At 39.0% G+C, this 72,089-nt stretch overlaps 1 protein-coding gene across 1 annotated transcript; it reads left to right on the top strand.

Annotated features, from left to right (window-relative positions):
• Window positions 1–26,283: 26,283 nt before the first annotated feature.
• On the top strand, window positions 26,284–69,622 carry kcnh7 (potassium voltage-gated channel subfamily H member 7; the record flags this gene model as incomplete). Its single annotated transcript, XM_080498023.1, has 15 exons — window positions 26,284–26,359; window positions 26,692–26,922; window positions 40,806–40,961; window positions 47,240–47,680; window positions 48,690–48,901; window positions 51,571–51,996; window positions 55,365–55,764; window positions 55,980–56,179; window positions 58,530–58,782; window positions 61,469–61,674; window positions 61,785–61,872; window positions 62,033–62,194; window positions 64,247–64,403; window positions 67,709–67,889; window positions 69,332–69,622. The coding sequence occupies 15 exons, from the start codon at window positions 26,284–26,286 to the stop codon at window positions 69,620–69,622; spliced, it is 3,480 nt and encodes a 1,159-aa protein (XP_080354149.1).
• Window positions 69,623–72,089: the final 2,467 nt, after the last annotated feature.

Below are 72,089 nucleotides of genomic sequence, written 5' to 3'. Positions count from 1 at the left end.
CTGTTGACCAACACTATTATTACCTCCACACTTAATTACTTTTTGCTTTTTTGATTTAATTGCTTCAATAAAAATAATCTATAACGCTTTTTAAATTACACTTTCCGAGTGACCTATGTAAAGAGAATTTTATTATGTACGCACAGTAATTACCCTGTCACAGTCCAGTTAGGGGCTATTGTCTGGCTATCCTTTGCATAGCTGTTACTGGCATGACTAGCATGCATAACTACCTATTTACTGTGCTCATAACTTTTTCAGCAGTTGCACAATATGCACAACACAAACACATTTGGACTTGCTTTTTGTGTGTGTGTGTGTGTGTGTGTGTGTGTTTCTAACTCCCAGATAGTTGTTGAAGGTAGTCCACAACAGAAACTCAAAGTCGCCAGCCACAACAACATCAACACGCATATGGTTAATCTTTTTTTTCTGGCAGTTTGCAATAAAATTTTCAAATGAGACATTTGTGATGATACAACTGAATTATATTCAGAGTAGTCATCTGTAACAGGATTAATAGATCCCTCAATAACAAAGGTGCACATATTTCCGATACAGAATTTGTCATCTCCGGGGTGTTGTCTATTAATAAATTAAAAGGGAGAGGTATAATTGAGGAAATCACTTTAATTAAGTGGCGAAGGATATGGCGCCATGTATATATTGGTAATGAGTGCTAACGTGCACAAAATAATTGCACAGTTTTGTCAGCCTTCAGGATTGTATTGCTTGCCTAGATGCTATAGTGGCTCATAAGTGCATTTAGTTCTGTTTGGTTGACCATGCAGTAAGAAAGCCGCACATAAGCTGTAAATAATTTTCAACATCTTCTGACAACAACCTTGTCAGTGCACGGCTTCATAATCTTGTCCTCTGTGGTGGCATTTTTCTGAAACCTCTCTTTACACATATAAATCTTGAGTTGTCATCATGATGAGTTAACAGAGGCATTATTGTCTGATGTGTTTAGTGAAGAAAATAATGAGGTCACCTCTGTTAAGATTGATGAAGGACTGCAGCACATACTATGAATGGCAAAGAAGCACTCAAAAGGTATCAAAGTAATTGCGTGTTTATTATTGTGGCTGTACTCATTCATTTGCCTTCCCTCCCCCCACCGCATGATAAGAGGCTGCCCCTCCTTTTGTATGGGTGGCCTTGTCACTCCTTATCCAGTCCCCAGCAGCCATGGCCTCCACAGTCCCTACAGTTCCTAACAGCAGCTCATCCTGAAAAAATGTCCTCCAGACACAGTGCAACGAAATGTTTTGCATAAATAAAAATGTGTTGTTTAATAAAGGAATTCCACTCACATACATATGTATGTATGTATGTATGTATGTATGTATGTATGTATGTATGTATGTATGTATGTATGTATGTATGTATGTATGTATGTATGTCTATATATACTTTTTGAAAAATAGATGTTTTCTGTGCAACAAAATATTTTGGGGTTGTATTTAACTACTTGCTTTGTCTTTGCACAAATGATGTTTTCTCTGCAGGCGGAGTCGTGGTTAGCACTACTTCAGAATAGTCTGAGCCATTCTGTTTGGTGTTTGCATGTTCTCCATGTGGGTGTATTATATTGGCGTCTCTAAAATTGCCTGAAGTTGTGAATTTGTGCGTGTCCGTGTCCGTGTGCGTGCAACTACGGATGATCTGTTTACTTATTCCTACCTATCCTTTAACAATACTATCGCTATTCATTCATCTTAATTGCGTAAAACTTGTTGAAAATCCCCGTTTTTTGGGGTGGTTTTTTTTCCAGAATGTCCAGTTATTGAGGTTAGCAAAGATGTCTGGAAACTTTCACATGTAAAAGCAACGAATTATTATCACTTATCATAAAAGCCACAGCAGACACCCAGATGTAACAGTGGCCATGTCCATGTTGAAAGCAGATTTTCAAAGACATTCAACATTTCCAGATGTACTATAGGACAGCTTGACAAAAACGTAAAGCCTCAAAGCAGATGCTATATCGTCCTCAGAATCTGTGAGTGAGGGCTGAGCAGGAGCAGTGGGACAGCCTTGGGACTGGGGGCCTTCTTCATGCTGGCTTGCCAGAGAGCTGCCCAAAGCATGGACAATTAGAGGGGTCCCTGGTGCCTCTTTGCTCTCTGTGCGCCTGGTGGGCTGCTCTGTAAGGCACTGGGGGGCTCGAGGAACTGACTGGGTTGGCTCGCCTGGCTGGGCCAGAGGCATAGAGCTGGGGGAGGCCTGATCTCAATAATCCCTTTGCCCCAAGAGGCTGTCACACCACTCACACTGCTGGAAGCTAGAATGGAAATGGACCGAGGGCTTTCTGAAGCTTTTACCTGCTTGAAGAGCTCATCATTGAGAGACAGAGACATACAGAGAACTCAATGGGGTTCAAACTCGAAGACAAGTTGCTTTTATAAAACTGAACTAAGGCCATTGACTTGACATACAGCACTTTGAAACACAATTAAATATTTTTGCACCTCAAATGTATGGATTTAAATGCAATTTTTGAAGTGCAGGAAACATATTTTCATTTGTTCTACAATTAAAAAAAAAAAAAGTTTTAAAGTAGGGTTATGTGCCCCAGACATCTTTACCTCTCGTGAGATCTTAGACTCCTTTACTTAAAGGAGCAGGAGGAAAAGAGCAATAACCCCATCACAATTCTTCTCCACAGCCATTCTCTGCTTTCATTAATGTACAATTTCTTCTTGAAATTCCCTAGACCACGGCATAATCTATTGGCCTGGTGGAGTATATATGATGTAGAATCACCTTGTTGTACAACTTAAAGTGAGCTGTCCCATATGAATATGGCCACAGTCAAAACCATTGGCCTAATTAGATCGACATGCCTCCGAATGTGAGGGGAAACTTAGTGCAAATGGACAAAGGTCTTTCAGCACTGTGCCACTGGCTGTCTCAGTCCCTTAATGTATTACCACCTGCACCCACAATCATCGCAGGAACATTTAAATGACTGCGATTCAGAGGAGACCAAGCTTCAAACTGCTGGGTAACACATGAGAGGTGATTTAAGATATTGGCTGTAATGAAGCTGACCGTTGGCGGGTCTGCTCTGAATGTGATGGAGAAAATTAGGGGCGGGAACAGGTCAAAGAAATACATATACTGAGGGCACAGTAGCAAATGAAATGCAGAGTAGAAGTCTAGAGTCCAATCTGCTGTTTACTTCGTGTCAGGTAAACATCAACCACAGTGAGCTTTGGGTGTCTGTAAAAATGATAAAATCAATGTTTTCTGTTTGTTTTCCAACAGCTAGAGTATATTGTGGTGTTCCCTTCTTATCACCTCTGACTGCTCTCTTCCCCAACATCAGCCCTCCCCTTTATAGACTCCAACACAAACACAGAAACAAACAGCCTCCCTTGAGGTTGAAAAATAAATTTTTTTTTTTTAAAGTAGTAAGAATACATTTCCAGTTATATGTCTAAACAATGAATAACACAAAACAAACTCGAAATAAGGCGTCAAATGTGCCAGATTGCATTAATTTATGATGTCTGACAGCAGAGAATTCAAACAACAAATAACGGGGGAAAAGCATCATCAGTGGATGAGACAGAAGACAGGAAACATCTGGGTAGAGTGATGGCTGCTAACTGATCCTTGTGATAGTGATTGACAGACACTGACCACCACTCTACTGGCCCTGGCTTCTCCACACTGCTGAGCACAGCAGGTAGTGTGAAGGCTCGCTGAGATTCCCAATAAAATGGACATTACAGGGATAAACAACAGCCGGCCTCACAGAGGTGAATGTTGGGCACGTAGCAGTCCTCCATCACACAATGTACCAGGGTTCACTGACTCTGCACTGTTTCGGGATTGCAGAATATAGAGCCTCACTCAGACAAACATCTTATTGAGAAAGCTAAAATGACCAGCGGTGCTCTCAAGATATGCTCTTTGATCAAACAAGAGCTCACCCAAACAGAAAAATGAGAATCAGACACTGGCTGTAGTGTTGTCCAGAGATGTAAGTGCCAGAATTTAATTTTAAATAGAGTAAGGTTAAAATGTAAAACAGAAAATCAAACACTAAAATGTAAAACAGAAAATCAAACTACAAAAGGTTGCTTTAAATATTTTTGACAGTGTAGCTGTTTAAAACGTGCTTTAAATAAGTGTTTAGTGTTTGTCCTTGAAAATGGCGGAGTACTATTTATGTGATTTCCAAAAATGAAAGTATATGTCTAATGTAGGTTACATAAGTGTCGTCTTTACCCGGTAAATATTCCCATGAGCAATGAAAATAAAAGCTCAAAGCCATTTACATCCCTAATTTTCACATCCATTAAATAGATGAATGCTTTGATACTATTGCAGTGTTTATCTGCAGTCTCTGGGGATTCATTAAAATGAACGCTCCCTTCAAAATATAATCTATTGCTTAATTAAACTTCCCAAATATGAAATTTGAACCCACATATCTGGAGAGAAGTTACTGCTTTGTTGTTTCCTCATTTGCACAATATTTTAATGAACAAGTTGCTAAGATATATGGCCATTTGCATGTAAATAAAGCTTTTCCTCACCCATTTAACAGCTTTGATTTGGATTATACTTGCAATTTTATTGTGTTTATTTTTTTTTTCTTTTCTTGTAGGGGGGGGGGGTTCAGGGGGGTTGTTGAACAAGCCTCTAAAGAATGGGAATTCAAGCCCACTGACTGCTTAGTAAATTTCACAGCTTCTAGCTCTGAAGCACATCATTACAACGTGTGAAATTTTAATCAGAGATGTTGCGAAGAAACAGAGATCAGCCAACGAACATAATTAATGTCCTCTGTCATAGAGATTATGACGGCAAATTTGAATGTGCAAGTGTTTTAAAGAGCAAGGGGAAATGCATTAACTAAATTACATAGCAAGACATGAATGAGCCATCATGCTTTTCTGTCAGTTTATGTATGCGCAGATATCCTCTATTATATAGGATGCCATTACTTCCTCTTTAATTGAACAGCATTTTGTTTGGCACAGCCTACTGAACTTTGCATCAGTCATGCATAAATTTTATGCATGGCTTCCTCATACGTGTCCCAATCAAAGCACATTTACAAAGAGCAAGATGCAACACATGAGCTGGTATACATTCAACATACTATGTAACAACACAAGCTGGTCCAAACAAAAAATGATTCTAAATACTCATATTAATCCTAAATAAACTCCAAGTGCTCAATTTAGAGGAATTACAATTATGACTTAACCAGGAATGTGTTAATAAAATATTTCATGGCCATATTAAACTTTAGCTTTATTGTAAGAATCACTGTTGCCAGGACAATTTGTTTTATAATGCTCACTTGCTCATTAAAATGCAAATTGTGCATATGCTTTCATTTTCCAGTACAATAATCCAGACTCAGACTGCTTATCCAATCATCAACTTCACTATAAAGACAAGCTGAGGTTTACTGGGCGCCCCTGCTAAGACCAGGCATACATCTGCATGGACACACGCACCCACTTGCCCTCACGTGCACATATTGACACACTTAGTGTAATTTCACCATGCCACATACCCAAATCCATAAATTTATATAGTTTCAGGATCAGAGAAAAAGTACTCAAAGTACTTCAAAACTGTACTTGACTGAAGCACAATTCGGTGCTCATTGTCAAGGACTACACTTAATGTAATTCTGGAAATATTTTATAAATGTGAAAAAATATATATCTTTAAAATATATGTCACATATTTTACGAGGCCCAGACTCACAAATGGAATTATCTGTGGAATTCAAGGTAACTAGCAAAATCCGCCTGAACACATAATGACATGCAAAGAGATAATGCGGATAAGTTATCCCAGTGGTCATATTGTGGGTGTCGTTAATGTGTCACTAATGTGTGTGTGAGAGAGGGAGCGAGTGAGAGAGAAAGATGCTGCAAGGGAAGACTGTACACCTGGCACTTTGCCCAACAGTTGCCAGGGCCGTAGTCTTGTTTCTGTCACCAGCGTTTGTTTCACAAGCCTCCTAATCAATTGGAATGCAGCCCCTGAAATAGAACTTGGCACCAGACTCAACTCTTCTATTGTGCCTGCTGGTCAATGCTCAGAGAATACCTCCCGTCACTCATGTCACTTTCCAATTCCCCCCCCCCCCTTTAACGTGGTAAGCGGGGAAGACATTAAACACATTTTACATTATTGCACTGCCAGCTTACAAGAGGAGGATTCCTAATGTACAATAATTTACTCGAGAGTTTGTTTGCTGTGAGTGTTCTGCCAGGTGTGCGTCCTTTTGTGTTTGGTTGACAAGCAATGTTAATGAAATCAGAGCCAATGGCATGGACAATAAAGAGGACCACTTTGGCGGACCAGTGAACACTCCCAGAGAGGAGAACTGAAGAAATACGGAATTTATTCTAATTCACTTAAGCCAGTACTGACCGTGATCAGCTCCCAAATACACCGTCATTAGTCCACCTGCTACACTGTCAGGCCCTAAGAAGTAAACTGATGATTTCTCTAACAATGAATTAACCGCGGATAAACAATTCCCAGCAGGAAACTCTGAGACTGATAGGTCATTGCCTCCGTGACATGCCACTGCATCAGCCTCTGCATGTTGCCGTGTGTTCCCCCAACTAATCAAGGGCAGCCTGCTTCTCACTGTCTCCGTCTTGGCCTGCCAACAGATTCATCACTAGCTGGGTTAAACAGGAATAAAAACACATTAGTGTCATGTTAGACTGATAGCGCAAAGTGCCTGGATTGGTGCTGCACAATGGTAAAAGTCTGAATGTGTATTGATTTGTGCTACATAAATCTTGTTTTCTGTCTGAGCGAGTGAATCAGTCGTGACCCCCAGGGTTAACAAACATTGTTGAGCCTTTCAGCTGGCGTGTGAGCCAACAACGCCCATGCATTGCAATAGCCATGCCCCATCTTGTCATTTCTCAGCCTGCCTGGCTTTACTAATTGCCGGCAATCAACAGACAATATGATGGGGCTGAAAGAGGTGGTAGGTTTCTTGTGGTTTTTGGCTCTAACAAGGAGTTTTGAGGCTCCTGCAGCCAAAAACTATCAACAATGGATGTGAATTGGTCAGCAGGAGTCTATGAGTTACAACCTGGATTAATTGGCATAAGGGGATCCAGCATGGCTAGTGCCAGATCACATTAAGCTGGTGAGATTTGACTCAGTAAACTTTCACAAAAGCAAATCCCTCGCTACAGTGACTGAATGAAACTATAGCATGTAAACTTAACTACTGCTTTGTAACATATTGACAGCTGAACCATATAGATTTACAGGGGAGAGTGGGATATAGAAAGTCTGTCCACCAACACAAACAACGATGTGGTGTTGCTGAGGTGAAAGCAACAAACTACACAGTACATAGGTTGAACAATAAAGAGACTAACATTTTTCAGGTCCCCTATGGCTTTTTTTTTTTTTTTTTTTTAATAAATCACAGAGACATCAGGTGTTAAATTGTTTAATCTTTCAGTAGTATATGAAATCCATTTGTTTGTGGGCTTGGAGGATTACCATTGAAAAAGTAATTACATTATTACAGGTGCTATCATAATCGTTTATCTTTCTGACATTTAAAGACTTACTAAATGCCAGACTGTGCCTCAGAGACAAGGACTTGATCCTACGTGATGTTCAAAGACTTTTAATTACGGGATCTTTACATTCTAATAGCAACACAGCAACTTATGAAAAAACATGTGAATAGCCTCCAGTACTGTATTGACAGAAAAAAAAGAGGCATGCCCTGAGCGTGAGGTGTTTTTTCCCCTTTTATTTAACCAATCGGCCTGAACAAGTGTTTATGTTAATTTCCATAGATCCTGTTGCAAGTGCCTTGGAAGCTTTAAATGTGCATGAGTATTACTGGCTAACATTAATCAGTACGCCTGCTGAGAAGGAGGTGTGTGTGTGTGTGTGTGCGTGTGTGTGTGCGTGCGTGCGTGCGTGCGTGCGTGCGTGCGTGCGTGCGTGCGTGCGTGCGTGCGTGCATGTGTGTGTGTGTGTGTGTGTGTGTGCGTGTGTGCATAGGGAGGGAGGATGGAGTAAGTTAAAGAGAGAGAGAGAGCGAGAAAGGATGAGAGAATTAAACAGCCAGATATAGAAAAGGGGGATGGCGTGTCTCTGGAGGCCTCCACACCAGTGCTCACCCTGCTGCCAGGCACACTACACACACCAGAGACCTTATTTACCCATCAGCCCCGAAGAGGCCTGGGCCCCCAGATCTTATTTACTCAGAGCCTGGGCAACCATCAGGTACTGAGGGGATCTGGCCAGCAGCAAAAGCAAATACCCCAGATCAAAACCAACCATAGAGGAAGAAAGGGGAGCTCAGCCAAAGCCTTGGTCAAGTGCTAATGTTTACTCTTTGGTTTGAAGGGCTATGGATGGACTCCCTTCGAAAAACTCCAAATTGACACCCCCGCTGCCCCCATCGAACACTCTCTATTTAAAAAAAAAAAAAAAAAGAAAAAAAAGTCAGATGGCTACGACTGTCTCATATCCATATGTCGAAAGCACCTGCGGTAATGTGGACTCCTCTTGTCTTTTAAACCAGCACTGCCACCGGTCTTCAGGATCAGACATGGTGTCGGGGGAAAGAGAGATGAAGACGGAAAAAAAGCCCAGCTAATGACTAGCTCTTATGCATCAGTGCACTTACTAATGAGCTTCCAGGGAGAGGCTGGCAAAGCCAGAGCGAAGGCTGAGCCGGGATGTGAGAGGCCTGGGCCATCACTTCCCCGCTGTGATCCCTGCCTTCCCACTCACAAGGAGCCCCGGCTTCCAGCCACTAATGAGTGTTAGAGGGAGAGTCCAAGCTCGCGTCCACCTGCCAGCCTTCAGAGCCCAGCCTGCTGCAAGACAGTAGGGGTCAGACGCATTCCTGAGCTCTTAATAATTTACATCATATTGATTTCCTCACTGTTAGACACTCTCACCTGCATGGGCTCTAACTCCCACTTTTTCTCTCTGCCTGTCTCTCCCTGAAATAAGCACATTCCACCAGAGAGAGGAGTTTGAATGATACAAAAGCATGTAACTTTGCCCTGGCTCCAAACGAGTTAAATACAACATTCAGTTTAATAGATTGTGGACAATGTCTGTGTCAGTGGGGACAGCCGGCAGTCTATGTATGTCAACTACTGGAGCAAGGGGCCTTGGAAATGGAAGAGACATTATCAAGTAGTGTCTCTGCACACAAAACGTTTTCCACAAAGAAAGTTGAAATACAGCCTTCAATTTAATTTAAAATGCAAAAAAAACCCTAATGGCACCAATTATCCTCATTTGCATTCTTCACCTTTCCATATTTTCAGTTTTTTGCAGGCTGGACTTTTGCACAAAGAAGTTATCAAACTTCAGAAGAGCCAAATCAAAAGGTACAAAAAAAAAAGCAAGAATAAAAATAAATTATGCAGTTTGCATTCTGCTTAACCTCTAATCAGACTCTGAGAAGAGGACATTAGTATTCTTCCTTTGTCAATATGATGATCTGTATACTCAATCCTTTAAATATTCATTGTCTTAGAACATAGAGTTCTCCTTACTCTGATTCATAATTCAAATGATATGAATGTTACATAGGTATGGCACCATTTCTCCTCACAAGAACAACTTTTCTATCATCAGTGCCACACTTAAGAATGACTTTTAACACCTTCCATCACTTTTTTTTTTTTTTTTTTTCATTTGAGAGGCTTCGAAATAGAATCACTCTGCTGCCGAACACAGATCTCTCACTGAGTCAACCCAGCTCGGCAGGATTAGCATGACACAGAAAATTATTCACCTATCTATCTATCTATCTATCTATCTATCTATCTATCTATCTCATCCATCCAGTTGTGTGTCTCGTTCTGTGTCTGTAGTTCTCACCCTGCCTCTGGCAAGCCCAGATAGGCTTATAGCTTCCCTTTGTTAATTCCCAGTGTAGTAATCCAGCACACACAGTGCCACGGGTTTGGTCCGTCCTGTTAGATCATTGGGAAAGCATCAGTCTAAATCTATCCCACACAATATCTATAAGCTTGCACTGAGTCACGAGCTGCTTTACAATACGTGTTTGCATGCACGTGCCATCATCCACGCTCATTGTAAAGATCACCCTTTTTCACATTGTGAATGTGGAGGTCAGCGTGCTCCAAACTGCTTTTCACTGCCTGCACACAACACGCATTCAGTGGCTCATGATGACTATTGTTTACTGAGCGGTAATTGTTTTTACACTCGACTGCCGACAAGTTTATCATACTCCTCTTTTTTGCTCCACTTTTTCATAAACTACTCTAAAAACAGAAACACATCCGAGGACTATCTATTTGGTTAATGTTTGCTCAAGCATAAGGTAAAATGGACTAACCCCTATAATAGACATGTGCCAGGTGAGGAAAGAAGTGGTATTTTTTGAATGCATCCGAAGATGAAAAGTCTCACTACAAAGTGGTTGTCTGCGTATTTCATAAAAGAAGCAACTTTATACATGAATTGTAAATTTTTTATTTTATTTTTTTAACTCAGAGAAATCATTTTCTTTCTGTTGGAGGAACCACTGGCCTTGAGGTCATGTGTCACTCTCCTGGATGTATTGATGTGCAATGTCTGGTGTTCAATGCATCCAACAGCAAGGGAGTGGTTGGACTTTTGAAAAGATGAATGTTTTAATGTTTTAATTTTATGGTATTTGACGAACCATTTGAGTTGGTTGGTTGCTTTGATGCAACATTTGTAAAAACAAAGAAATGATGGTTTGTGTAACAATTTAGATAATTTATTACAAATTTAAAGGTAAAACTAAACACCCATAAAAAGAGAGCATTTCTATCTATCTATGTGGCTTTCTCACAAATAAATATGCGATTATTTATTAAAACAGCTAAATTCTTCTGAAGCCCAATTTTAAAGCGGGGTAGCGCTTTCAAATGGGATATGATTTTGGCTTTACGTCAAATGCAATGTCAAGTGTAATGGTTGCATTATTTGCATGAATGCTAACATCAAATATTTCTTCCAGTCATCTGAACTACAATGAAAACCACAAATTATCTCACAGACAAATGTATGTGACTCATATTGTTACGCATGGTCAGGTATGATTCTCTTTATAGATTCTAACAATTAATAACAGCTCTGACAATAGGCACATCAATCCATAAATTAAACACAAATGTTTAAATAAAATAAATAAAACGCACAGCAGTTCCAGTCGTTGATGCATTAGTTATGTCTTGAGCCACACTGCCCTCTTCTGTTGCACAGGTGTACTACTAATAGTTTATAGTTTTCTCAACACTTACCTCACTATAAAAGGTGGCAAAAAGAAAGGCAGGTGAAAACTTTGGGTATTTTTCTGCGTTAATTGGTTATGAAATGTGATCGGACCTCCACCCGAGTCCATTTGCAGTCAAATGTAGTATTAAAGAATTCACAGCTCTGGAAAAGTTTTAAAGATGTGTTCAGCAAAGACATGAAATATTTGCTTATAACACTTTATGTTTGTTTATAGAAAACAAAATAACGAGAAATAGTTTTATACTGTAGTCACAACAAGTTCTATCAGTTCTATGCTTTACCGCGGTGTTACATGTTTTTCAACATCCTGCTAAGTCAGTGAGCTTCACGGCAACAACAACAACTCCACTTATTTCCTGTTTAGTGAAAGACTATTACAATGTTTGGGTGTAAATCGCATTAACATGGGACGGTCGTCACAGTACCTGTTATGTATTAGCAGGATTAAATAATCATTAGATTACCTTCATAAAGCCTGTTGCCACTGTCTGCATGCCTGGAGTTGTGTCGTTCCTGTTCCTCAATGTCATAGTTCTGTCTGTTTCTTACTACAACATATAGATTAAAGAGGTTCTTACACAAACGCACCTATGTACATTTAGCTGGATTTAATGAGTGAATCAGCCATTAGACTGACCCACACAGAGCTGGCAGCTCAGCTCATGTGTCACAGCGACACTTCAATAATACTTAACAATGCGCATATTATTACCAGATGCTATTTGAGAGAGATAATTAAAAGTAGCACATGACCCACTTTTTTCAAGTAACCAGTAGCTACTTTTTATTTTAAGGAAAATATAGGGACTCCGTTTTTCCTAAGTCTTCAAGGTTAATCATTTAAAATAATTAATTATCAGTGTGACTGCACATTTATCACATCTGTATTTTGCAGTGATCTAAATGTAATTGCTGTGTGTTTTAATGTTGGCTTTTTGAGTGTGTTTTCAGCTGGCCCTCCCAGGTTTCTTCGCAGAGGAATAAATCAACTTTTAGGAAAGTATCCAGCAACTGTAATCAAATATTGTTTTTTTTAGTAAACTAAATGTAAGGTCATAATCAGGGTGCGACTTGTAGGATGAGAGGGATAAACACAGTATAACATCCACCTTTGTGTCTTAATTTCCCCTGAAATCCTTTGATGTGTGAAGACAAAGGGCGCCAGTCCACCACAGGGTAAATTCAATTGAGACACCGAATGTATGTATGCACTGGAAAAAATATGCAAACTCTGCATTACAAGCCTGTAAGTGACAGCTGAGGCTTGTTTCTGAGGAACATGAAAAGACATTTGAACATACTAACAATCCGCATTCTTGACACACAGTCACTGCCTCTACCCAAAACTGCGTTTGCCTGAAATCAGTTTTCCATCTCAAACGTGCACAACAAAGCATAACTTGTAAATGAGAGATCAGACCAGACATTGTGGCGTTGTGTACGCATATGAATCTATGGAGTGAGTAAAATATTTCATAACAGCATGATACTCCGTAGTAATGAGTATGATGTGCATGATTGTGCCAGTGGATGAATTTGACAGATTATGTAAAACACCTTGATATCATAGGATATTGGGTCAATAAAGTCCATCTCGTGAGGCAATTAGAGAAAGACAAACGGTATTCAGTTTAAATATTACAGATGGATGCTTATTCGAGTTTTGTTAGCCCTCGTGCCAAACCTGCCACTATCAATTCTTAGATGGAAATTATAACTGCGAGAAACAGTAAATATGACCGAATGTACTACTACTGTTTGTTTTTTCTATTTAAAGTGACATCAACGCTGCAATCAGTGAGCATTGCTGTCTGACATGGTTAAAGATTAGAATAGATAACACATGATAGCAGTGGTTACTCACAACTTACATGTTTGTGTCTTGTTGGTTTATTCAGTTGGGGGGGGGGGGCACTGGAAAACATTATATACACTTGCATGTGACTTGCTGCGCTAACCACATGGTGTCAGCACAGAGACATAAATGCATTCAGACCCACAGCTCGACATTCACTTTACTATTTGTCCATTTTTGAAACCAGTATCTTCTCATGAGTAGTCTGAAATTCTTCTCATTTCTTCAAATCTTACTTTAAAGCTTCTTTCAAAAATTGGAAATGAGTACAACTGAATACCCCAAACAAACATTTGGCAAATTAACTGTAACTAATGTTTTTCGTAATGAATGAATCCTCCCTGACTTTACATGTCTGAAACATTTTAGGTTTTGCCATAGCAAGTGTTTATAGAATCGTGTGGTGTCTTTTTATGGTGCCTTAATGGCCGTTGAAAAAAAAACCCAACATAATAATTAGAGTATGCAGCTTTTTGATTTGCAGACAGCCTCTCTGTAGAGCTGCTCGGTTTAGAGATAGTCATAATTAAACTTGCTTATTCCCTGATACATCCAGCAATTTCTCAGTGGATAGAAACGTCTCCTCCAACACTGTGCAGCCAATTAGTTTTGATTGGAGCACCACAGGAGTACCGGTCTGCAACTATAACATTCCAAGTGAATTGAACAAAGTTTCATCACATGTGAACTGAAGCTGCCTTGACTGGCTGAAAAATCTTTCTACGAAATATATTATAATATATAGGCAAGCTGTGTTGTTTTGGCAAACATTTGTAAAATTGGAGAGGGGCTCTTAGTCTTTGCTAACGGGGCTTAACTTGCAGGCCTATATGAACTTGCATTTCATATAGAGTCCAGCAATATACAAGATTTTACCGGGTCTTACTTCCAACTACACCTGATGTTTTGCCACAAACGGACCTGCTTTAAGCATAAAACATTAAGCTTTATGCTTAAATCTTAAGTCTAATGAGCAGAAGAGGGAAAAGGATGTCACAGACTGTGACAAACTTTATGAAGTCTAGGTTTTCTATGTTGTTGAGCTATACAGATGATAGTAAATAATTATGATTCCTGATAAGTCGCACCAGAGCAATGTGTTTTACATTCATATCATGTTAATTTACCATGTAGGAATGCATCAAAATAGTCAAGACTGAGGGTGACTTGCTTTCCTCTCTGACATCCCCGAGGGTTTTAGTCTTTGGACATCAGAATTCAAAATCGAGGCTTTATTTTTAGACCTTCAGGATAATTGCATTTGTGCCACTCATATTATACTGGATGATGGTGGAGATCTGAAAGAAGCCGGGTGTGTCACAAGGGATTATTAATTAAAAAAATGCTTAGGCTGCTGATATTAGTTTAAAAATAAACTTCCACCTCTGATGAAGGCATAAAGTAAACAAGAGCTCATTTTTCAGATTTGTTTTTTAATGATTCACTTATATGTACTTCAAGTGTGCCGCTTCCATCTCCCAGGTGAAATAGCAAGTTTGTTGCTTCATAATCAAATTGGTGGTAATATCTTGAACATATACTTTGTCTATATGACTACTTTTGCATGGAAATTCTTTGAGTATTATAGTAAAATAAATTATAGTCAGCCACTATACTTAATGAATCAACAGAATACTGAGGTAAGTGGTGAAAAAATGGCTGAGGAATTTAATTCATTTTTCGTCAGTGTTGGCCCAAACCTGGCCAAATCTATACCACTACATAACGAAAATAAAAGCTGTACAGGTGAAAGCAGAGTCATGCAATCTCTATTTCTTGGCGAAGTCAGTGAGAGTGAAATTATTTCTACTGTCTCCAGATTAAAAAGTAAACATTCATGTGATAGTGATGGCTTAGATATGTACATTGTCAAAGAAACTATACATTGCATTGTAGGACCATTAAAATATGTTATCAATTTGTCTTTTAATACAGGTTTCTTTCCAGATAAAATGAAGGTGGCTAAGGTTGTCCCCCTTTTTAAATCTGGTGATAGGCATAGTCTTACAAATTACAGGCCTATATCTTTGCTTTCTCAATTTTCCAAAATTCTGGAGAAGCTTTTTGTTAATAAATTTGACAATTTCCTTGAGAAACATTCCTTGATACATGACAATCAGTTTGGGTTTCGAAGCACCCGCTCAACAGCTATGGCTTTGATGAAAATCACGGAGGACATTACAACAGAATTGGGGTATAAAAATCACACAGTTGGAGTTTTTATTGACCTTAAAAAGGCCTTTGACACGATCGATCACGGTATATTGATATCTAAATTACAGACGTATGGTATTAGAGGTGTAGTGTTAAACTGGATTAGTAGTTACCTAGAAAATAGACAACAATATGTAGAGCATATAGGCCATGAATCCAAGTTAGAAACAGTAAAGTGTGGAGTCCCTCAAGGCTCTGTGCTGGGGCCTAAACTCTTTACTTTATATATTAATGACCTCTGTGAGGAATCAAAGATTTTACGTTTTGTTCTTTTTGCGGATGATACAAATTTTTTTGTATCAGGGAAGAACTTAAGAACATTAATGAAAACTATTGAACAAGAAATGGTTCAACTTCAGAAATGGTTTAATAAAAACAAATTGTCCTTAAACTTAAGCAAAACTAAATTTATGTTGTTCACAAATCAACAATGCCCTGAAAGTGTTACTTTGACTTTAAATGGAATAAGTATTGAGAGAGTGTCAGAATTTAGGTTTTTAGGAGTCCTCATTGATGATAAATTTAAGTGGAAGTCACACATAGCTTACGTAAGAAATAAAATTTGTAAAAACATTGCAGTTTTGAGTAAAGTAAAGTTTATGTTGAATTATAAGGCAATGAGAATCCTATATTGCTCCTTTATTTTGCCATACTTAATGTATGGTTTGGAGGTATGGGGAAATTGTTATGTTACAAATTTAATGCCCTTATTTATTTTACAAAAAAGGGCTATAAGAATAATTAATGGAGTTGCTCCAAGGGAACATACTACAGAACTGTTTCTGAGGTCAGGACTACTCAAATTGAAGGACTTGGTTTCTTTACAAACTTTATTAGTTGTTCACAAGGCAAAACACTGCCTGTTACCGCATGGACTGCAAGCGCTTTTTACAGTAAACAGTGAGACAAGCAGAAGAAATAATGACTTTAAACAACCTTTCGCAGGAAACACCCTTAAACAAATGTGTGTTTCAGTATCTGGTGTGATACAGTGGAACTCTCTAGAAAATGATCTAAAATGTTGTTCAAATATTCTTCAATTTAAATATAAGTATAAACAGAGGACACTTAACTTGTACAGAGACGAATGTGAAAAACGTTAAAATTTACAACAATAATGATGATGATGACGGTGGTGAATGTATGTATATGTGTGTATATGTGTATGTGTATGTATGTGTATATGTAATTGTTGTTTTTTTGTTGTTGCTGTTTTTTACATCGGTTAGGCCATCTAGTTTGTACGTTTTTCTTCAAGAATGGGGTTGGAGTTTATAAGATTTTTTTCTTCATCCAACTCCTGTTCTTCTTTTCATGGAATGTATTGTTTGTTTGTTTTTTGTTGGATTGTTGCTTTATTTTAGGTTGCATTACCTTGAAAAAAGAATAAATAAAATGAAATGAAATGAAATGAAAAAGTATTCACACTAATCACAGTAAGAGTCGCTCAAGAGTGTCATACCAAACCTGAAAGGATCTGATTTTCACAAAGTGCTGGGAAGCTAACGGTGGCATTTTCTTATCCTGCATAGATCTAAAGCTCTGTATTGTCTTCATTTTTGCTTGAATAAAAAGAAACTTGTGTTTTACATTGACAAGCAGTCCTCAGTCATATTAACCGTGTTTAAATTGCATTTCAAACAACACCAACACAGAACAATTGCATAAAAAGTAGCCTATGCTGCCAGGGGGAGCAGGGCAGTGGCACATTTACTGGGGCACACCAGTTTCCATGGTAACCTATGATCACAGGGGGGATAGCTGAAATGAGGCAATCACTCCATTGAGCCCTGCCAGCAGTTTGACAACAGTGGTAATGAACTGCTGCTCCTAAAACTTGGCAGGAGGACAGCAGTAGCAGCTCGAGCTTTTCCACATTTTGATGACATCTGTTTTACAAGTTCTCCTGGAGATACTGTCACAGCCTGTTTTGGGTATATAATGCTATAAATGACATTGAAAACTCTGTGTGTTTATCTTTTGAATGTGAGATGTTTTCTTAATTCCGTTCAGCGCCAGAGACAAAGTGAAAAGGTCCTGTGTAATTGAAACGCCGCCATTACTTGTCATTGGTCAGACAGGATATGACTCATCATTATCAGCAGTCAGAATAGGCGCCAATAATCTCAATATGTGATGGAAGCAAATAAATTCCACAAACAACTCAGACTTTTTGGTCCAAGACGAACATGACCAATTAGCATCTAACAAGCCACATCGTCCCTATTTTTTACAAAACCATTGTTAAATCAAATTTAGACCCGATATATGAAATTATTGTATGCCTGCTGTGCTGTCTATCTATAATATGTTATTGTTCTACTACAAAAATTAGTACAGGCATGAATGTTGATTTAATCATTGTAATAAACAGTTACTTTCATCATTTTCGCAGCCATAAATCTGTGATAGAAGTACTTACTCACAACTCGGCTCCCTGGTTGAGACAATAACATTTCTGAGGCTCTCACAATGATGAAAGTTGCTCATTGTGAGTGATTCAGAACTGTTTGCTGTTGCAGCTGTAGCAGGAGACGAACAACTGTTTATCTCCTATTATGTGATTAATCTGCAGTCAGATCAGAAGGTCATCGTAGTTATCCGCAATGGTGTTTTTCAGCCTCCATCCAATTTTAATTGGCATCATTTTAATTATTCATAAAGGTGAATTGTTTCTTTGTGGGGAATAAAAGTTCAGTGATGGTGGCCTTTGTTTGCCATCTGGCATTAGGCTGCCCCTGAATAAATGATCTATTATAATGTTTTCTCTTCCACGGCCTTGAAAAGCCAAACCCCCCCCCCAAACAAAAAAATAGAAAGACATGCTGCTGATGCTGATGACCTCAGTGGGAAACTCCTACTATTAGGAAAAGATGACAGGCCTTAATGTTACCAGAGGTTACTGTGCATGCATCCCAATTATTTCCCAGGCATGACTAATGTTAATGTCACTTCTTATCTTTACGATCATTCCTTGTTATTTAGTTTGGCAATTTCAGAGAAATTATCCTTAACTTAAATAAATTCTTCCTATATCTCCTTTTCTCACGTGATGTTTCCAAGTATGTGTGCTACATAAATAGAATTACTCTCCACAGGGTTTATTTATGTTGTTTATTACAGTGCTAATTCTCCTTCCAGTTCCATTCTGATAAACAGAAGTGGATGAGTGACCTACAGAAGACGCCCAGCTTAGTGATGAATCAGCAGTCACAGACTGGACAAAGGCGAATGGTAAAGCAGGCCACGCAGGCGGCGATTTACTGTCAGATGACTTTGTAGGCTGTTTGTGGGTGGAAACATATGGTGCATGTGCCTCGAGACTGCAGCTGCGTTCACACGGGGCCCAGCAGTGGTAACACTGGGGACAGATGCTGCAGTATTTTCTGACCCTGGAAACAAATGAGAATAAGTGATACAGAACAATATTTGTTTAGATATTAGCAGAAGGAAATTATTTGTTGGTGCTTTGATTTAGGTATTCAGATAGCTCAAGATAGAGCTAGAAATCTTTTGTGAAAGCTCAGCACAAAGAATGCATTTTAATAGGGCCTAAGGGACAAAGAGCCGACCTCTGGTGGATTAAATGATATTGTGAAGTCTCGCACTAAGCCAAAAGTGCATGGTGGCCTTTTTTTTTTTTCCCTGGATGGGGGCAGATGGTGCAGAACGTGTGCGGTGGTGTATGGGGTAAGGCATGGCAGCAAAAGCAGTGATAGCACTCTGTGTTTTGAGGTAGTGGATTATTCTTGGAGACAGAGCTGTAATGGTTTATACGAACAGTGAGCAAGCCCTGCCACTGTGCTTCACGGGTGTAAGCATATGGGATGTGGTAGCAAAGAGAGTAGAAAGGCTGAGAGAGAGAGGGAGGCTGAGAGGCAGAGCGAGCACTGGTGCCGTGAGACCTGGATTAGGCTCTGGTCACTGGATGCTGCCGCTGCTGCTGCTGCTGCTGCTGCGGCTGCTGCTGTTTTTTAGATTGCTCTAAATTCTCAGAGATTATGTCCACTGAATGAATGAATGAATGGATGACTAAAGGAATGAATGGCAGGGTGGTTTTTGATAGAACTGTACAATAATGATAGCTCTAAAATATTGCTATAAAATGAAATCTGCAATTCTTTATTTTTTTAAACTGCCAGTTTTATTGTGGTTATAAAATACTTGTTAAACAATTAAACCTTGCAGGGTTCTCTCCACTATAAATGATCGTACTGTATATGAATGTTTATCTACAATGTCATTCTGTTTTACAGATTGCTTGCTCAAGTGGAATTGTTGGGTTTTTCCATGTAAATGTTCCTTGAGATGACTGTGTTGTATTTGGCACTCTATAATTAAAATAGATCAAAATAAAAAAAATAAAAATACATTTAATGCTGACCTCCAAATTCAGTAGCCACTTTATTAATTTATTCTATTTGCTTACACAATCCTGTGTGATCCAATAAAACAGCTCTACTATAATGTTTTCACAAAGGTAAATAAAGTTTATTTCTGACCCTCCCATTTATGTTAATAATAATCAAAACTATTTGAATGTTTGAGTCCGTCTCAACATCATATTACATTGCAATGTCAAAAACGAGCTTATAGCTAAATTAAAGCATATTTGATGTGACCAAGCACAAAAGAACATATTACATAGCTGGCAAGGGCAAATGTTTTTGTCAAGTGTCTTATTGGTTTATATTAAATCTCCATCTCCAAAACTCCACATGTGACCATTTGGATGTATTTAACTAGCTGCAGATATTATTGAGAAATTATTAATCAAAAAAGTTGTGTGGAGTGCACAATGTTATCAATCTCATCACTCATTGATAATATTCCCTCTTTTGAATGTGTGTGTTCGCCTTTTCTCGCTATGCCTACATGGTTTTTATGTTCTTTTTTAAGGCCTAATGGAACGGAACGATCCAGAACATATCTCCACTTCTGGATTTCAATATCAGCTGGTCTTACAATTTGAAATGTTTTTTTATCCAATTCATCGAACAAATAATCGACCGATTAATCGATTATTAAAATTATCGTTAGTTGCAGCCCTAAAATATTCCCATTCATGTGAACGTAAGTGTGTGTGGTTGTCTGTATCTCTGTATTTTCCCTGTGATGGACTGTTGACTTGTCCAGGGTGTAATCCATCGAAGGTTTTGGTCAGCTGGCATTGGCTCCAACACTCCACGACTCAGGGTTTCAATGGGTTTGCATGCCATAGCCTCATTTGAAAAGACAATTTAAAAATCAACACAGCATATCTGTTTCCAATCTTTAAGAGTAGTTGACAATAATGCATCATTATTAGTTTATAACTGCCATTTCACGAAGAAGAGCCACAGAACCAGGATGGAAATTTGTTTTTTTCTGCAGTTGTCAGCAGAGATGTAATCATAAACACTCCCAGTATACGTAAAACAATTGTATATCATATTTGTGCATATATGACATTAGTTAAAAGTCTGAAGTTACTAAAGTGGTTCCATTAAAATACAGTGAATTTAACACAAAAGGGAGTATTTCCCCGTATAAATTCCCATTTTGTGGTCAATTCATTGTTCACTATTATTCAACTATCACAGGTTGAAACTGCACCGTAACATATTTCAATGATTTGAAAATGATAAAGATTAATGACTGGAAATTCAGAGTACATGACACATGCAATACCTCAACATACATGTAACTGCTTTGTCTTTATTTTCATGATGGTTGAGCCAATTTTACCCCATTTACATTAACCATTATCTCAGATCATGTGCAAAACTGAGTGTAATGTATGGTTCGAGCTTGTGACTTCTGAAAAAAAAAATATTTTGTGGTAGTGAGTTATTTATTGTGTTGCAAGTTTATATGTAGTTTGGATTTCATTCATCTAAACTTTATTCTCCTAGTCCAGCTGACTAAAATTTTGTTTTGTTGCAAGTACATATAAAATCCTCCCCTTGAGGATACGGATGTGAAAATTAGAAAATCTACTTTTCAACTCCACACATTCTGTTACGTGGTGGAACTCAAACATTCAAATGTAAAAACAGCACTTTTTAGAGTGGAGAGAAGCCAACAGGATTCCATTGTTTAATACAATATAGTGAATTATATTGCAATACGACAGTCTTATTTTTATACATAAATCTGTGTTTCTCCGTTGCCTGTCTATTTCGATGAGCTCAGTTGAGCTACAGCAACCTCTGCGTGAGCCTACAGACAATCATTTCTTCACTGAAATGATGGATGCTGTCTGACATGGAGGTTTAAATCTGTGTGCAATCTTCTGTTTTACGAACAGTCAAAGCTGCAGCTGTCGCAACCCAATAGACCAATTACCAGTCACGAAGCAATGACTTTCATATTTGTATTCACTTGCAGACATGACTGCATGTTACTGATGAAAAATGCTCTGTCATATCGCATTGTGCTTTAGTTGGACCATTTCAGGATAAAACAGCAGGTACCATGCTGTTCGAGTAATTTGTATTTTTACTGTCAGCATAATAAACTCTGCATGGTTCGTGTTATGGTCTCATCGTACGCATTCCTCATGGCTTTGTGTTCATCCAAATGCTGAGCTCAACTTTTACCCTGTTCACTTTAAATTGCACAAGTGCCACCTCTGATATATTGTATTTAACGCGCTGCACGATATGATTCATTGTACTTTCAACACAAACCTTAGACTAAATCTGCTATATTTGACAAGAATGTTGGGGAAGATCAAGCAATAAAGGGGAAATAAAATTGTTTTAGAGCAACAGTAACATGTAAATCTCTAAATTACCTGCTGTTTTGTGGAATTCACAAGCATGGTGCAGATGTACTGGGAGAGGAAGAAGCAGGCTGAAATGGTTGTATTCTACATGAAGTCTTTACTCAGGGCGAACGGCTCTTCATGGGGAACATTATTTCCCTTGTGTGCAGCTCTCAGCTAATATCACCCCTCACCCACCCATTGTTACCCTTTGCTTTTAAGCAGTCAGCATGTGTGCCAGTGTTATTCAAGTATGTTTTACAGAAGAGAAATGTCCACAACAATGATATTTCCAACATTTGTCATAACAATGTAAGCGGTAGTTTAAAATCCTCTGTCCTACAATGAATGAATTTCCGCCCCAAAACGCAAAGCTAAAAGGACAACCGTGAAAACGTCATGGTTCTTCTAACTTAATTGTTCGTGAGTAATGGCTATCCTCTGAAAGGTTCAACTGTGGCTGTGTTGTGAGTAATGGATACAGCACACTGCACACTGGCTTAATGCAACAGTGATTTGATAAAATACAGCAGACAAAGCACTGTGGCCTGAGGAGGTCTTCATTTGTGGGTTCAAGAGGAAAAACACTGCAAGATGATTTTGCATGTTACTTGCAAAGTCAGAAAATACTATCCAAGCTGACTTTAAAAGTAAACTCTTTTCCCAGAGCAGTGCAAAACAGAACAGATACAGCCACAAGGGTTTGCCCCATTCTTCTCAATGTAGGCCAATAAAACTAAAGAAAAAACAAATCCTGAATCCTTCTGCGTGCGCGCGTGTGTGTGTGTGTGTGTGTGTGTGTGTGTGTGTGTGTGTGTGTGTGTGTGTGTGTGTGCGCGTGCCTGATCTGACTTACACCTGCAGCTTCTCACAAACAAGGAGTACAGTATATGACAACAAAATAACACACCACCCAAGACACAGAGGCGATTCACTGCAGAGTAATTTCATCTCTGATTAATAAATGATCACATGCAATTGGTTTGCAATGCAAGGTTCTGAACTCATCAGCAAACTCACGGGGAGCACATATAATCTGGCCGCTTATATGTGCTAAATACCTGTAAATAGACAAGCTATCTGGATATTTAATGAAAGATGCATGATTTCTGGATTTTATCATGTGTATTAATTGTGTTCTCCCAGTCTCAATTGGCCAGATGTTTGATGAGCCCGAGCAGAAATACTGTGCCAGATGTTTCAAGACTGAGATCGAGGCTTTGCATTATGCATACATTATGATTTTTGCACCACCTGGCCGTTTTCTGCACAGATTAATTGAACTGTTATGTTACCTCTTCATTACAAACACATTTGAGAGAGAGAGAGAGAGAGAGAGAGAGAGAGAGAGAGAGAGAGAGAGAGAGAGAGAGAGAGAGAGAGAGAGAGAGAGAGAGAGAGAGAGAGAGAGAGAGAGAGAGAGAGAGAGAGAGAGAGAGAGAGAGAGAGACCGTGTACATTTGTGCATTCCAATACGATATGAAAAGCAGCACCATGGACAGCACCCCACTCGAGCTCACCTCGTGGTTTCACTCTGCTGGAAAGATAAAAAGAAACTGACTCAATAAAAGAATCCAATATGACTCTCTGACCGTATAATCTATATATTTTGGCATACACCCAACAATAATAATATTTTGCTTTTAATGTAGTACAAAAGTAAACTTTCTAGTTCTTTCCATAAACCAAGAACCTGCAAATGCGGAGCTGCACAGAGTTGATGTACACCAAAGATGTAATGCATGAACTGGATGCTGAGAACCAGTAAAGAGGGTGTGTCTTCACGTCTAAGCTGCTGCACCTGCATACAAGTGTTTCCCCAGGTGATACTGCCTGCACTTTTCCACTCTACCTGTTTCACTTCAACAACAGATTTTACATGAAGACTAAGCTGATAATAATTAAAGAAAAAAGTTATTTTTCTCCCTGTTATTTTTTTCAGAATGCTGCGTTTGCCATAATACAACCTTATTCTAGTCCTGCTCTCTTATCCTCAGCTGTCTATTCGTCAAACTGCCACTCTGCAATCTACTCACTGTGAATACACTAACATGTACAATGTCTAGATTTATATCATTACCTGATTAAATTATCCTTTTTTTTAGCATCGTGGAGAGCAACTTTAGGAGGTAATTGTATAGTCACATGCCTGAAAATACAAACAAGTTTCCCTACACCCATACAAGCTGTTCTGGCCGTGTTACAATAGCAAAATTAGCTACTGTGACTCAGTATTTAAAAAAAAAAAAAAAAAAAATTAACACAGCAACACAACACCCACTTAATCTTAAAGTGTAGTTTTCACACCTGTGCTACAAGATTTATTGACGTAATTAGAAAGTAGCTCAGAAGACAACATCACTGTTTTTCTCTCACTGTGGTACCACTTGTACTCATGCTTTCTGGATTTATTCACTTATTACAAATTAAAAATCTTTGAGCATGTGGATTTACACATAGATTACTGTTACTTTAGTACAAATTTCAAGTGCAGTTTTAGCCAAGTACTTCTTTATCACGAACAGGCTGCAAGGCAGTATAATAACTACCAATCATATGTTACAGAAAGCATATCTTCTGTTTCATTCCTGTCGTGGGATGCTTTCTGTGAGGGGTTCTTGTTGTATGTTCTTGTTGTTTGGAGAAGTAAACCCAGAGCAAAGTGATGTGCCATCAAAGAAATTATGTGTATCCCTAAATTGACTGTAGGTGGGATGGTGTCTCTCTCCTCTCTCATATATATATATATATATATATATATATATATATATATATATATATATATAAGACTGATGACCTATCCAAGGTGTACCCTGCTTTTTACCCGTCGTCAGCTGGGATCGACTCCAGCCCCCTTGACAATAAGTCAGATAAGGTGGCAGGCTATAGAACAGGGGTGACAAAGCAAAGTTTTTATTTCAGGGGCCCACACACAGCTCCATTTGATCTCAATCATAAATACGAACAACTCCAATGCCTTCCCTTATTTTCAGTGAAAACTGAATCCAGAAAAGTTTCATTGCACTTTTTATTAAATCTATTATGAACAAGCTGAGGTTTTCACAAGAAAAGAAAAAAAAAACCGAGTGAAATCTTTAATCCTGCTTGCTATATATGTTTTTCCCCCAGAGGCTGATGTGGCCTCTAAGAACACAAGCGTTCTGCAGACTTTAAACAGTACATGGATTGCACTTGTATATAGTGCTTTTTCACCACTTGATCAGGCACCAAAGCTCTTTACATTGTTAATCACGTTCACGCAAGGCAGTCCAGCCATTGGGAGCAGTTTGGTGTTCAGTGTCTTGGCCAACAATGATGGACGTGAACAATCAACAATTTTACTGATGCAAACAACAGCTCGGATGTTTTTAAAACAACATTTTCAGTATTCTTTTTTCGGGGAGGGGGGGGGGGGGGGGGGTATTGAGTATTCCTACTCAATAATACTTTAAAGTCCCAGATATCAACGCACCGAAACTTTTTTTTTTTTTTTGTGCAACCTTGTAACTCACCAACCATGACTTACTCTGCCAACTAATGATGGTTCGTGCGTAAATATGATCACAACCGTATAAAGTACATATTTATTCTCCCAATATGTGACTTCAATATGAAGAACATGTTTTTAGTGATTCATATCTGCAAGTGCATATTTTTGCTCTCGTAATGTCTCGCAGTCATCGGACTTATCCATCCAGCCGAGGTGGAGGGAACTAAGCCCCGCCGGGAGCGACGTCACTCCCGTTGGCACGTTATCCGGAGTGTCCGCTGTGTGCGCACCCAGAAACACCACGACACCGGAGGGGACGACGGCGCGATCGCATCCATCCTCAACGCGAAATGCTCGGCGAACTCAATCAAGCAACCCTCCCCGATTCCGCGCGTCTCGGCGAGGAGGCATTCACATGCTCGGGCATACAAACGGGATAAACAACTCCTCTGCGAAGTAGGAAGGTCAGAGAAAGTGGAGAGAAAGAGAGCGAGGGAGAGAGAGAGAGGGAGAAAGAGAGGAAGAGTGCGTGTGTGCGTTCGCGTCGAATATGATCTGTGGCAGAGAGAGCATCACTGAGAGCCAGCGTTTGTAACTTCGGGATCTACTTGCAAAGGCGCTTTTTCTTCTTCTTCTTCTTCTTTTTCATCTGGAGATCTTGGGGGATATTGCGTTTTCAACATGCCTGTAAGAAGAGGTCACGTTGCGCCACAAAACACCTTCCTGGGAATGATCATTCGGAAATTCGAGGGTCAGAGTAAGTATGTCCAAATCCTTCAGCTACAACAGAAAAAAAATCTGAGTACTTGCTATTATATAAAATGTGTATTTATATCAAATTAAATCTCGTGAAATGAAGAATATTGAAGGAATTTAAGTTTATTGTATGTTTAAGAGGTTCCTGGCAAGTCAAACTGAAGACAAACCTCATTGTTGTATTTTAGTGAGGTTCTCTGAACTAAACCATGAAGATGTGAAAGCAAACTTAATCAACTAGATTGTTTTGTTAGCCACCGGACCACACTGATAAGACTGTGGATCAGATGTACCTCAGCTGGCACTAAGCAAATATATATTTTTCCTTTACAGACCGGAAATTTGTGATAGCCAATGCCCGGGTGGAGAACTGTGCGATCATATACTGCAACGATGGCTTCTGTGAGATGACCGGCTTCTCAAGACCGGACATCATGCAGAAGCCATGCACCTGTGACTTCTTGCACGGTGACCTGACGGACAAAGAAGCCATCAGCCAGGTGGCACAGGCTGTGGCTGGGCCTGAGGAGCGCAAGGTGGAGATCACCTACTACCGCAAGGATGGTAAGTAACTGACCTGGCACAAGAGTGTGCCTGTCACAGCAAGCCCGTAAGCTGAGAGGTGTCTTTTGTGACGTGTTGCTCCTGTGAGAGCACCTGCTGCAGCCCCTCACTATATCCGCCTCTTGATGTGGCCTGTCAGTTGGTTACTAACCACCCCGAGTCAGTTACATGATGTACAGATCAGACATTACCCCTGATAGAAGAAAACAGTCGGTGCAGTCGGTTCTAAAATTACCCCTCCCCTCTGAATTTATGCTCGAATGTTTCTTGTGGTGTGTGAAACTGAACCTCTGATCCTCTTCATGCATCTGGGGAGGGATATGCACTTGACATTTCAGAAATGAGAATTTGCCAAACAAACAAAGATTATCCTCATAATAAAGAAATGGTTGCTTCATACTGAAATGATAATACATTACATGTAGTGTATTTTTATTCCATCTCCCAATGCATTTCCTGCCTAATGAAATAGGTTTTTGGGAGTATTGTTTTTCTGTGCATGCATGGAAGTATTATAGTCATTAGTCATTGTGTCAGATGACACTAATCATATTACTTTTTCATTTTGACATTCTGAAATGCAACACCAGAATTATTGGACACACAAGTGACAACAATAGTGTCTTCTTTGGTTTTACATCATGATCACGCGTCATGTAATATCAACACATTTAAAACAATACATCTTAAATCACAATATGATGAGCAGTTTCTTTTAACAGTGCAGAAAAAGGGATAAAGACACAGCTCATCTGCTTCCCTGTGACATTTACTACCGTACAGTAAATACTTGTGCTTTTCACATAAAATGTGCATTTGAAGCTCAATGGCGCATTTAATGCTAGTGTGGTTCATAACAAATGTGCACAGTTGCTTTCATTGAATCAAGCCAGTGACCTTTTAAAAGGTGTTGTCCATGTGATAGGCTGCAGCTCTGCATAAAATGCTCTCCGCTGCATGTCATTCATTTTTTTTTTTTTGATCAGTCCCAGTCTTTTGCATGAATGGTGCACCGTAATGACAGCAATTCCGAGGCAGAGAGAATTAATATGATGTTACCACTCAGTGGTATAAATCCCCAGATTGACCACCTCCTGCCACGCTCTCACATGAGCTTTCTGCGGTCTGCATGACATAGCTGCACAGAGTCAATCCCAAAGGTACTCCTCATGTAAAGCCGCACATTAAAAGCACAGTGGGGTTTTTTTTTTTTTTTTATTGCACCGGTGATTACAGTAAGAGGGTGTTGGTGCATTTTGTTTATTCTTATATTCTCTACCTTGATTTGAATTCCAAAATATACACAAAACAAACACGTACTATAGTATAGGGAGCATAAGCTTGAAAAAAAAAAGAGGTAATATTTTATTTAATCATAAGGAGCCAGGGCTTAAATTTTTAATTGTGAGTTTGATTAGATTCTAGGCCATGAATACATGTTTAATCTACCATCAGCAGCCATCAACCTCTTGTTTTTCTTTCTGGCTAATCAAGAGCAATCCAAAAGCCAGCTGCGACATAGCTAAAATAGATTGTTGCAGAAACCTGCAAGACAATTGCACACTGTACTCTTGGGGTCCGATTGTGTGAGCACTGAGCCTGGCTTGTGACGAGTAGTAGGAATTTGAAGCAACTTCAACTAGTTTTCCATTTTTTTCCCCCCCATTTCACATGCATGTTCAGGGCACCATTTAAATATCATGTGCCTGTAATGTTTGAAGCGTGGCGGATGGGAGCAACAGAAACCTTCAAATATAATCGTTGCTCTCAGTCTTTTCACAATCCTCCCTGGTGTGCATCACGGCTTCAAGACACAACTCTTAATACTCCTCAGAGGAATTTATAGTGAGCGTGTGTGCTCATGAATAAAGATGTCAGGGCTGACAGTGCGGTGACTGGAAATGAGCAGCTTACAGAGTAAATGCATTAAACTGGTATGGAGGACACAATTCACATGCTCCCACTGCTATGGGGGGGGGGATGAAAGATTCATACCATCCTTGAGAGCGATGGCCCTATTGATTCACGACACTCTACAGATTGAGGTTGACGGGAGGAGAGGGGAGGTATTCCATGTCTCTTCTTCTAACTGTATTTCAAGTTATCAGTTGTAATGCAAATCAGTGTTAATCCGCCGTGCTAAAGCTCCTCATGTTCCGAGCACCTACTGTACACCACATAAAATAAACAAACCTTGCTTCAGATATGTTACTTTTTATAAAATACAACATATTTTCATAAGAGTGACTTTCGATTTTAGAATCAATTTCGATATTTAATGTCCCAGTCCATCACATTGTTGTGCATACCTGCCTATTTCAGGTTGTCACAGTATTTGTACACAGACATATTACGTGAAGCAGAGGTTTCGTGGGCAAGATTCACAAACATGAAAATATTCCGCTGCAAAAAGGGTCCCCGTTCGGCAAAATACAATCTCAAGATTCACCGTAAACACCAGTGTTTAGAGGAATTGAAGGGTCACATGGTGTTGTTTGTTTTCCTCCTCCATCAATAACTACACAGTCGGGAATCTTGAAAAGTAAGATTTGGGTTTCAGAGAGCTGTGTGACATCAGGAGCAACAAAGCTTTGGCTCTTTTCGCTAAAAAGGGAAAAGTTAAGCAGCTTATGTGTATGCTTGGAAATTAAAAGTAGTGGAACAATGGCAGCCACGGGAGCACAGCAAAGGCCTTTTAGCGTGAGGACATTTGCTTTTAATTTTGGTGTTCTCTTATATGTGAACAGCCAAGACGGGTTGTGAGAGGAGATACCACACATGCTGCCGTCTTCCAGCTAAGATACATAATCAATGAGATAAATACTTTCCCTTAGCTGGCTTTGTGAAGCTATCCTATTCCAAGGGGTGTAATAATACTTTGTACCTGAATGAGTCTTAACAAAAGGAAGCTGACACCACGGAGCAGAGAGAAGTTAAATGGATAATGGCTACATAACAGCAGCAGCTTAGCTAACCACACTGAATGATCTGAGACATGTGGTATGCGTGGGTGCAGGGTTTCATAGGTGACTCCCCACCGAGGGGACCGAGGGGCCATACAACCCCTGCTGAGGGTAGAGTGGTAAAGGAGAGAGGGAACAGGGGACACAGAGTGCCTGCAGTACACAAGGTGTGCTGCAGAACTACGCTCCAAAAGAGCACATCCATTTTTCATCATGCTCAGCCTTCTTTGGTGTCTCGCTGTGTGAGGTGAAGAGTGGTTTTCTCATCTAGTTTCATCTGCTGGATTGGAATCAGCTTGTCCAAGCAGATGTATCAAACTGCACTGTGGATTAAATACCATGAATACTTTGGCTAACATGCCATCAGACAACCTCATTACAAACCAAGAGAGTCAACACGGTTTCAACAGTGACAATGTTATGGATTATTATAATGAACCGTACGCCATCGTTGCTACATGTTAGCACAATGTGAATCTAACAGACCTTTTAACATGTCAGATTACTTGTTTTAATCTGCATTAAATATATTAAGTCTTCCATGGACTCTTTTTTTATTTCATAAAGTTTTCATTCTGAATTGTGCTTATATGTGATCAAACTTACATTTTTACTATCCATTACATTTCACGTGTTTTCATTTGGGGTATATTTAACTGAATTAAATGGCGTGATCAAAAGTATCACGAATTGACAAATATGAACACAAATAAAAGGCTGTTTGAGCTGGGGCTGCTAGTTACCCCTGATGGCTCAGCAGACACTGATTGAAGATGAAATTAGTCCAGGCTGTGTAGCTTACAGTCTCGCTGAGGCGAGATATTGCCACAAGGCCCAGGGACTCTAAACAAAGGGTTAGCTTGCATGGCCTCCCTCTACATGGCCTAGTCCTGACGGGCTGTGCCCCAGTAATGTTGTGTATCGGCTTAAGCATAATAGCCCTAAAAGAGAAAGATGTCAGGTTTCATTATACAAGACTGACTGCTGGGCACTAGTTGAAGGGCTATGTTTAAAAGCTGCACTTGTAGATAGTACGTTGGCAGGAAGATAACAAAAACAAAAGTGATATTTAACATTCCACAATACTCCTTTTTTTAATTACTAAAGCAGATCAGATAGATTAATATGAGTCCTTGATACATCAAAATTAAATATGATAAAAGTTTTTTTTTATTTTCTGATGCATACAAAATAAACTATCCATGGACATGTCTTGGAGACGTCTCATATCCAGGAGTTGATCTGGGAGTCATCATTGTTATGGTGTTCCAAGCATCACTTGATTAAGCAGCAATGTTTTAATAATTGATGATGGAAATAGAATCTACAGTAATGAAATTTCCATCATGAAAAGGGAGCTACTCTTAATACTCTGTCCATTCATTCAAACAGGTGTAAATAACGTTTCTTGGCTCATAGGGAAACACTTTGTGTACAGGTTGAGGAGTGAATGGACGTCTGCGCCCTCACTGGTACAAACAGTTGTACTATCAGAGATGTTAACTGTGACTAGCAGCTTGGTCATGCTTGAATTGTTTTATGTTGTGCTTGTGTTGACCTCTCCAATTGTACACATTTGCGTTCTTGACATAATGTAAAGATGAAGTGATGAGTCATCCAGAGACATTGCTAAAGGCAGACAGAGCGGGAACAGTAACTTAAGATAGTACATATATAGTGAAACACAAAAAGATGATGTTAAGTATTCTGACACCATTTGGTAAGAGAGTTTTGCAATCTTTTTTTAACCAAATTAAAATACATTATCATTAGTTTAGCATTTACACGAAGTAACACACAGAAATGAACAGTGTCCACAATCAAAATGAACAACATATCTCAACATGTTTTCAAACTGAAAATGGAATAGTTATAAAAGTGAAACATATTCTTTTGGCTCTGTCAATTCAATGATTTCTTCTTCTGCAACCAGTCGACAATTCATTTTTCCACCCCTGAGCTGCTGTGGCTTTCTTTCCTGCAGCCATCTTCAGTTGATGTCTGTTTTAGAATCTTTATGCATTCAGTTTTGACTTGAGTAAGTGAATAGCATGCTCTGTTCGGTTGAGGTCAGATGATAGAATCAACCATCGAAATGCATCTCATGTCTTTCCCTTAAGATGTTCTCAGGCTGCTATCATTGTCTTTTTTGGGGTCGTTATTCATTTGTATTCTGGAGTGCCATCCTGTAAGTTCTTCTGCATTTGATTGGAGCTGAGGAGGAGGAATAGCTCCATACATTTCAGATTGTTACCCTGCTACAACTGTCAGCACTCACTTCCTCAATACAAACCAGTGACCCACTTCCATTGACAGCCATACATTCTTCTGCCATATATCTGCTTCTCTCCAACCTTGACAAATGATGAAGTAAGCTTTTTTTCGCACCCTTCATTTTCCATGGACTTCTATTCCCATCACTCTGGTGCAAGTTAATCTTGGTTTCATCTGTCCAAAGTGCCATGTTCCTGACTGAGAGGGCCTTTTTATATGGATTTGAGCCAAATTTAGTCCAGATTTCTGTTCTAATGAGTGGGATGGTAGTTTGCATCTCAATATTATTAGCTGGAAAGCGTTTACCTATAGCGGTCTTTGCTGAAGTGGTGAGCACTCTGGCCTAAGCGCGTGAATGCAGAGTTTGCATTTTCTCCCTGTACGTGCATGGTTTTCTCCAGATAATCTGAATTCATTTGATTAATAATACTCTGTTTCACCAATCAGTTTCTCCTTTCTTTACTTTCCAGTATCCAGTCATTTATTCAGTAAGAACTTTTCTTCTTCTTCAATAATAAATTGGATTTCTTTCAGGTAGTGTTTGATTAATTCAGTCAGCTGAAGTTACATCAGTTACCCAAGGGGGAGATCCACTATGACATGCATGTTGCTGATTTATGGAGTAAAACATTGAACTACCGGTACTCACAACAGGAAAAAAGTATAGACTGAAAAGTTTGAGGTGTTTGGTTGGTAGCTCTCGAGTGAGCCTGCTTAAAATATTGATCTCTCACTTTTTACAATAGCACCAATTTTACAAGTAGTAAAATTACACACTATATCATGATATATAAATATTTACAGCACTACTTCAAAATCTATATAGCATTGACCTCAGCTCAAAACTGGAGAGATTAAAAAAAAAAAAAAAATCGTAAAAAGTTTCTACTTCCTGAATAACTCATCTAATGCCCCTAGCCTCCAACCATGGTTGAAAAGTTTGAAGCATCACCAAATGTCAGTATCCACCAGATAGAGGAAAGGATTAGCAAAGCAATTAGTCAACGCATTTACAATGTCTACAAGCACAGTAAATTACAGTAACATGGATACAGAGCAGGTACCAGATGTTAAGAACAGGAACAGGATGGCTGGGAAGGAAATTAAATCCTTGTCAGCTTACAGATGTACTTACAGTAAAAATGCAGCTAAATAACCAACGATAGTAGGTGTATCAGATGCAAGTTGTTTTATAATGCAGAGTCGTTGATTTGAACACCACAGGATTGATCTCCTCAATGTTTGCGTGTATAAAACAGATACTGCCTGTTTTTTTAACAACTTTGCAAATTTGGGAATTCAAGTCAGCTCATCCTTCAGTAGAGATGCTTCTTTTATTGTGGTGAATGGCATTCCCTCAGCTGGTTCAAAAGTTTGATTCAAAGACTTCTGTGTTACTGTGTTGTACCCTTCTTAGGTCTTTCATCCTTTTCTTAATCAATGAATCTTTTCTGTTGCGAGTTATGTTATTTGTGCGATTGCAATGTGGCCCATTTCATGCAATATCGTAATAAATCAGGCACCAGCTGCCTTCTATACTGTGCACTTCAGAACATGGAAACACCATATAATTGTTTTGGATTTTCCCCTCCCAAAAAATTTTTCATATCAACTGGATGTTTTTGAAGTGTGGGAGGACACTGAAATACCCAAATGTACATGGAAAACAAGCAAACGCCATGTGTCGAAAGGCTACAAATCATAAATGTGAACTGGGTGAGGAGACAGTAGCCACTATACTCCACTGCAGGCCCCATCCCCACTAAAATATATAGCAATAAAATAAAATAACAACCAAGAAACCTCATACATATGAGTATATAGTACATTGAGTATTTCTTTGTTTTGTTTTAGCAAATCTCTAAATTAGCTTTGCAAAGACTTAAAAAGTTAACAGCAACTGAATGAAAACTCCATAGTTTTTATCCCTTTGATGAGTTAAGAAATAAAGTGGGATAGAAAACAGGCTGGACCTGGCAATGAGAACTCAATTTTGTTTTGAGCCTGTGAAAATGGAACAATTAGGACAATGAAAAAATCCTGGCATTCCAAAACTATTATTGTGATGGTTTTTTTTGTTGTTGTTGTCATTGTTAAATCCCTTGAACTGAAGTTAAAAGTGTCAACTTCAAGCACATCTTGATTGTTTCATTATGAAACTCTCTGTGGTGGTGAACAAAGACAAAAGTATAACAACAGCCTCACTGCCCAAACTCTTTTGGAACCAATGGTTTTGTCTTGATACAATATGCATTGTCGGATTCTTTATGTCGCTCGGTTGGTTTCATATAGACGGTTCACACACCTGCTCAAAGAAAATGTACAGACACAAACAAACAGGCTGAGAAACGGTTTCTCTCATCAAAGAATTATCAGGGTAGAAGTGAAAGGAATTCTTTAGATCTGTGCAGAGCTTGAAGTCAATGCTGTAATGTGAATATGTTTTTGTGACCTGACAAATTTACTGTAACGAGAAAAATAGTTGTAAGAATTGGAAAGATTCCTGTGATTGGGACGAGATGCAACTTTGATTGTAAGTAGTTGATGATACTTGTCAGTGTCACACAAAGCTATTTAAACGGCAGTACAAATTATACTTTTTCAAAAAAAAAAAAAGTCTTTGTTATCATTTTGTAGTTCCCACTGCTGCAACCTCTGAAAAACGTGTCCGTCAGTTTTGTTTAACAGTGACACATCAGCTGAGAAGTGATGTCTGCCAAGGCAATCTGTTTCTCATCAGGGGTCTCAGATGCAGAAAATACAGTATTTTGATCTGAATTCTGATTTTATACAGATTTTTTATTTTTTTTTAATTGCTGGAGATCATATTGAAGTGTACATTTGATTTCGTACATTCAGTGATGACTTAATAGTCAAGTCTAAATCTTCATTAATAATAAGCAGTTAGTGCCCAAGTATTACCGACTGCTGTGTTTGTCTCAGCATGAATAATTAGAGAATAAACTGTAAATGCGGCTGTCCTCAGGATATTTTGATGAATCCCCCCAAAAAAACATATATATATATATATATATATATATATATATATCAGCTTTGGGCGCATTCAACACTCAACACCAAAATGCTCTCAGTGTACTTCATGGCCTTAGCTGGAAATCAAAACGAAGATGAATAACGCAGTTGTTCTCGATCAACGGCCGCGTGATTCTACTGATCACATGGCACACTACCACTGGTTTAGGTAATTGAGTGAAAAGCCCTCCCTGTTCTGCTCACAGAATGTTAGTGTTAATAAGGCCTTGAGCACTGTGGGCATACACGTAAATGTGCAACAACTTTTAGAGAATGTTGTGAATTGCACGTATTATCAGATCATATTCACTGTACGGTCTCTGTTGACTCTGTGCGAGATTTTGAAGAAGCTTCGCTTTGATCCATTTTGGTCGAGGTGACATTCAGCAGGAGGCCAGATGAGAAGGGACCCCCACGGCTTAGCCTTTAAGCAGCACCATTGTTTCCCCATCTGCTAAGGTAAACTGCAGCCCGGAAATATTTCTGCTGAATTTACTGCCTTGTTTGAACACATCTCTTGTGTGTAATGCTGCTATTAATAATTAGTGTAAATTTACACCTTATATGGTCGATCGCTGTGTTTACATTTTTTTGTTTGTACTACTCAACCTGCTTGACCATATAAATAAAATGCCAGTGGCCACATACAAAGTAGAAAAATGCTTATGTTCATTACATACGAATCAAACATTTTTTTTTAATAAAAAAAAAAAAAAAAAAAAAAAACACTTCACAGACTCAATGGTGTGTGTCATAAAGACAACATGCAAGCAAAGAGCTTTTCATTTGTTTCATAACTGTTTTGATTTGTTTCTCAGAAATGAATTTGCCACTTTCTTGGGCATTGGAAGGCTGAGTGTGATTTTCAAATGGAACACACAGTTGTTTCAATTATGGTAACGTAACAAAATCAGGAAATCAGTGGTTAGCACTCTCTTCTCACAGCAGAAATGTCCCAGATTCAAGTCCAGGTTGGGCCTGAAGTCCTTTAGTTTGCAAGTTCTGAGCGAGCATTTATTTTCTAGAGGGACTTCTGTTCGCTTCCAAATTCTGATTAAAAAACAAAAAGCAACCCATGTATTTTGTGGCTGATTGAGAAATCTAAAATGAACATAACTCTGGCTATTGTCATGTCAGAGTGAAGTACATATGTACCTACATTCCCTGCTTTAGATGTTCTTCTGTCAGTCTGTTTAAAATCAAATCTTTTATCAGATTCATGGTAGAAACATCTGACTCACAAGTCTAAAGATACCCAGCTATTATAAAATGGCTAAAATTGCTATTGTTCTGCTGAGTAACAAGCCTAAAACTCAATTTCTTCCTCACTGAATTGATAATAAAGGTCTGTCAAAATCACTTTTTCACCGACAGAGAACATCTCAACACCGGCCAATCATGCATCACCCGGTAGTCAATTGGCCCTAATGCATGGGATATTTAAATTGACCAAAACGGAGACATCAATCATGTGGCCAATCTGGTCCAAGGGATGATTTGTCATTGCACAAGACAATTAAGACGAGTTTTCCCAAGTGTTACTCGAAGGACACTATGCAGTGTGAGTAGAGAAGATTGAAATAACCCAATCCTGGATTATTCAGTAGTGAAGTGAAAAATTAAATCTCAAATCACTCAACAGCAGTACGAATGTTACAAATCAACAACTGGCCCCTTGTCACAGCCCCCACAAAGACAAAAAGGAGAAACCTCACCAAGCTGTCTCTTTTGTCCTTTTATACTAAGTGCTTGTGATTGGCTGGCAAATCAGGCAGAGCTCTGCAGTCAGCTCACAGGTGATCTCAATCTCCCTTCTGATGGATCTAGGAATGTTTAAACACCACAAAACAATGAAAACGTTCAAGAAACATTCAAAACATCTTCTTTTTTGAACCAGAATTAACCTGATTGGATTTTTTTGTACACGCCAAAAACAATATTTGAAAGAAATATATACCATGCAACAAAGACAAAACAATCATGTGTTTATTTGAATGAAATGAACAGATCAGCAGACATAACACTGAAACCTTGAATGATTACAACAAGATGTTTCAGTGAAAGCGAGCAACCACTTTGCTAACAATATTCCGCTCGTGTGAGTGAGTTTGTGAAAAACATGCACATCAAGGATGGAGAAATCTGCATCGGCCAAGCTTTTGCCAACACAAGTTTGAAGAGAATTACTATTGCAAAGAGGATTTCAGAGCACATTTAAAAATAAAGTTGCCATATGTGTTGCACAAAGCGCATTAAAAACATTGAGAACATCTATGTGTACATAAATGTGTACTCCTTAGCACTGAAACAACAGTCGTTTTTTGTACTTGTTCTTTATTGAATTTCGATTCAATGGAGCTCAGTGTGGAAATGAAAAGGGTTTTACACCCTTTATTTAAGTAGTTGTATAAAAGCTGCATAAACGTTTAATCAACCAAATAAAAACTGCACACTTATGAATAAATATGTAATTTTGCAGGAGGGAAACCCAGATGCTCTGATTAAATAAAAAAAAGAAAACAACATTTTTAATTAAATGCTCACTGCTGGAGTGACCTAAAATAATTCATATTTAATGGACAGTTCATTGCTGTACTCAGAAGAGCTTAGATAACTGGGTGAACTGATGGCTAAGTGGTTAGGGTGCATATCACATCGGTGTAATGCCCTCAGCTGCTGAGTCGCTATTTTGCCTCGTGACAAGTCATAACTTTGCCCCATATTATTACCCTGCTCTCTTTCCACAACTGTCCTTTTGAGGCCGTGTATAATTGTCTGTTAAAGGTCAAATAAATTACAACCTTTTTTGTTGTTCTGGCAAATGGGCAAAGATATTGTCGTATTTTGTAACAGTACAGGATCATTTTAGACAACCTTCATTTTAGCCACAAGTTAAACTCTAAATGATTTATGCTGAATTGTAATAATATTTTTTAAAAGTCTGTGAATTACGTCTTCAGAAATAAAGACACTGTTACAGTTACTTAAAGCTTGTATTCAAACTTTCTTCATTCTCTTCCCCATAATTGGCCTCAGAAGCATATTACTTCATTAATTTCCAGCAACATGTGCCAACATTACCTCCGTATTATTTTTCACATCCATGCGAATATACTGGAACAAAAGACTGTTGGTGATGGTGTGGGTGAAGTTCTGCAAATATAATTGGACTTAGTGTGCAAAAATAAATCCGAGGAATGTTTGTTTGTTTCTCTTCCATGTGGCACAACATCGATCAGACAGGGAGAGGTCATGTGTCATATTTTGACACTATATTTTTTTTCTCTGGCAACGAAACAAAAGCTTTAAGAAAGGGCTAGTTAATTAGTTTAAAAAAAAGAAATCAGAACTGCGTATTCAGGCTTTACCTTAAACAAGCGGTCATTTTCCTGATGAGTTGTACTATCTCTTCAGACTGGTCAGGATCACAGCTTCACTGGTTGAACATTCTTAAATTAGGCCTACTGTCACTCAATGTACATTCTTAAGTTGGATAGGGATTGCTTCAATGACGTAATTGCTTTTTTCCCCCCAACGATACTATGCAACGATGCATGCATCCCTCGTGTGGATCTTCTTTTGTTTATTTTCAGGAGTAAAAAATGCCTTACGCATCACTTTCAACTATTGTTTAGGTTCTTCTGAGTCGGCTATAAAGGTGTGTCTTTCTTTACTTTCATTTGTGTTTGTGCGGAAAATCCTGCTTATGCTCGTTTGCAAAATGCTGAGCAGTGAGTATATAGATGCATATTTGACATCAGAAGCAACAGAATAGGGTAAGCCTGCCATACCAGGAGTACAAATATGTACTTGGAAATAACTTAGCTTGAACAAAATCTGATTCTCACCAGTGTGCCTTTTCTTTCTATCTGCACATGATTCCTGTACTCTCCTCACAGAGTGATTTTTTAAAATGAATGTCAGTAGAAGCACTATTTTTCCAGGAACCAAATTGAAACTTTTCAAACAACTATTTTAATTTATTCAGGGTTTATAAAAAAAAAAAAAAAAAAAGATTGAGGTTGATTCATAATAACTCATTTCATTCATGTCCTTTTCTTCTTCCCCGTGACAAGCACAATATTTAATCAGTCAGATCAAAGTCAGCATCCAGAATGTTCCCTTTTACGGGAGGCACAGTGTAAAATTAGGTGAATGATTTCTGGGAAATGCAGGGAAGTGCTTTTTATGAAAAGGGGATTTTCCAGTAAAGGACTCACATTCTCTAAGCACCTCTCTACTGCTTTATGGTGTAACATAACCAGTAAGATGGGTTCTTACATGCACATGCTGGTCTTATTATCTACATCCTTTACATGCAACTATCTGTATCCATATTTTTATATATATATACATACACATTTTTTTTAATCTTGTCAGTCCCCTCGATACATCAAATAATACCTGATAATTTGGTTGTGTTCGGTCCTGTTGAAATCGCATTGTTATAATATCAGCAGTGACGCTCCAACATTACTTCTGGGACTTTTGATGCAGAAATCGTTCCAACGGGACTCTGGCATGTTGAAGCAGACCAAGCTTGTTATATTTAGTTAGACAGCAAGTCTACTGCTAATGAATGCTGCTGGCAGGGTGTCTGTGAGCCCTGAGGAGATTACAGTGAACACTGGTAATATGTGTCCTCTGTGAGTAGCGGCGACACAGCAAGCCACACAGAGCGACAGACACACAGACCTGCACAGAGACACAAAGACATTTAAAAAAAAATTGGACAGCATATTATTTGATATTATTTAAACATTTAAAAAAAAAAATGTTCATGAGATTTAAGGAAATGCTGGTGCTATAAATTGTAGAAGTCACAAAAGTTTGAGAAAATGCTGTGATTCTAGTTATGTCCCTTACTGGAGATGGTCACTGATACTGTTTGTCACCTGTGCTGAGCAGTAGTTATTCTGTTGTTGTTTAGAGTCTAACGGGTAGACTTTTATTGGCGGGCAGTAAGTGCCTGTGGGCATCAATAGCTTTTGCTAATACAGCTAGAACCAGTGCAGCTGAGAAATTGTTATATTCCTGAGTTTCTGCTCCACCGGCTTCCACAGTGCTGATTTTTAGTGGGTTTTTCGACGCGCACGTCACAGTCCCTTAAACTGGCTACAATCTGCCATGCACGCTCTATTTGACGAAATTTGATGTCCACACTTGACTGTGGCTCAACAACATCAGCCAGCTTAGTCATTTCTACGCGACGCACTGCTCATTAGAATACACATGGAAGATGGCACAAGTGGGCAGGCAACACACACATGAACACACACATGCACGCACGCTCGCACAGAAAGTTATTCAACCTCCAGGCATACTTATTTTATCTCGCCTGCTATATTTGTTCTGACATGCAGGCGCTGACCTTTAAATCGTTTAGCTTCGCCTCAGTTTTTTCAGCATTCATGCGAAATCAGAAGAAAGTGTTTTGAGTTTTTTTTTTTTAATTAACATCCCAAATAATGGCCTCAGTCCTGGCTTATCTGATTGTCATCGTGCTCCCTGATAAACCACTGTCACACAGACTCTTAACCTTTTCAGAGATGATAAGCAGAAGGACAGTGCATGATGCAGCTTTTTGGCACTCACACTCTGCTTCTCTTTCAGGGTCCGACTTTCCGTGTAACATTCACGTAATCCCGGTGAAGAATGAAGAGGGCGTGGTGATGATGTTTATCTTGAATTTCGACTATGTTGTGGATGAAGGCAGTGACAATTCTACAGAGAAGATAAGCCCAACGTCCCCCACAAAGTCGGATCAAAGTGAGTATTTGACTTCCTGCGACAATGTCAATGCCAAAACACATCCTTCTTTTAAGAGAACAGAAGAAGTGATGCTGTGGGGCTACACTTGTCCTTGTTATCCATAACATGTCACCTCAGCATGTTTTGTGTGCAATATTTTGATTCGCCAAAAAGAATACTGACATGACGTGTACCGTAGGTCTTGTGTGTTTTACAATTAAACATGCACATGCTAGGTAAGCCTTACCATGCAAAGACCTCCCCACCCCCACCCGCACTTCTTTGACAATGGGCAGTATTGTGATTAGATGGCTGGAATTGAGATAATAGCCTTCTACATCAGACAGACACTAATTAAGTATGGGAGATTTTGCTCCTTGTCATGCACAGTGCAGCTTCCGAGCATGTTGCGAGCTTCTATTACTTTACAAAAAGCATTATTTATGATGCTGGTACAATACAGTTTTCATGTATAGCAATGAAGTACACCGTGTGTATGCAGGCAAGGTATGGTGGCCTTACATAATCTTATCTTGTTCAAAATGTTTAAGAATTTATCTGTCTAATGTGTTTTGGGAGAACATCATATATCACATTTCCCATGTTTTTATTTGGATGTGTGTCAGGAGGTATAAATGTCTCTGAGACATCCGTGCTCCTCGGTGATTGGAGGCGCTCTGCATCTCCTCTCTGACCGGAGCTCAGCTATCCACTTCACTCAGTATGATTTCCTCCAGGGCACTGACATTCTGCTTGTGGTGTACCACGAGTATGCGCGTTTTCTAAGTGTGTGTGTTTGTGTGTGTGTGTGTGTGTGTGTGTGTGTGTGTGTGTGTGTGTGTGTGTGTGTGTGTGTGTGTGTGTGTGTGTGTGTGTGTGTGTGTGTGTGTGTGTGTGTGTGTGTGTGTGTGTGTGTGCGCGCACTATATGCATGCAGGCCCCTGTGTTGCAAACATTGCTAATCAGAGTTGATTGCTTGTGACAGTGCTTCAGCAAAGGAACCTGTGGGTAAATGAGACAGATAAACACAAGATGTGACTTTAGATTAGATGAGTCAAAAAGACAAAGAGTCTTGACAAAGAGTCATGACTGCACGCACACATCACACTTTAAGAATGACCTAAACATTGTCTTTGTCTTTGAGCAGCCCTTAAGTAACTGCACTTCGGTAAATTGGGACTTTTATACTGTTAACAATAATTTCTTTTGCATCAAAGCTGCAAGCAATTGCACTGTATTATTCAGAGATACTGTATTTAAAATTAATATTGCCATGCTACATTGTCAACAATTCTTCATGCGTGCATGTGTGATAATATTTTGAAAGTGTGGGTCAGAAATTCCCTGGAGAATTTCCAGAGAGAAGGAACAATCTAGAGGTCCTGTGAATGCCTTTTCCCAGCATTCATGATGAATCATGATAAATGGAGATATTGTTTTGTAGGAACACACATTTTTAGAACTGAATGGTGACAAATTTCCATTATTGTATTTATGATCCAATTATTTTGCACACATGCACTTTAGCTCACTAATTATTTCAGTAACATACCAGTATTCTTAAAATCCATCGGGGGGCCACTGTGCATCACATCAGGACCATTCAAGAGTTGAGATCAATATTTTATCCCAATAGGCCATTGCTTCTTTACATGTAAAGTCTTTTTAGATGTTTTAGATTTTAAGCCTCTAGTAAGTACAATGTACAATTTATCTTAAAATGTGGGTGAGGGGGCACAATTTGGTCTGAACTTCATGAAAGGCACTCTGCCTCACACACTTTGAAAACCGCTGATTTACACCATAACTATGGTGCAAAAATGTCTTCCAGGCTATCATACCAATAAAGAAAAAGTGACAGATCTGTCTTTTGGTCAGAGGAAAAAAGGTTGCAGCATTCAGAAAAGAAATATATCTTTTAAAATGATCATGGAGAACATCCCCGTATATCCTAGCCCTACTAGTCCACTGTAGCAGCCTTGAAAAGGTAATTTTTTTTTTTTTTTTTTTATTGGGACATAGACGGAGCTAATTATGATCCGTTGCTGACAGCAGGTTATAAGCTGGCAGGTGTCAACTTGCACAATGCTCAGCCTTGCAGAAAGTAATCCCTCTTTCCCCAAGCTGCCATCTAGAACATGCTCTTTGCTAAATTCTGCATGCCTTCAAGGCCCAAAACCAGAGACAGTAGTTACAAATTACTCAGTAGGGATACATGGCACACAGAGACAGCTTTGTACAGTTCATCCTCCAACCAAATGCATTTTATACATTGCATAACATACTAATTCACTTCAAGAAATGAAATTGTGATGTGTCTCCTCTGTGATTCTTACTCTTTTAAACTGAGTTACACCAACTTGGCATGTGATGGTGAATAAATTAGGTTTTACATCAGTAACGCCAAAGGTTATGCTCACATGCAATGAAGAACTTGGCAGGTTCTTTTATAATGTGCTGAATGAGTGAATTTGTGGAGTAAATTTAGAAGCCCTGCAGTTGTATCTTAAGCTGTCATTCTAATAACTACATTTTTAAGTAATCTTTTATGTTATTTGACAAAGAGGAATGAAAGAGGAGCAACACCAGTTAAGCAAGACAAACAAAGCAGACATAAGTTAAATAAAATCTACAGAATACATTCAAATGATGAAAACATAACCACATTAGAAATATGAGTAAGTACGTATAGTGGAAAATCTTAAGACCTTTGTACTGAGATGTCTTTATATTATATTGACCGTATATTAACTGAGGTATTTGCAGTTGTCCTTGCATCTCCACAGTTTATTATTCCTTCCTGTTGATTAGCTGACACCTCTGACTTAGAGGATGGGTTGTATTGACTACTTAATGACGGTTCCCTGTCTGACTGGTGTATCTGTGCGTCCTTGTACAAAGTAAAACAAACACTATTGTCAGACTTTGAGGAGCTGGGGCAGATGGCATTGGTGTGGGGAAGGTGTCTTAAGGAGCAGAGGAGTCCTTCAGTGGGTTAGTCTGTCCATGTCTGTCTGTTCTCTGTCGGTGTCCATGATGTGTCTGGCTGACTGCTATGAGATTTCTGACAGTTCCCTTGAATAAAGTCCCTTGCATTGAATCCAATGTCTTTTCTACATTCGTCCTTCTGAACCTGAGCTTCACCAGGGAAGCAACAGAAATTCTACAAAAGTATGGAAAGTAGATAGAAGAAAATCAAAATCGACTCGAATTGACATGATCACTACACCCTGTAAAAAATAATGATATTGAACACATGTAAACACACAGTCTGGTATATAACAGCATAACATTAGCATACCTAAGGGCCAGGGCATAGATTATTTCTACACACAACAATCAACTTACATTTTCCATATCCCCACCAGCACTGCATTAATACTCCTGTAAATTTAATGGTCTGTGTTTTATCTTCACTTGGGTTAAAAAGTCCTTGAAATTCTCATTTCTCAAATCTCAATATCAAATCTCAAATAGACCTCTGGGCTAATAATGTCACACTGTCGTAATGCTGTGGTTACATCTATAATGACAGGTCTGCTTTATGAATAGTCTACTAGAAAATGATGCAGATACCCATGTTTGACACCTAAATGGTTGTTATTCAAACATTGCACCTTTTTAAGTGAATGTTGTCTTAAAGAAGAAGAAAAAAAGTGAACTGCCAGTTATCATTTTAACATGTATGGTGGTATTTCTGATCTGAAATTTTCACACTAAAAAGCTACTAACATCTTCCGGTGGTTCCTCAAGAGTCCATCAAAAGACAAGGTTACATCACAAATTAATTTATTTCAGCTATTTCAGGCTGCATGCACTCACTTCGAGGTAAAACAGATTCTGGATTCACAATTAACATCACCCAAAAAGCAAAACAGAGTTGGAATGCAAAAGTGGTTTCTGATGTGTGAAAACTATTTTTGAAGTGTTGTTGAAGGCCTTCATGAATAACGGTTTTTAAAGAAAAACAATATCATCGAAGTAGAACTCCAAGAAGACTATAAAACATATTTCCTTACCTTCACCACTCTAATGAAATGACACTTCTCGATTGAAATGTTCTTTATCATACTCAAAATAAAGTGGAGAATCACAAGTCTTTCAACACATTCACTCATGGTGAGGCACCCTAAGGTAAGCCTCTTTGGAAGATTCACACTTTAAAGTCACATGAGAATCATTACGGCCAAAAAAACAAGAGTTGTTAAGATGACATGAGTTATGTGTGAGTCATTGCACCGCCACGACTTGAGGTGTGAACTTAAATGAAAGCAACTCTTAAAAGATGTCAAGACAGCACTGTAAGCTGATGCTCGGCACAGTTCTGGCAATAACAGAGATGCTGCCATCAGCAAAGAAAAATTATGTAATTATGAACGAATACGGGGACAGTTTTGCATTGCTTTATTTTAACTTAACTTGTGAGGTACACAGGCATCAATACAATACCTTCCGGAGTCACAAAAGATTTCCAATAGGCTTTAAACATATTGCAAATTCAAGGCCCATCTCAGCTTTCACCACATATCAATTTTGGTTAAATACTGGAATTGCTGATTTTAATTTTTTATGTTAAATATAGAAATGTTGGGTATTCATAGCCAATAACAGACCTTTCCATAAGTCTTCTCAGATGGGTGGTTTTAATATGGACTATAAAGTTGGTCTTCATATGTATTCTGTAACTGTTACTCATGTTACCTTTCAAGCTGCATTCAAGCTTCTTTTATGTTTGTCCTTCAAACTCACTTAATGAGATGATCTGTAACTTTTACATGACATCAATGTATAAACCCAAACTTGCAGTTTGAGGGTTTAGTCAACCCAGAAATCAATACAGCTGATGAAGCCAATCGAATGAGCTGTGTGTAAAACAGTTAATACAATCAATTTCCCTCTGTTTTTGACAACAGCTTGGCCTGAGCGCTGCAACACCTCCTCTGACAGTCATGTACATTTCCCTTGTGAAAATTCACATGAACCAAGGTGCACACAGATCATCTGAATTTGTCAGGTAGAGCTGCAAGTGTCTCACCATGTTGATTATTGTTCTCTATGGGTAAATGTAGACAGGAATGTGCTCTGAATACTCCCAAGAGAGGAAACTGTTGGACAGACCCAGATTACATGGGAGGATTATACTGGCTTTCTGGCCTGGGAACACAGCGGGATCCCCCAGGGAGGGCAAAACATGTTTCGACATGTGTGTGCATGCAATATGAAGTCTGTGGCCATGTTAATACATGCACACCTGTTGTTGAAATAGGGGTTTGCGCAAAAAAACGATACTTCTATTCACATAATATTTAGCTTTTTCGGTGGGAATTTGCTGGAATAAGTCCTATAGGTATTACATTATAATAGTCACAAGCATTTTACATTCCAGATGCCAGTCTCCATGCGGAGAGGAGGTTGTTCATATGCCCTGGCTTGCAATGTCATTAGATTCTTCTCCAAGAAACTTGTTGAGTGTCAAACCTCTATTGTAAGTGGCTGTAGTTATAACATCAGCACATTCGGCCGGGGAATGGAAACAGATGGCAGTGATGTTATGCAAGGAGGGCGCTGAGGGATGGGTGCCTCACAAGTGAGACAGGGTTCACTTTCACTGTCTCTCTATTGTTAATGAGACAAAACTTTCAATCTGTACTAGAGGGTCGTTAACATTTGTTTCTATGCCCATTCTGGGGATTTGACTCAGCACAAGTGTGTTTCTGACAGAAGTCAATGAGGCAATAAAACAACCCTTTTTACCTGTTTAGTTTTTTTTTGTTTATGCCCACTTAAGGATGGTGTTAGTGCCATGTCTAGTGTATTATTTGCTTCTCAAAAAATATGGATAACAGATTGAGAAGATGAAAAACTGAAGAAAACATCTATCATATGTATGAATCAGCTCTATGTTTCATTACCTCCTCTTGTATTCGGAAGGCACATTTTACTGTCAGCTTTTAAAAGTTTGGAAGTCCGTGTTGTCTTTTGTTTTCTAAACTACAACTTTACTATTATTGCTGACATCAGTGGAAAAACCTGCACTGTAAAATAACATAAACAATGCAAGTGATGCAAGTTATGTAGCCAATATGCATAAACACAAAATTACATATTGAGGGAAATGAGTGTTGTTCAGTAGGTGTACTGTTAATGAAATCCATCCAATATCTTTAAAGCTGAAGTATGCTGTTCTCCAATCCTAAAATTAATAGGTCATTATGTAAGAAAGCAAGTGGATGCTCTCGGGAGAATGGTAGTGCTGTGCACTGAAATTTTGCCTTAACTTCTTCCCAAATTTCCAGGGAGAAGTAGATTCTTTCGCTTCCGCCAGGCTGCTCTGAGCCTAATGAACACCAACAAGCAGTCTCTTCCACAAGAAGACCCAGATGCCGTGATGGTGGACTCACCCAAAGAGGATGTGAACTCAGTGGCCATGGAGAGCTTCCCCTCTCCTACCAAGAGCATTTGCAGTCCCATTGAGGCCAACGACACGCATGCCCTCATTGGCTCCAGCCGCCACTCTTCCCAGGCTAGTATTGGTCCTGAACCACTTGACCATTCATCGCCCAAACTCCCCTGGGAGAAGCTGTACCAGACCGAGCCACACCAGTCATCTACCTCCCTGTCGAACACCTTTCCCAGAGGCAGCATCAGCAGCATGAGGAGAGCGTCATCCGTCCATGAAATTGAGGGTTACAGCTCTAACTCGAAGGGTATATTCAGGGATCGACAGACAAGTGATGGTACGTACAATGATAGGTGCTTGAGCCTAAAGCTATGCTCAGTGAGCAGTGTGTGTTGTTACATCGGCTTAGTCAATACATCATAAGTGAGTTTGTCAGTAAGCAGAGAAGCATTCAACCAATTAAAACAAGCATCTTGGATCAACTAATGTATAGTATGCCCATTACAAAAACTTTAATAGACATCAGTCTATTTTATTTTCTCAAAATATGTTTCTTAACTGTGTTTTTTTTTAATTGTTTCTTTGTGTAATTGCCCTGTCCACTAAATGCAATCATCTCAGAGGTAAATGTGTATTTCTGCCCACGATTTCATGGCTCACTGCTGTTGTGGAGCACGACTTTCAAGCAAAGCAATCAGCATTAAGGCTCCTCAGAGATCCACTTAGGATAGGTCGAGTGGGCCTGCTGCTCTTAATTATTGTGAAATGGCTGTATACTTATACTCATTTCGACACATCAGCTGTCTGTAAGACCACACAGGGTCATCACATCCATATTATATTTGGCCACATAAAATGATGAGCAAAGGACAGCCTTTGATTATCTTGCATTAACTTTGTCATAGTTGAAACAGATTTCAACTGACTATAAACACGTTTCCATAAGCCCTGTACTGCATTTTTCAGCACAAACTAGCAAAACATGTTCTGTAGATCATCTGGTATGCATTAATGCCAGCATACATTAGCTACGGTATGTACGGGTAGGGGTGCCAGCTATAAAAGGATCTGCAGCTTCACTAAAATATGGAAATACGAACTGAAAAACATGCATTTTAGAGCTTAGTTGATTGAATAATGTAAAACAAAAACCTAGTGCATCACAGTTTTCAATTAAATAGTTGCTTAAATTCTTTTCACTCAACTTATGCAGTTTAAACATGTTCTGTATCAAAAAAATACATAAAGTGGTTGATTTACAAAAAGTAGCTGTTCTGTATTAGTAAGTGAACCAGAATGAGATCACAATAGGGGGTGTTAATGTGCTCTTTGCTCTGAATCACTAGGTCCTTTCAACCACGTGAAGTCCAGCCTGCTTGGCTCTACCTCTGATTCAAACATCAACAAGTACAGCACTATCCACAAGATCCCTCTGATTGCACTCAACTTCACCGAGGGCGCTGATAAGAAGACTCATTCTCCACCGACATCTGAGAAAGCCATTATTGCTCCAAAGGTCAAAGAAAGAACCCACAATGTTACAGAAAAAGTCACACAGGTGAGTTAGAAACTTACATGATGCTAAGTAGTGCTGTATTATAAGAGACTAAGTTAAAAAATCTCACATCCGTCATAATCAGAAGTGGGACTCAGCTCCTAAAAATTATATTTGTTTTGTTCATTGTTGTTGTGATTTTCAGGTTGGAAGCTATCTAATAGATAATGTCCTTGTCACTGTATGAATAATTCTGGATGTACTATCTGGTTTGGGGGCCACCGAGGACGCTTGTTAGATAGCGTGATACACCGATACACAGCATGTGTTACAATTTTTAGCTGGCAGGTGAAAAAAGAGCAGCTGGTGATCCCATGTGTTGCTGGGGTAACACAAGGCCTGAAAACGGCTTAGCGTGGCTGTGACGTCAGGATATTTACTTTGTAGAGAAAGTGAGGATGATATAGAAGCATGATGTTTACAGTTGTATGAAGCTGTCTGGTTGGAAAACAATATTTATTTATCTAGTGTGTGCCGTTCTGGTTCATAACATTTGAACAAAAAGAAGGGATTGAGTTTCCTCTGCTGCATGTCATCAAGTAAACAGTGCAGTGAAGTTCCCTCTCGATCAGATGTGCAACATAGCTAATGGCTACAAGCCAAAGACAACTGAGGGCCTGATCTCCCAAACATTTGCATGAACAAAAAACTTGAGATTGTGCACAGCCACTTGTCAACGCTGATCTTCAAAGTTGGTGCACTGAGAACTGAGCCTTGCAGGGTAAACTCTCAGTTTAGCACATGATACCTTCATGAATATGAAATGTGTGTTCCAGATTGCGTAAAACATTTAGAAGCATTTATGATGACAGATTATTGTATTATTGTACAGCGCATAGTGTGAAGTGTTTGTGATGTTTGTCGTTGTTATTAATTTGTGTAACTTATTTGAAATTAATAATTAATTGGCGCAGCCACCAACAGTGATGCTGTTATTCTGACAGCAAGTATGTACTGGTCTTATTATAAGATATTTTCTGTTTTCTCGTCCTTCTCGTAATCTTTTTTGATCGCTTCTATTTCGTTTCTTTCCACCACACGTTAATAGTTTTCTATCTTCCATATTCATCGTCCATAAACAGCTGCTATCACAGTTCATCTTTGTGCTCTATCCAATCCCTTCAAATATATTTGAGTAGAGTATACCACCTTGGTCAGCCAAGGTGCAACCTGTTGTGTTTGTTAATCACTCGCAAAACATCATTCAATTCTATTGCACTACAGGTGCAATAGAATTTGTGTTACGGTGAAATTGAGCATGTTGTATACGGATCATAGTAAATCAGGCCCAAGGTTGGGTGGCATCTCAATTTCAACTGAAACCTAAAAAAGCATTTTAACAAGTAAAGAGGGAAAGATCCTTCTTCCTTTTGTCAGCTGAAGCTATTCATTCAGACAAGTGGCCTTCTTGGCTGTTTCTCCAAGCACTGTTTGCAAGAACCGAGAAAAAGAACAACTTGTATTTAGACTTCTTTCAACACAGCTTTCTCATTCATAAATGAAGCTGAAGCGTCATTGTTATTAAATGCTCTATCTCCCTGCTGACTTTGGTTTGGAGGTTGGAGACACTGGTGAGATGTGAATGCTGCATATGCTTCCTGGCTGCTCGCGTTGGGAAATCTATAATTCATGTGTTGAAGATTGGGGAATGTACCATAAAGAAAGGAAAGATCCTTTGGCCTCCTCCTCACTCCTGCACTCTTTTCTGTCATAAGAGAGTCATGTCTCTTGGTCTGCCACACATTATTAAGCCAAATCAAAGGGGCGGCTTGACCTTGCTCACTGTGATGAATTATTTACAATGAATTGCCAGTACATTTAATATGGGGGGAATAAAACAAATGCTTGCCCACAAAAATGTATTGTAAAATAAAATACAAATTTCACATCTTGCAGTCTTCAAAGTAAAGTGTTTAGCTTTTTTCTAAGAGTAATGTATGGTACCCCCTGACGTAAAAGGCAGTCACATTATTCATGGTGGTAGGACATCCGCAGTCCTCTTGTCATACTAGACTGGCTCCGTTTATCTAACACAGTTTGACTGCAGAGGACACGTGGGGCTTCGCAGTTGCTCCCAGTTCAGTCCTTGAAGTGGATGAGCTCTTTGTATTCTCTCGTGAAGTTGCTACAAGAAATTTTAGACTGTTTCTAATCAAATTGTGAGGGTATAATCATTAAAAGGCTTGACTTTATACCTGAAAGAGGCACACCATCAGTATCAATTAAACTGTCAAATAAAGCTTTAATATTATCAGTAATCCCTGACAACTGAAATGTTGACTCAAAATAAACAAATCAAAGTGGAGTGGAGTGATCAGCGCCCAACCTTAGATCTCAGATGTCTGTGAGGGCGCACCAGACATCACAGAAAGGTCATGAGGATGCTCTCAGGTTCTCAAAGCTGGATTTTCACACCAAAGAAAATAAGAAGACACTTTCTGGAATCCAGAGTACCTCTTGAAAACTGGGATTTGCATTATATTTGAAGGTTTTTGCTGTTGTGTGTTGTTGCGCATGGATATGTCCATTTTATTTAGCGAAACTATACATATGCCAAATGAAAGACAGAATCCAATGTTTGTCTTTGAGGCACTCTGGGAGGAATTAATGGTAAAATGTTTGGGACTGCAGTATGAACTACATGTTTTGAGCTTTCCTTCCCCCACTTCCAGGTCCTGTCACTTGGCGCTGACGTGCTGCCCGAGTACAAGCTCCAGACAGCTCGCATCGACAAGTTTACCATCCTCCACTACAGCCCATTCAAAGCTGTGTGGGACTGGCTGATCCTGCTGCTGGTTATCTACACAGCCATCCTTACTCCCTACTCTGCTGCATTTCTTCTCAATGACCAAGAGGAGCAGAAGAGGCGTGAATGTGGATACTCCTGCAGCCCCTTAAATGTGGTGGATTTAATGGTGGACATCATGTTCATCATCGACATCCTCATAAACTTCCGGACCACTTACGTTAACCAGAATGAGGAAGTGGTTAGCCATCCAGCAAAGATAGCAATTCATTACTTTAAAGGCTGGTTCCTTATAGACATGGTTGCTGCAATCCCTTTTGACCTTCTTATCTTTGGCTCAGGATCAGATGAGGTACGTAATCTTTTATGCATATATTTTTTACCTGATTTTTTTTTTTTTTCCTCCCAGGGACATTTACAGCATATCACACCAAGCTGGCTTGCACTGTTATCCATTTTCTAAATCCAGACTTGTGCCCCTGGGCCACTACTTAAAGCCTGAATCTTTCTGTCTCGGCTCTGAAAGGATTACTTTAAATTGCATGTTTTTTTTTCTTTTTTTTCTTTCTTTCATTTTTTTTTCTTTTTTCCCCCCTTTTTTTTGAATGGTTCTCATTCTAGAATCCATTTACACGGATTAATGGCTTACCAAATGGCAATCAATGATGCATTTATGGGAAGAGCAGGCCAACAGGGCTGTGTGCAGAGCTTACATGCAGATGTGAGATGGCCATTGGTAGGCTGGCTGCCAGGCATGCTGGCTTGTTTGTTGGTAGGATATGTCCTCTAAGGCTCTGGATCCACTTCAGGGCTTTATCGTGCTTTGTAGGCACTCCATTACACCAGAAAAGCTCCTGATTATAAACCATAATCATCTTTTCCATCATTGCTGCTGTCTCTGCTGCTGCGGTTGCTGCTTTGCCTGCTACTGCTGAGTCAGTTCAGTAAATGACAACAAATCAAAAAGAAAACGGACATCTGTTTCTCTCACAAGACAGTGGCAAACAAAATGGTCCTGGGAAATCTGCGGGCAAACCACGCCTCATCTACATGGCGATGACTGTTTGCGACCAGTTAAAAAAAGTCGCTGAAGTGGAAAGAATAGCCACTTCTTTTCCAGGGCTATAAATAGGTTGACATGTACTGTGATGACATGCCAATACAAGGCGTCTATTTATAGCTTTCCCCAACTTGATGTTTATTATTTACAGACTGAACACATGAAGCCCCGCTCAGCAACACTCTCATTCAGAAAATAAAAGCAACCGAGACAGTGGCAGATGGTTTTCACAAGGCTCATTTAATTTAGCAGCTTAATAAGACGGTTTTAACCTACAAGCGCTTAAGTAAACCTTCTGATTAGAGTAGGGACTATATCTGTAATAGATTTCCCTGTTTTGTTGCTTTCAAAACAACTTAGTCTTGCCAGGAGATTGAACATATTGAAAAAAAAAAAAAAAAAAAAAAAAGGTATTACAGAGCATGCAGTGTTGTGCGAATAGGAATTTTTATAAACGTATTCATTTTTAAATTAACCTTTTTTTCAGTGTGAATGTGGTTATGAAAAGAAGTTAAGAGCTGTGTCCCAAACTCCAAATGATAACAGGGTTGTTGTGCTTCACAGCTATATTGCCTGTGTGGATCCATTAGTTTTCTTTAATTTAACTTTAATTATTGCTGATATTCAAATTCAGATTGTTCTTGTTTCCTAATGTAATATGATAAGCAATATTTGCAATTAAAATGAAACATGGCTCAAGAAGCAAACTAATTCTGATTGATTATCACAGTTTTTAATAATGTGCATGCTATACCTAAATGTTGCTGGCGGAGACCTTTAAATGTACAGCAAACAAATGGCTCAGAAAAAGTATAGGCCAAACTATTTTTAAAGGGAACTGATTTATTTCATCACTATGTAACATAATGGTTTGAAATATCACTGAGCTCAGATTGCATATTCAACAACTGCTTTCATCAAGCTAAAGCTGCTCCGCCGGGTATAAAGAATCGTACATTTAAAAATGTTTCAGGGGCTGCACAGTGGTGGTGTGGTGGTGAGCAGACTGACCTCATACAGCAAAGGTCCCTTACTTGAGTTGGGTTGGGCTTGAGGCTCTTTCCATGAAGGATATAATAGAAAAGAATTACAGTTATTGTCACCTTCCTACCCAATATTTAAGCATGTTTCAGATATATGACATATGTATGTATGTACGTATGTGTGGGTATATTCAAACATAGATTATCTATTTTGTCTAAATACACTTTCATATGACATAAAAGTTAATTGATTGTATTATAATCAAGGGCGATAAAATATGGATGTGGATATGTACGTGTGTAAATGGAGTATATGGCTGTAGGGGCATCGACGTGATTGCACACATATTTTCATCACATGTCTGAAATGAATGAAAATATTAGTTGTGCAGGAAGACAAAAACATTTAGGTTGAGCAGAGAAAAGCAACACACAAAAAGTAATACACAAATATTAAAATGTTTAAAGATATATACAAATATATAAGATGTAGTTGAAGGCAAGGCAGACATCGTGATTCACATGTGGGGGAGTGAAGTCAAAAGTGAGTAGTGATTTGAATGTTCCTCCTGTGTGAGTGAAGGTTTCCTAGAGGTATTCTGGTTTCCTCCCACAGTCCAAAAAGATACATTTCAGTCTAATTGGTTGCTCTAAAATGTCTGTATGTGGGAACGTGTGTGGGGCTCTCTCTCTCTCTCTCTCTCTCTCTCTCTCTTAGGTGGAGAAAAGCCACTGAAAAGCCACTGAATGACAGAGATTTAGTTCAATTGTATTGTAAATAAACATACACTTTAACACAAACACATACACACCAACAAAATATGACGTATAACTCTGTGACCCCAAAAATCTGCTCCTTTCACATTTCACAAAGTATATGCAAAGTAGCTCAGCTCTTATATAATTTACCTAATTTACTATAACATCAAACAAAACAAATATATGTGCTTCATTAGACTATAAGCCAGGTTTTAATGAACACACCAGTGCTGAAAAATCCCCACGTCAGGCACGGCTGGAGCCAAAGCAACATGAAGCCAGTAAACTGCAAAAGGGTAGTAGAGTGTCCTCGAGTGAGATATGTGAACGACTTAATGATAACATTGCAGGGCACTTGTGTTAATCAAACAGTTTTTCTGTGAATCCCATTAGAAACGGTTTTGTAGTTTCTCATTTCTCCTAAATGACTTCATTGGATTGAACATTATAAATAACATGTTATGAACGAGGACCTCTGTTTATACATGGACATATATAGACTTTACTATCAAAGGGCCTTCTCTAATTGGCAGACAAATAAAGGACCACATTAATGAACGAGTCAGGCGAAGTTGTCAAAACCATTTTTTGAAATGCAGCAACAAAACTCCCTGGGACCAATAAAAGGAACGTTACTCTGTGTTCAGGTTGAATTAATAAGGATTTATATGTGAGCTGCTTCTTGTTTGTCTCTTCTCTGTTAATTTTCCCTTGACCAAACAACAGTGGGAGTTGCTTTTTCGTTTCCCTGTTAAGAGAAAAAAAAAACAATTTGTCATTTGTTTTAAATGTTGCTCCCATCATTTGTTGCTGCTTTAAATTTGTAGACTTGTACGCTAGTTATAGGTGAAAAATGTCTAAATTGCCAAAGCTATTTCAGCCTTTTTAATACACTCTCTCATTCTACATTTTGTTTAGACCACCACTCTGATTGGCCTGCTGAAGACAGCTCGGCTCCTGCGATTGGTGCGTGTAGCAAGGAAGCTGGACCGCTACTCGGAGTACGGAGCTGCAGTTCTTATGTTGCTCATGTGCATCTTTGCCCTAATTGCCCACTGGTTAGCCTGCATATGGTACGCCATTGGCAATGTGGAGAAGCCCTACTTAGAGCACAAGATTGGCTGGCTGGATAATCTGGGCGTGTCCATAGGGAAGAGATACAACTACAGTGATCCCAGCTCTGGCCCCTCCATCAAGGACAAGTATGTGACAGCACTGTATTTCACCTTCAGCAGTCTGACCAGTGTGGGCTTTGGAAATGTTTCTCCAAATACCAACTCAGAGAAGATTTTCTCCATATGTGTCATGCTGATTGGCTGTGAGTATATCGTGGTCTGCTTACTGTTTTACATCCAGCTATTTTATTTTTCTTATCCAGCTCCAAGTTACGAAGAGACAAACTTTATATATATTTTTTTAAATCCTCGACTACAGATAGTTTGTGTAAATAATGTGTCTCTATTGGAAGCAGCCATTAACATGCAAAGATGTTCGTAGTGCAAAAACTAACCTTGATCTCTGTCTGCACTGCAGCCCTCATGTATGCCAGTATTTTTGGAAACGTCTCTGCCATCATCCAGAGGTTGTACTCGGGCACGGCTCGCTACCATGCTCAAATGTTACGAGTCAAAGAGTTCATCCGCTTTCACCAGATTCCCAACCCACTGAGACAAAGACTGGAGGAGTACTTCCAGCATTCATGGACCTACACTAACGGCATTGATATGAATACGGTAAATAACAGAAACCAGAACAGAATAACCAGAAGAGTAGCATAATGCACTGATCACAGAGATAATCTATAATCACATGTTCTAAAAAGAGCTTTCTTTCCTCCTGTCTGCTTTTCATCTGGATCTCTTCATTGGTAAGAGCAGGAGGTATTTATTTTTATTTCTTGAATTATTTTGATGTTAAAGGTCTCATGGTTTCAGCCCTGTTTGAAATCAGAACCCAATGACGTGTTCTGTCCTCATGATTTATTTGCAGTTACGTTCTTTGCAGTCCACCTAATTTGTTGGTTTCATAGTTTTAGTTTGTGTTTGTATTGATGTTGACTGTTCCCGTATTATTTCAATACCAAACAGTGTGTTCAAACACTAAATCATTTTGGTGCAAAACTGATCATTGGGTTCTTTCAAAAGAATTTCAAGGTAAAATTTAATTTTACAGCATTACTTTCCTATGAATGAGCTTTTTTTTGTATTTTTACCATTTAAAGTCATGCATCTATTCCTTCTTGAACTCAAGGTCCATTTGCATTTGACAGAAAATATTTTACAGCATGGATCCAACAGACGCATTGGTTTATTATTCTTTTTCTCTTTTAGTTATCCCACAATTTTCTTGCTACTGAGCATTCATTGTGCTGCAGTTAATTTAACTCAGGGAGTGTGGATACATACAGTAGATCCTTTTGGCTGCTACTCATAAATCATTTACAGTGTGGGTCCAAAGGTCTGAGATATGTTGTGAATATGTTTGCAATTAGAATGTTGACACAACATTGGCCTCAAATCTCTTTAAACAAATAGTTAAATATGTTTATAGTAATAACTATGTCTCAATATTCATATCATAATCATTGTTGCATTGATAAGAACATGGACTCAGGATTACTTGTGCCCCACAAATTTGTGAATGACCAGATATTCCAGGGTGGTCTGACAATGTTCCCATGAGTCTGTGGCGATGTCGAGTATTCACTGCCCCTGATTGTTCGATCGAGTTGAGGTCAGGCGACTGTGGAGGAAAGTCATGACAGTCAGCACTCTCAGATCTCTCCAGCCTTCAGGACGTTCTTCCAAGCCTTGGAGTGTGTTTCCAGTCATTATTTTCCTGCAGTGTAAATCCTCAAATATCCCCACCACTGTGGGTTTGATATACAGCAGTATTATTCTCTCTCCTCTTTGTCTCATTACTTTCACACCACCATTACTGCCACAAATCTCAAACTCGGATTCTTTGGTAAATTGCTTTTTTTTCTCCCAGTCATTCATTGCGAAATGCTGATATGTCTCAGCTAAGCCTGAGTGTTTGGCCTTGTTTCCCCTCCTGAGAAGAGTTTTAGACATCGCTACTATTCCTGAGATACTGCTGCTCGATAGCCTTGTTTTGACAGGATTTTTGCGTGAGTAGATTCTCTCTGCGATGTGTCGTTTTTAGTCTGTGTTACATTTTCTATATGGCAGTGGAAAAAGTTGCATTGCTCATGTGATGACAAGGGTTTTAGTGTTATTGATGGTGATGTGGCTCCAGGTAATCCTGAGAGTGAGATGGAGAGAGAGAGAGAGAGAGAGAGAGAGAGAGCGAGAGAGAGAGAGAGAGAGAGAGAGAGAGAGAGAGAGAGAGACTGAGACTGGTCCTGCACTGCTCACATTAAAAAGATTCAGTTCAGTCATAATGCGATGCTAACAAAGTCCCTCTCTGCTCCAAATCACAGTTTGCCTTCTGACACTTTAAATTAGTTCTGATGTCATGTTTCCCACTATCAGAGTGATACTGACTAAGCAATTTGCTGCTGGAAACTTGAGACATGGCCATATTAATAATGTGCAAACAAAAGCTTCAAAGTTGGGAGAAGTCATTATAAGGTGATCAAAGTTATCTCAGTGTCAACTGAGCTCTGTAACGGTGAAAAAATTGCAACCAAAGTTTTTTTTTTTTTTTTTTTTTACAAAGTCACTTACATAGAATTTCTAATGCATTTTCCACAATCCTTCACAATATTTAGTAATAATGTAGTCTTTACATGTTCTTAGTTTTTGTGTTCTCAGACATTTGGACTCACTTGTATATGGAAGTCAGTGGAAGCACGAAGTCTCCATTTACACTTTTAGTTTCCGATATTGCATTATGATGATATTAATGTGTGTGTTTAGTGGTCTATCATAATTCCATTGAAAATTACGTTTCATTCTGTGTCCACATCTCTGTGCTACTGTCAAACCTAGTAACAGCTTCTCTTTGCTGCACACAGCTTCTGCTACATAATCCAGTTGTCTAATTGATCCAAATGCATCCCTTTAACGATATGAAACCAATTACCTGAGCATTCTTACTCACAGAGTTTTCCTGTCGTAGGTATTAAAAGGTTTTCCTGAGTGCCTGCAGGCAGATATCTGCCTTCATCTCAACAGGAATCTCCTGCACGACTGCAAAGCTTTCGAAGGAGCCACCAAAGGCTGTTTGAGGGCCTTGGCTATGCGCTTCAAAACCACTCACGCACCCCCAGGAGACACTCTGGTCCACAACGGCGATGTACTCACTGCTCTCTACTTTCTGTCACGTGGCTCTATTGAGATATTGAAAGATGACATTGTGGTTGCTATTCTGGGTAAATATAATGTGTTGTTGATTATGCTACTGCACTGTTTAACCATCCCAGAGTGACATGTAACATAGGTGCTGAATTTGTCCAGAGACTGTGACATAAAAGTATAACCCGTAAAGTTCTAATCCCTTTGAAACTAAGCTTTTTTACCTTCATGTCTGTGTCTGTCAGTTTCAGTCTCTGTTGCACATAAAACTTCAATTTCCACTAAGATAAGAGATTGACTGTAAAAGTCAACCCGGCCTCCTTGTTGAATAGACGATCTGTCAACTGATTGTGTGTTTAATGTCAGAATTTGACCAAAAACTAAAATGCCTTTCTTCAGGGGTTTTGCTCACGTTACACTGTGACAGTGGAACCAAGGGTGTCACAACATCAGTGTTTATAGTGATTAGTTCTTTGAATAAATCAACAACATATTTATATAGATGAATCTCCATTACTGAAATGGTGTCTCCGCCTTCTGCCAATAGGAATATTTAGAAAATGTGCCTGCTGGCCTTCAATGTGACTGCATTGCAGCTGCACTCCAGCTGTTCAGCAGTGTTTTTCACATGTGTATTACTCCCGCTGCAAATCTATCCTCCTCACAGTTACGATTTAATCACATTCAGTGCAATAACAGAGTCACGTGGTTATTTTATCCCCTGTCACACCAGTTAGATTCTTGGAGTACATTTTAAGTCCATAAAGCATTCATTCATGTATTCATGTACAAACCTAATTTGCAACAGAAGAAGAATTTGATTAGACAAGAGACACTATGAGAACACAAGGTCACTCAAGTGCTTTACAGCTACAAAGTGTTTTAAATGTTATAACTCCAATAACAGGCACTTATTTGGGTGGGCCGAGACAAAACTAACGAGTAAGACTGTCATCAAAGATTTTATTTTTGTTACTGTCAAAAAGTACATACCATTAGTTTAATTGTTGTATTGTATCACAGCTGAGGTGGTATTGTTGTTGTGCAGCATGGCTGTAATTATGTTGGGTACTCGTCCCCGACCCAATCACAGCCATGCTGTTATTCAGTACAGCAGCATTTCCTATTGAGTGATACTGCTCAAATAAACCTTCTTCTTGTGTACAGGCCAAGTGCTGCATGGTAGATTTAAGATTTAACTTGGTGTCTGCATAGTTAAAAGGGGAGAATATGAAAAAAGATGCTAATATCTGTAATATAAATTATAGGCAGGTGGTTTAGATATTAATGATCCAAGCCTGTCTCAGGAAATTAAATAATCTTGATTAAAATTGTGGAATTTGCTTTTAAGAGTATTTCCACCTTTCAATTTCAGGGAAGGTATCGGTGCGTTTCTGTGACAGATTTCAGACTGTGACATTTCTATTAACTCGCTGCATAAAAGGTTGCTCAGAAATTTCAAAGAACACCGAAATGGTGTGTGTTTTTCTCAGTGCCGGAAAAACCTTTGTTTGCCTTTGCAATATAAGGACTTTGAATGCTCATTACTGTTCTAAGATTATTCAGTGTTTTTTTTTGTTGTTGTTTGTTTCTTCATGGATGAACTGTAACCAGGTGCTATCGGCCAAGCCTGGATTAGATAAGCCATTATTCATGAGACAAATGCTCTCTAATGCCGCACCTGACAGAATGAGGTTTAAGCTTAGCAAAAGTTGCTGCATCATACAAAACACATGATTAACAAACAAGCTGGGAGTCACCCATTTCATAGATCCACCCATTTGTATTTGATACAAACATAAAGCTCCATCAGCACCTTTTTGCTCCAGTTTGTGGGCACCTTTTATGTCGCCATAGTCTGTTTTTCGCTTACTGAACTGTTTCAGCCTCTAAAGCGGTAATAGTCATCCCAGAGTGGGAAAGCATTCTTCACTTGTAATGATATTGACACCAACAAGGCTGTTAGCATTGTTCCACAGGTGAGGAATTAGTCTGTTACACTAATGGCGATCTAAATCCTGGTGGTGAGAGCTGCTGGTGGGGTAGAGATATGCCGCTCTGTGTGAGGTTTTACTCTGAGGTAGAAAGGTGTCCGGTGCATGCTGTTAAAGGCTCACTGGCAGCCAACGTATCATATCTCTTTTTCCTGAACCCCTGCTTACACTGTTGGCATTTAGCGAACCCCCCCACACCAACAAAGAGATTTATCATGATGGCCTTTAAACCCGGCCTTTGGTCTTTAGGAAAATGAACCCTTATATCAGTGGAGGAAAGCCTTTTATACCTCAACTGGATGACTGAGGTCCAAGGAAGCTCCACCGACTTCGTGGAATCGTGCAGTCTTCATTATGTGATAGCCATTATCAACACAATTACTTCCTTTGAAGTGTACTACAAGTAAAGTGTGTCAATCAAAATCAAACCCTCCTTTTCCCTCCACATCAAAGTCGCTTTGAGTTAGTAGTCGTTCCTCAGCATAAATAATGGATCAAAGGCAGGGAGACAAGTGATATACAGGCCTTGGGAGAACATCTATGCAGAGAAGGAAGGCTGTTTGATTTTCATCATCCACAAAAACAAACATGTCTGGTGCCCTTTGGTAAAATCCCCCAAAGAAAACAAAACACTGATTCCTGCCTGTAGTCCACATGGCTCATTTATGAATTCACAGCAGGCACCGACAGTGTTGCTGGCTTTTTATTTTTTCTTACTGCCATTTAACCTGTTGAGATGATGACTCCTCGATGTGTCTGTCACCACTAGGAAAAAATGACATATTTGGAGAAATGATTCATCTGCTCGCAAAGCCTGGGAAGTCCAACGCTGATGTCCGAGCGCTTAGTTACTGTGACCTGAGCACCATTCAGAGGGAAGACCTGCTGGAGGTGTTGGACATGTATCCAGAGTTTGCAGACTGCTTTTTCAACAACCTGGAGCTCACCTTCAACCTCCGAGACGAGTCGGCCAAGGTAGACAGCAAAGAAACAGTCTGATGACATTTTTAAATTCTGGTTCTTTATTCATTTGGGAAGTATTCAGGATTAATCAGCATTTATGTAAAGATTGTATTTTATTGCAGCCCTCCGATGACCAAGAATGTGATTCAGATGGTGAAGGCAGTAAAAGCATAAAGAGAAGAATCTCATTCACACCTGATCTACCTAAAGGTCAGTCGAAATTAATCTGTTGTACATTTTTGTTCAGTATGCTCTGTGCTCACAAATGACTTCTTTGTTAGTGTTCAATGGGTGCTGCTCTCTGAATACATCCACTCAGGAACAGATTTTAGTGCTATTCCACTGACTCCTGCTGATTATTGTCCCGTAGGAGAAAACACGGAAGTGGTTAACGACATTGAAGGGGGAAAGGAATCGAACTCGTGCCTAAAGAGATGCTCGGTAGTCCTGGGACCCTCGACACTCAACGTCCCTGTCCTGGAGTCAGATCTGATCGTCAGAGACAGGCTGCAGAGGAGACCCTCTTTTGAAGGTAAGACATTGTGATATGCTACGAAAAGCGTCTTTTACCGGATGATGCTTGTATTGGGCTGTTGTTTGTTTTCACGGGGTCACGGTGGATCCTGGCATCAGACCAGTTGAGATCTTCTGAGGCTTTCATTTAGAATTCAAGCACACATTCATGAGTTTAAGCACATCCGTCAAACTGCTGCACATCAGATTTTAATAGTACAAGACAGGATGTCACATGTCTGGAACAATATCAGAGCATCAGCAAGTTTGTCCTCCATCCCAACAGTCTCAAAGTAAACACTATCCACCCTAACAAATAATGTATATGGTGTGCCTGTAATGTTTCCTCATTAAGATAAATGAGGATGCCATCTTTTAATTGGGCAAATGTTGCACTGGTACTCATCAGTAAGATAGATCCCAGCGGAAAAGCATAAACAATTCCGCTTTAGTGAGAAAGAAAGAGAAAATACAGTGAATGAATTGAACCACAACGTGATAAAGAAAATAATCACCACCAACCCAGTTATTGTACAGTCGGTAATTGTTGAGCAATAAAATCCTCACAAGGTTTTTATAGTAGGGCCACTGTGGCTCATATCAGCTAATTTTACTGCCCCTTTTTATGGTCTAAGACAGTTTGATACCAGCCAATCAAATTGCAGCATACCTGTAACTTTCGGAGATTACATGTTTTCTTGATTCGTGTGCAAAGATTTCAGTTAATTTTTTTGCTAACAAACACAACTCAGCATTTTTAACAGTAGTACCATATCATCTGGACTGTTGTTCACACTTTTCTTGGTTGTTTGGTACAAACTTCCACGTAGAAAAAGCCGCACAACAGAATTTTCATTAAAAAATAATAAAATTGGAGCAGGAAATAAAAAGAGAGTTCAGGGTGTTCAGGGAGAAATTTGTGAGGGGGAAACAATTACTGCAATCAAGAAAACAAAGAAGGCTAATAATGGGCTATAAGCAGAGCTGGAGGAATAAATTCACATGAAAAAAACAAATGAATCCAATGTGATTTGTATGGTTTTTTTTTAACCCTTAATGAGACATTTTCAACAGATGTTACTGATGTTCAGGTGCGACCTATGATTGGGAAAATATGGTAAATTTTGTTTACATTTATGACCTTATGTATGTATAAAATTAATTATTGGGGGCTGATTTCCATTTTAAAGCCAGGCTGGTTATAAGAGAACAATTTGCAGGTGTCTATTGAAGTGTGAAGCAGATCTTCCATAGGGGGCACCATCATGTAGCGTTCAGCAAATCTGTGGGTCAGGGAATGGCCTTTTCCAGCATCTTTTTTATTTCTTTTTTCTGTTTTTAATGTTGGAAAATAGAAGTACAGGGCAAAATTCTGAATTCTTTATTTAAACCAACTTTTGCAGAGCTGAATTTATTGTATTGAATTTATATTACACTGTTCTAAATAAGCTTTCATAGAAACCAATAGTTGTAACAGTTGCAGATTAATCATAGCAACATGTTGAATATATCTAGTTAAAATGATGCAACCAGCACAAGAAGGGTATTTCTTTTTAATACCCATGGATCTCTTTCCCTAAGGGGCGTCTCATCCTTTGAAAACCTGCAGTATTTGTAAGAGCACCTTAACTTAATACAATTTAGAAATTACAGAGGGGATTTATATGGACATTTGTCCAACAAAGCCCGATAACCAACAATGCAGGAAAGTTGTTTAGTGACAAACTGAATCTGTGCCTGATCAATAAAATGGCACATGAGATAGATTAATCACACAATGAAACATCTCCCCCGTTAAAAACACAAAAGGTTCAAACGTAACACTGGACAACAGGCTGAATGCTAACATGTGCCCAACAGAGATAACGCCAGGCTTAATGTGCTACAGGAAAACATTGCACTAATAACTCTTCTGGTACAAAGGCTTGATGAATTGCAACACCAATATATACATGGTGCTTTCCTAAAGATTAATTACATTCTGTTTTAGTTTTCTTTTTTTTCACAGTGGCGACGTTGTGTTGACCCATATGTGAGGATGTTAAGCTTGCATGTTGGTTTGTGTCACCAGATCTATGCTGTGACAAATGGGCCTGCAAGAAGCCCACAGACTACCTGGATGAGTCAGCACACTTCCAGGACCTGAGAGAGGATGATAATTCTGCCAGTGAAATCACGTTTGGAGAGGTGGAACAACGCTTAGGTCAGCTTCAGGAGCACTTAAACAGGTACAGGTTTTTATAGTCCCCATGCTGATTTTCATAAACTATAAGAATTGTCAACTTTCCCCATGTGAATTAGACTGCCTTCTTCTATTCCTAACATAGTGTGTGCTTCAAGTCTTTTTAGTGGTGAACTCTTTTTTTTTTCTTTTTTTTTTTGTCATATCACACAACTCATGTTATCAGTTCTTTGCGATCCAATTGTCAATTGTTGACCATTTTGTGCACAGTGTGACATTTCACCAGACTTTCCTGCAGATTGTATCATTCTACAGCCAAAGACAAACAAGTTCTTGTTCATTTCATTTGGCCTCCTTGAAGTTAATCACTAGTAAATGTGACCGCTGCAGATCTTAAAATAACAATTGCACTTTAAGTCTTGTAAAGCACCGAGAGGGTGTGTGTACTTGTACAGGGTTGTAGGTCTGTATCTCGCCAGGGAGAACAGGTGATGTCCAGAATTATGTTGGAAGTACAGTTGGCTGTATTTTGTGTGTACTCTGTGAGGGTAAATGTCTCTGTGGGGAGAAAGAGTGTGTTTATGAAAGGCTCTGCCACCCTTACCACCCACTGCAGGTCCTTGCTGTTCTCCACTTTACACGAGTAGAACCACACAGTGCAGCAGCAGGTCATAAAATAAATAACATTGGGCCACTTAAAAAAAAAAAAAAAAAAACAACTACTTCTTCAGTAGACACATTCAGCTTAAAGGAACTTTCCATCTAAAAAAAAAAATGTCAGCTGCCTGAAACAACTAGAACTTTTACTTCAGTTTCTCAGCTATCTACCGTTCTTATCTCATTCTCAAAGGAACCACTTTCGTTTAGTTGACTTGGTAATTAGCTCAAGGAGTAAAACTTTTCTTTCCTGTGATTCCTCTACTGAAGTAGGTGGTGAAGCATTTTACTTAATGATATTTTTCCCAAAACACAAAACTCTATTGGTCTTGTAATTGTTTTCAAATGCAAAAGGATAGACCAAAAAGCATGTTTATCCTTAATGTTAGAAACACCTCCATAGACGTTTGCAAGTCTTTGGTGTTCTATTAGGATTTTATTCAAAATGAAGGTTCAGTTATTGGAAAAGGTGGTGAGGACATGTCAAATATTTCTGCTACATTGAACACTCACTAAAGCACTCATTAAAGTATGGACTGAACATTTTCTTAATGTGCTCACAGACTATAACTTCACTGAAGACTTGGACAAAGCAGATATGGAATATGTTGTTGGTATAACACAAGACAGAGTGTGATATGATAGGCTTATTGCTCAGAGAGATGATTTTGTTCAACTATAACCCCAATGGAACAGCTTTAATTTGGGAAATGTACATTAAACTGTGATGACAGTTTTTTGTTGTTGTTCCATTTTGGTTTTTTTGGGGGGGCTATGACCCCTCAAACAAAAGTGTGTAACTTCCCAATTCAATGAATTAAAAAAAAATATATATATATATATATATATATATATATACATATTTTAAAAAATGGAATGAATGAAAAACAAATACTTACTTTTAGCTCCTCGTATGTGATATGGGTTGTATTATGAGTTCGAGGTGGCTTTAGAAGATTGGAAAATCACTGCGTCATATTTTTTATTGACATTTTACAACCTGCCTCAACCTTTTTGGAATTGATTGGCGCTGGAAACGTCTCCCCTCAGTGCACTTCACTTCCTCTGTCTCTAATATAGCGATCACACATCTAAATCTCATTAGCGAGCCATAGCCAGTGCTAATCTGATGTCTGACATTACAGAAATTGGGTGTGTCTCGTAGCGGCTCTAGACATGTGACTCACTGTGGCTTTAAATAGAATGCAGCCCTTTATTTGGATATTAAGTCAAAGCTTTTGTCATTTTCTTGTCTTCTAAAAGTGAGTAACATCATGTACATCCATGTCCACACTGTTTTCACAGTTAAAGAAGCATGCATTGAGGCTGTGCTTACAAAATATTACAAAATCACTGACAACCAGGCTTTCTGGTAGCAAGAAGGTAAATCTATAATTCTTCGTATTTACCTGGGTTGTTCTAATTGCTAGATTAAATCTACTTGATGGTTGTGCAATGCCTTTTTTTTTTTTTTTTTTGAAGATGCTTCATCCCACACAGCTAAAAGTAAGTTACACAGAATGTACATGAGTAGGTGGAGGAAGGCTACTAGCTGGCAGATTCACATATTGGACTCAGAGGGGGCGGCTGGATACACTGGAAGAAGGATATACCACTGTGGAGCCGGAGCATATTAAACTTCAGCATCACTTATCACAATTGTTTTGAAAAGTAACATTCAGAAAAACCAATATGTTAGAAAAAGTATGCTTCAAATCTCTGGTAATGAGAGAGAATATGCTGCAAGCTGCCAACAACCAGCATGTTGTGATTTCAACAATAAATATGTGAGCACACCACCTCTCCAGAATACACATTATTCTCTCGTTTTTTTTATGTGTGGGGAAATGGCTAGAGTTTCAACAACTTACCTGCAACCACCTGAAATCGGCAGACAAATGAACAGCAGGCGGTATTTTTAGCTCGAATTATCACAGAGTGAGATATAGCATCAGGGTGCCTGAAGTACTGGGCTCGCTCTTTTCATCAAGCACAAATAAAACATTTCATGCACTGCCCTGTACCTGACTTTGTTTTTTGGGGGTTTTTTTTCTTTGTTTGTTTGTTTGCTAATGCTGGCTGCAGGATGAGCAGCATTTCTTTGTCGTTTTGTGACTTTGACTCTTTTGAAAGCAATTTTGGTTTGGCATTCATTTCAAAGGACTCATGAAGATAGCCAAGAAAATTTCTGCTTGGACTTTATCATCCGTAATGATTGTCGCAGGGACATAAAAAGACCCATCTCTGTATATTACATGGGATGCAGGTAATTAAAAGTTTATTCAGCATCACTAAATTCTCCCGGCGCTCTAAATATAGCACTCGGAGGAAATGTGGTCGTAATTAGATTGACCAAATGAGTAAATGAGTATGATATAACCATTTCCACAGTAAACGCTTAACTCACACCTCCTACACAAAGCTCATTATCACTCCTAGCAGGAGCAGTGTCTTTCATCTACTTCTTTGGTAGAATGTGTTTCCACACCTCTATCGTCTCTCCACTCTGTCCACTGCTGAGGAGCAGAGGCTCCACCTAGTGCTCAGTGAGCGACCACAGAGTGTGTTTTCAGTCATTATTACACTCAGTCGGGATCACACTTGTCAGAAATAGGCATTCACCTGACCGTCCGGGCTATATGGTTGTGTCTCTGTCTATTTCACTCACTTTTTGTTTTTCCTGTTCTTTTCGAGGCTGGAGTCTCAGCTGATAACAGATATTCAGACCATCCTGCAGCTGCTCCAGAGACAGCCCACTCTGGGACCTCCTGCCTACAGCACTGTGACTGCCAGTCCAGACTATCACGGACCCGCTGTGAAGGTTCAGCCTGCTGCTCTGACTGCGAGCTATTTTTTCAGCCATACAGGAACTCGAGTAAGTTTTTTTTTGTTATTTTTTCCCCCCACATATGAGACATTACATCAGTTTGCATCTTATAGAATTTCATATCTTTGAAGAGTCAGTTATTTCTACACCCATGTACACTTTAGGCTTAATGCATTTTGAAAAATTAGAATGGTGATAAATGTGTTCTCCTTTCAGAAAAATAGGAAAAATATGTGAATGTATGAAATATTATCAGAAAGTGTGGTTCTGGTTTTCATGACTGAAAAGCTGAAATTCTGAAGAATAAAATAGGTTTGAACAATCAGATTTTCACTGTATTAAAATCTTTTGAGACGCAACCGTATCACTTAATTCCAGTTAGTACGAATAGGTAAAGAGAACTTTTGAAAATTTGATTGACATTTTCAGTGGCCACGTAGTGTGTCTGACACACTCGTTACAGTGTGAGCTGATATCCTTGAATGGCCCTGCTCTTGGGGTAGTGAAGACACCTTTCACTGCATATGTACTCGTGTGACTTGCAGAAGAATATGATGTGGACATACTTTTGTAATAATGGTATGGTAATTGCATGGTACAGATCAGAATATTTAAGAATCTCACAGACATGAGATAAAACAGAAATAAAAATGTCTATTTAATTATTTCGATTTTTTTTTAAATGTTCATAAACTATTGTAACTGGTAAAAATGCTAAAGATGATCTGCCACTGTTCATATTTCGCACATTATGTTCAGAAGTAGAAGTACAAGATTTTAGTTAAAAACATCAATTTAACGTTTTTCAGTTGATAAAAACTCTAGGCTCAGGAACATGTTCACGTACAAAAGCAAAGATTTAAAATAATTTTGTAATTAATTACATTGTATTACAATGTCAACCTCAATACACCTGAATGATGCAATGACGATTATAATATGTAATATTATTAAACTTATTTTTGAGTCGATAGGTTTACATTAAGAAGCTAAATAATTTTCCAGAGATTCAAAGCTAATACTCTGAATTCAATGACTCTTACCTTTTAACGCCAAAAAAGGACATTTGTCATTCAGTCATTATGGATGTAGCTCTTTTCACCGTGACTTATAATGATTAAAACGAGTCGTGAGTCAATTTGAAGATTGTGAGAAGAATAAAGTGAAGACATCTGAGTCTCCATGGAGGGAGGAAAAGGAAAAATCAGAAATTAAAAACTTAAATGAAATGCAGCTACTTGGGAAAAAAATGGCAGTCTAGAAATAGTTTACTCGCCAAACCTTCCATTACTGTAACTTACAGATTACGGTATGTACATACTAAAACCATTGAATAGCAATACAAACATCTATTATCAAACATAAGAAAGTAGAAGAGAAAACTATGATCTCCCGTTGAAAGAAAATGGATACAAACTGACTGGGACCTCCTAATATTTACTGCAGTGTATTTATCAAACTTCTTTCCTTTGTGAAACTCTTCGTCACAGGGCCCCAACCATAAACTGGAAAGCACCAGTCAGGAACCCAAAGACTCTCTGGCGAGTTTGGCCGGTGTGAACGCTCCCATCAGAGACAGCCTTACAGCATTTCTTGTACAGAGACACACAGAGCCACAGCAACAGCAAGTTCCAGGGCATCAACAGCAAGCACTCGTTCTTCTTCCCAATGAAACCTCTTCCACAACCTCCTGCGCTTCTTCTCCGTCACGTTCTGACTCCAACCTCAACACTGCTGGACTCCACAGGCCCATATCAGACCCCGAGTTTCCGAGGCCATAACCCTTTTAGCGGCGTTGTAATGCTGTAATTACTAAGTAGCAGGGTTCTTTTTTTTGTTTGTTTGTTTGTTTTGTTTTTTGTTTTTTTTATTATCAGCATGCTGGCACGGATGTCTGTATTGTTAATTTTGCAGTGGCTTGGTAATAGAAATAAGACGTTCTTTCATTGTGCATGTGGATAAAACACCGTACTCTGCGGTTGACAGGAGAATAAGAAACACATTACACACATTAATAACTGTCAAAAAACAAGATTTAATTTATAATTGTCATAATTTATATTTCCTTCATACATCTACACGAGGATCAGTGGTTCCCAACTTGGAGTCTGAGACCTGCTCGGTGATCGCATGAGGGGCGTGATGCTTAACCCGCTCTAAATAGCAATTGCACATATCAAAGAAACCTGTAATACCTGTAAAACCAGAATCTAGAGCCAGCCCAGGAACCTGCCCAGCGCTAAGGGCTAGTCCACCAGTATTTGGCTTCACTATAAATTTGAAATTGTAGAGGGGATGAGCAGCCTTTCGCAGAGGTACTCTCAGGGGCTTGCAGCAAGAAAAAAGGTTGGGATCCACTCCACTAACAAATCACGATGCACTTTGTCAAGCAACCACGAGACCGTCTGTATGAGGACAACGCTCTCTCAAATATATCTTCAGCTTTTTATCTATATCCGACATGATTTCCAGGGATGTTGGTAGAAGGTCTAAACTTGTTTTTGCTATGAAAGCATCATAATAATACCTCGCCAACTCCATGTTTCACCACCACTTTGATCTTAGACAGGCTCAGAGGATCTTCTTGTTTGTCGGCTGCTGTTTTGTATTTTCCCACACAGCTGGTCACACCAAAGTGGTCCGCCAGCCCAGGAGAATAAACGCCACAAAATCTGGTCTGAGTGCAGTCAGGCAAACAAGCACAAGTGCAACAATTGCTCCAATTTAAGGCTGACTGACCGACCTCACACTTGACAGGTCCCAGTCATGAACCCCTTTCTTTGGATTATTCCTGGTGTTTCAATACAGGATGGCTGGAAACACCAGGAAGTGAGTGTACAGTATGTAATACAAGCAACTATTAAAATTCTTTATTTATTAATTTTTTTAAATACAGGAACTTCCTACAAAGCACAGACTCTTAATAAGCATGTTTTTTCCTGATCTGGTCAAACAAGAAGATAAGAGCAATATCATAACTGTATCAGTAATCAGGCAACTTCTCCGTACAGTGTACACGAGCCCAACAATAATTACAGCTTCATTTGCCGATGATCAAGGTGACAAAAAGCCACTAAATCTCCACAAACAGTGCTCTTTCATAGAAAGCTATAAAGAGGGTGGTAGAAGTCCCCGGGCATAGGTCAGCTTCTCATTTAATTACTGAGATCTGATGGGCCAAGGCAAATACACTGCCAAGAAAATTCACGTTGACCAGTTGATAAGCTCTTGACATGTCCTCACACAGCACTTTGCCAACAAACTCCTCAGACCTTTTCAAACTATTTACGCTGAAGTGTTACGAGGAAAAGGTTTGAATACCAGTAGATGAGTGTGAACAGAGTGCAAGCAACACTATTGCTCAATGCCAAAGTACAATTGATCAGTTTGTATAACAACCATGCAGTAGGCAAGAAAATAAGGAGGCTTAAAGATTGTAAATGCTGACCAGAGGCAACCCATTGCTGTTTCTAATGCTGGCAGACTTACAGCTTGTGAGTAAAGAGATTTTTTTTTTTTTGGGGGGGGGGGGTTGACCTTTTCACCCTGAGACTTGGAAACAAGAATGTCACACCTGCAGTGTGAGGGAGCCATTTTAACACAACAGACGGATGAAGGTTGAGAATCTATTTTCTTGCATTTGTGGAATTTGTCGGCTATCTAGAGACACTGAGGTACCAGCAATGAAATGAGAACACATTCTAAATTTCGTCTGCCGTCATTAAACTCCTGGAATGATTCTGGCCACATGAACAAGCGCCACATCACTCATAGGCCTATTTATGGATGTTTGATCGTGTTCAGAATCTAAAGTCTGTGTGGGATACATATACATACATATTCTAGCATTTAGAGAGTCTGAGCCTGCATATGAACAAAGAAAATGCACTGACTGCAGCTATTAGTGTAATAGAACATTATTACAAAGGTGGACGCTCTATTTTGTCCTTAGTCATATGCCTGTCTTCTCTGAAGTGTGACTCAGGGGTTATGGACAATTGCACTGCAATACACAGTATCATGTATAGTTTTCTTCTTCAAACAATGTGCATTATTACTGCAGCCACTGATGTGCACCTACTGTTCCAGATTAAGCCAATAGAATGCACCATACATGCTGGCCAGGCTGAATATCATGCATGCAGATTTGATGAGAGAATTGTTGTGGAGCTCGGCCCCTGACCAGCAAGTGTGACGTAGGCTTTTCTATAAAGCAGTGCATGTGTTGTTTTTTTTATACCTATATAT

The sequence above is a fragment of the Blennius ocellaris genome (genome assembly GCF_963422515.1).
Source record: "Blennius ocellaris genome assembly, chromosome: 6".
NCBI classification, from domain to species: Eukaryota; Metazoa; Chordata; class Actinopteri; order Blenniiformes; family Blenniidae; genus Blennius; species Blennius ocellaris.
Note: the sequence above shows the minus strand (reverse complement) of the source record. Positions and strands in the feature narration are given on the sequence as shown.